We start from the raw sequence: 70,277 nt of genomic DNA on the forward strand, positions 1-70,277 counted from the left end.
TTGAAGAGATTGTTGATCCCTTTTGTTTCACCTTCTTTTCCCTCCTCTATTCCAATTATTCTTAGGTTAGCTCTCTTGAAATGGGTCCATATTTCTTCAATGTCAGATTCCTGCTGTCGGTTTTTTTTTTCTAAATTAGAAACTATGCGTTCATTTTTTGAATAATCATCTTCTAAGAGTGAGATTCTATTCTCCATGTGGTCTAATCTCTTGTTTATACTTTGAATTGAGGCCTTTATTTCAATGATTGCATCCTTTATCTCTTTTTTACTTTCTCTGAATTCTTTTTGAAAGTCCTCTATTATTTCTACAGTTCTTTTCCTGATTTGATCTTCTAGAGATCTTTGGATTTCTGTGTTATCAGATTCTGAAGTTGTGGGGTTGTGGGCATTCACTGCTCCATTATTATTTCTCTTTCCCATGATTTTAGAAGTTTGTGCCTTCTCTGGGTTCTTCCCTGAGTCACTACGAGTTCACTTAAGATGCTCTGAATCTCGAGTCTGTGGTATCTCAGTCACCACTACTCCTTTACTGGGTTGTATCACAAAGTCTCAGACCCAGGGAGTCAATCGAGGCTGCTTAGACCATGGAGGGTGCCAAGTTGGGTGTTCTCCAGAGGGGAGTTGTGACTATGGTATGATATCTCTGCCACCGCCACTCCCCCACTGGGCTGCACTGCTAAAATCTCTGACCCAGGGAGACTATCTGCGCAAGTCCCTGGGAGTGCAGTACTGGGATTTCTCCCCTATGGGCCGCAATTTGACTCACGGTTGTTGAGTGTGCTGATGGAGCTGTAGTGAACTCGGTGGATTCGCTGCTGCTGCCACTGGCAATATGGCACCACTGACACGCCTTCGGCCATGATGCGGCGTATTTCTTCTCTGGTTTTGAGCTCCACTCTGAGTCCCTGCCAGGTGTGCTGTGTCCGGCCCTTGGGAGTTTTAGATGTTCCCTTCGCCGACAAAACTTCTGACTCCCGACCGGCTGTTCAGCACCTGCTCACCTCGGTTCGCTGTCCACCCCTCCTCTCTGGAGCCTGGTGGCTGGTTGAGTGCGTTGGTCTTCAGCCATCCGGTGAACTCACCGCTGCTGATGGCAGTAAGGCGCTGCTGTTGCATCCTCAGCTGTGAGGTTGGTGTAGTTCTTCTCTGGTTTTGAGCTCTGCTGAGTCCCTGCGGGGTGTGCTGATCCCGGCCCTTGGGAGCTTTAGATGCTCCTAGCACTGAAGAAACTGCTGACTGGCACCCGGCTGTTCAGCAGCGGCTCACCTCGGCTTGCTGTCCACCCATCTTCTCTGGCGCCTGGTGGCTGGTTGAGTGCGTTGGTCTAGAGCCGTCCGGTGAACTCGCTGCTGCCGCCAGCAGTAAGGCGCTGCTTCTGCATCCTAGGCTGTGAGGCCGGCATACCTCCTCTCTGGATTTGAGCTCTGTTCTGAGTCTCCCTCCTCTCTGGAGCCTGGTGCTGCTAGGGAAGATGTAGGCTGCGCCGCTCCTCGCCGCGGCTCCGGCCGCTCCGGCCACTTCGCTCAACGGCTCCGGCTGTTCCACGCCGCGGCTCTGGCCGCTCCAGGTGCTCCAGCCACTCTGTGCCACGGCTCCGGCCGCGGGAACCTCAAAGGTCCCCAGCCACACCATCCTCTCTGCAGCAACACCTGGATGTCTTCACACTAGTGCTGTGAGACCGGGTTAACCTTCATGCAGACAGTAGACAAAAAACACTTGATTCTCTTTATTTTTCGCCATTTCATACAAGTCACCCAGGCAACAACGCAGCCCCACCCCGGCATTTTTCATGTGATCAGGTAGAATAAACACAGGGTATTCTGTCTCTAATATAAGCCCCGGCCCTTCTTACTTTATTTTATTTTTAAATTTATTTTAATTTTGTTCTACTGGGGATAGAACCGAGGGGCATTCTACCTTGGAGTTACACTCCAGCCTTATTTGTCCATCCTTTATTTTGATACAGGGTCTCACTGATTCGCAAAGGGCCTCACTAAGTAGCTGAGGCTGGCAGCAAACTGAAATCCTCCTGACTCAGCCTCCCAAAGTGCCACAATGCCTGGCTCTAATTTTTATTTTGTAACAAAATCTCTCTAAGTTGTAAAGGCTGGCCTTGAGCTTGCAATTCTCCTGTCTCCGCCTCCCAAATACTCAGATTACAAGTATGGCCACCAATCCTACACAAGCTCTATTTCTGACTCCTTAACACATAAGTCCACAAAGACCCCACCAGTCCCCTCCATCCCAGGCCCTGCATCACCTTCCGTATTCATCACAGGCCAGGACTGGGCCGCCATGTAGAGTCTGTGTTCTCTTGCTCATAGACCAGTATCCTAGTTTTTCTACCCTACTGTCCAAGGCACACTATTTTTGTGGTTTGGGGACTGAACTAAGGTGTACTCTGCCTCCAAGCTCCACACCCAGCTTGGTTTATTTCTTATTTTTCAACAGTGTCTCACTAAGTTTTACAAAGTCTCATAAAGTTGCTGAGGCTGATTTCCCACTTGTGATCCTCTTGTCTCAGCCTCCCAAGTCTGGAAGTTCAGGCCTTGTCAATAAAGTGGGCCAGAGGGAAGCTTTTGATACCAGTATCCAGCTAGGCAGGAGCTGAACAGACCCAGGCAGTAATCCCCAGGTTAACCAGCACCTGGTCGCCACAATGAAGTCAGAGGACACACGAAAAAGACCCCCTTTGGCTGCCGTATGTCCCTCAGAGTAGCCATCAGCTCAGTACAAAGCTGGTCAAACCTCCTCGGGCACAGAGCACCCCAGGCATCATAGCTCTCCAGCGGGGCAGGATACCGCTCTGCGTTCAGCTGGCTCAGCCTGGCAGTGTGGCGCAGAAGGTCCTTCATGACGGCTATGGAGAAATGGTTCCCATAGAAGTTGAAGGTCCTGATTTGGGTGCAGCGGCTCAGGGCCGGCAGGAGGGCCTGCAGCTGGGGGTCCTCGAGCTCACAGTCCTCCAAGTCCAGGGTCTCCAGGGTGGCTGCCACTCTCTCCAGCAGAAGTCGCAGCGGCTCGGGGCTGAGGTTGGTCAGTTTGGTGCATCTCAGGTCCAGGTGCTTCAGCTGACTGGTGCTGGTCCAGCAGGAGAGATGCTCTAGGTCTGAGGCTGAGAGCGGACAGTTGGTTAGTGCCAGCCTGTGCAGGCGGGACTGCAGGGACCTGTGGAGAGACAGAGTGGTCAGTGATGGGAAAGGTGTGAGGGAGAAAAAGAGGTAGGAAGGGACTTTGAGGCGGAAATGATGAACTTGTCAAAAACGATGGCGGTTTTGACCATCTAAGAATGGCCAGCGCTCAGGAGGCTGTGGATATAGGACTCTGCTCACTTTTCTCACACACCTCAGAACCATCTCTGTGGGTTCCTGTTCTCCTTGTCAGGTAGAAAACTACAGCTCTATCTACATAGGGCCAGAGAGAGGCAGGCTGAAGGACTAACGCAGGCCAGATCTAATGACTGATCACCTGGGGCTCCCTGTGTTTCCACCTGCGAATTCCCTCTGTATCCTCAGCAAAGCTGCCAGTCCTGTTCACATCCTCCCTCCTGCTCCTCACCCTCCACTCCAGCATCACAGTCCCCGTCTGTGCATCCCAGCTGGCATCAGGACACCTGGCCCAGGTGGGGATCAGAGATGGGCTGGTTCAGCTCATAGAGCTGAAAGTTCAGAGCCTCCCTGTGGAAATGTGCAGGTCTGGGGCTCTCCTTGGCTCACACCCTCTTCTCCCCCCTGGTTCCCATCTCCTTAACTACATGTGCATCTAAGGAGAATCCTCAAGCCACCCTAGCTCCATTGAACCATGGCAGACAGCATCCTAGCATGGTGTCCATGCCCGATAAAATAAAAACAAGAGGATGATTGACACCTTGTGTCTCCATCGCTGATTCATTGGCAGAGGCTGCCCCCTAGCAGATCTACTCTCTGGCTCACAGTGACTGGTTGGAAGGGAAAACTCAGTATCCTGACTCACCTCAGCATCTGGTCAAGGCAGCCACCCAGGAAGACAGGTTCATCCACGCTGAGCTCCTGGAGACGGTTCAAGTTGAGGAGCTGCGAGGTGAACTGGATGATCAGCGATTCCTCCTCTGGGGATGTGGAGGCTGACATGTAGATGTTGCAGAGAAGAAGCTTCCTGAGGTTCCGCATCTGGCCCAGGTAAGGGGCAAAAGCAGCCAGGGTGCAGAGCTTCCAGCCGCAGTGCACTTCCACTACCTGGATGCAGCTCAGGTCCAACGTTTCCAGAACCTTCCTCATAATGTGGATGGATTTTATAAAAATCTTCAGTTTGTGACAACACAGGCGCAGGGAATCCTTTCTTTGCAGGGCCCACAGGAGAACATAGGTTTGGCATTCATTCAGGGTGCTTGTTTCAAAAGACAGGTCTATGAACACCCTCAGGGACTGCTGCGCCTCCATCCTTTGATAGGGCATCTCTCTCCGGCTCTCCCTCCTGGCCTCTGACAAGCTGGGCCTCGCCGTGGCTGCGCACCACACACCGCAGTGGTGCTGCGGCCCTTCCCGCAAGTCCAGCACCTGCAGCTTCCACCTCCTGAGGGTGGAATGGAAGAAACCTCAGCACTGACACACCACCCAACTTCAGCCAGGGCTTTGACTCCCCAGGCTGAAAGAGCTGCCCCCTCTCCATGCCTGTCTACTGTTCTCCAGCCCCTTCCCAAGTGGAAAACACCCTGGTCCCACTTCTAACACCTGCAAAGGGCAGAAACAGGCTCCTTCTGTCTTCCCTGTGTCCATCTCAGCATCCAACACACCCAGAAACTCTCTTCCAGAGGAGCTCAGCCATGGCCACGGCCTCTCCATTCCTCCCTTCTGCAACTTCAGAAACCTCTGCCCACCCTTGGGCCCCATGGTCCCTGCCCCTTCCTGTCCTTCCATCTTCCCAGATCCCTTCCTCCAGGACACTGTGTCCACTCACCTGGGCCGAGCCTTTTGGTCCAGCAGCAAGTCCAGCGCATCCAGTGCTGTTGCTAAGATGTCCAGGTGCCCTGTCTTCATTAGCGACCCCAGAGAAAGGCAGGGGAGAGGCCAGACCTGCACCATGGCCTTCAGGATCTCTGAGTGTCCCTGGGCCAGGGCCTCCGTGAGCAGGGGTGGGAAGAGCTCCCTGGGCAGGTCCTCCAGAGCAGGAATGGCCAGGGCCTGGTCCCTCAGCAGGCTCTGCACTGCCAGCTCCAGGAGCGTGGGAGGGGTCCTTGAGCTCATCCTCTTGCCTGAGTGAGGAGACATGTGCTGGGAAAGAAGCAGGGAGAGACATCTTCTCAATCCAGCCCAGAAACCTCTGGTCCTCCACACCCAAGGACTCAGCTCAGGGCCAGTCACTGTCTGGCGACTGTGGAAGAGTCCTCACTGCCCCCACCTGCACTGTGCACTGGTGACAGAGTCCTGGCTCTGCCTCTGCTCTTCCAGGACATGCACCCCAAGTTCCAGGTGGGGCAGGAAACCTCTATCCCGTCCATGCACAAGCCTTGAGAGGGCGCTGAGAGCTGACAAGCTCACCCCACACTTCTTGGATAAAGTTTTTGTGTGTGTGTTTGTGATATTTGGGGTTGGATCTAAGGACTTCCAACTCTGAGCTAAACTCCAGTCTTTTTATATTTTGTTTGAAACAGGGTCTTTCTAGGTTACTGAGGGCATCACTAAGTTACTGAGGCTGATCTCAAACCTGCAATCCTGGGTCTCAGCCTCCCAAGGACTGGAATTACAGGTTGGTGCCATTACATCCAGCCTTGGGTAAGGTTTCTGACCATAGTTTAGGTCCCTAAGGCAAGGCACATGCAGTGCCTTGAGACTTAACCTAGCCTTCCTCAATAGGCGCTACATACCAACTCTGGAAGATGAAGGGGATACCCCTCACGTGGTAGACGTTAGTTTGGGGGTGGGTTGCCTTGTTTTCAGTACTAGGCATAGATCCCAGTATGGTCTACCACCGACCTACTTCCTCAACCAGTTTAATTTATATTTTAATTCATCTTACTTTATTAATTTCAATACTTGGGAGGCTGAGATAGGAAGGTCTGGGTTAGTGGCCAGCCTCAGCTACTTGGTTAGGCCCTATACAATTAGTGAGATCTTGTTTCAAAATAAAATAAATAGGGCTGGGGGTGTAGCTTAAAGGGACAATGTCCCTGGGCTCAGTCCCCAGTAACATACACAAATTTGCACGCGTATGCACACACACAAACATACACACACACTACATAAAACAATGTGGAAGTCATAATGGTTAGACTAGTCCAACACTGCTTTTTGTGGCAAATTCAGTCTTCAATTGGCTCATATGAAAAGAGAGAAAACATAACATCACCCATGCCTCTTAACATACATGTTGCGCTAGAGGGGTGGCTGGGGCTAGAAGTATTGGCAAGAAACTTACCAGGTCTGAGCAGGGTCTGCAGGGCGCTCTGCGTCTCAGAATGGCCAGGCAGTGACTCCAGGCTCCAGGATTCTGAGTCTTTCTCCCCAGGGCTCACACCCTTTTATTCACCTCTCTAGGGTGGCCCCTCCCTTTTCCAAGAACCAGCCTCCAATCAGAGAACAGGGTGTGATTACATCCCAGAATCTCCACCCAGTGGTCTTGATTGGCTTTGGCTTTCTCCGGATGAAATGATTGGCTGAGATTATGAATATAGGAGACAGGAATTAGGGCCAGGGTCAAAGACAAGGACCCCTTGGTTGAGTCAGTGCAGGTCACTGAATGAGTTTTATTCCCATGTGGCCTTCAGAGTTCTGAGTGTGAGACAGAAAAATGCTTATAATATGTTCTTAAAATTAGAAGAAACAGCCGGGTGTGTTGGCACACGCTTGTGATCCCCGCACTTGGGAGGCTGAGACAGGAGGATCATGCAGATTCGAAGCCAGCCTCAGCTAGTTAGCGAGGCTCTCAGCAACTTAGTGAGACCCTGTTTCTAATAAAAGATAAATAGGTCTGGGAGTGTAGCCTGGAGGTAGAAAGCCCCTGGGTTCCACCTTCAGTACCAAAAAAAAAAAAAAAAAAAATTGGAAGAAACAAAACTAGAAATTGTTATTTTACCATGTTAACATTATCAAAAATCCCAAGTAAAAACAACTTTAGAGCCAGGCATGGTGGCGCATGCTTGTAATTCCCATATTTGGGAGGCTGAGACAGGAGGATCACACAGGTTCAAAGCCGGCCTCAGCTACTTAGTGAGGCTCTCAGCAACTTAGTGAGACCCTGCTTCCAATTAAAATATAAAAAATAGGTCTGGGAGTATAGCCTGGAGAAAGTCCCTGGGCTCCACCCCCAGTACCAGAAATAAATAAATAATAAATAAATAAATAAATAAGCATTTTGAAGAAAATAGAAATGCAATGTTCCCTGTGTGGAATGGTCCTCTGGATGTTCTGTTCCTGACAGCTGGCAATGGCCCCTCAGGGAGGAAGAGAAGCCTCAGGGTGTGTGTGGTCTTCTGGGCTGAGACTAAGGCTTCTTTGAAGGAAGCAGGACAGCTAGGAGAAGCTCCTGTAGAGCTGGTGTTCTTAAGAGCATCTCGTGAATGACCAGGACATTTTAACCTGGGAGGGCTTTTCTGAGGGGTCAAGATGTAAGGATTGGTAGATTTGGGGTGGAGCCGGGTGTGGAGGAACACACTGGTTAATCCCAGCATTAGGGAGGCTGAGACAGGAGGATCAAGGTTTTTAGATATCCTCTGCTGCTTAGTGAGGCCCTCTGCAACTTAGACCCTGTTTCAAAATAAAGAATAAAATATAGGGTTGAGGGTGTGGCTGGAGATAGGATGTCACTGAGTTTTGACCCATGTCTGCAAAAGAAAAGAAAAGAAAAGAAAAGGAAAGAAAGAAAGAAAGAAAGAAAGAAAGAAAGAAAGAAAGAAAGAAAGAAAGGCTTTGGTTGGCATTTATAAATCAAATGGGCAGTAGCTACAAAGAGGCCTTGGAGATTCTAATAAACCAGCACTGCCTTGAGGTCAGACAGAGGGATGCAGCCTAGGATTCTCCCTGGAAGTGCAGGGTGTTTCAGATGGATCAGCTCCACACCCTGGCTTCAGAAAGTGGATCTAAGAATGTGAGCTGGCAGATTCCAAGTGGGTGCCACCATGCCCGGCTCCACCAGTTGTGTGTGTGTGTGTGTGTGTGTGTGTGTGTGTGTGTGTGTGGTATTGTGGGTAGAACCCAGGGACATTCTACCTTTGAGCTACACACCAGTCCCTATTATTTTTTTACTGTATATTCTGAAACAGCATCTCAATGATTTGCAAAGGGCCTCACTAAGTAGCTGAGGCTGGCAACAAACTGTAATCCTCCTGTCTCAGCCTCCTGAATGCTAGGATTACAAGGGTGTGCTACCATGCCAGACTCCTTCAGTTCTTTTATGACTGGTCGTAATTGGGTTTGGGGTTCCAATATATTTTGACCAATTTAAATCATATTTTGATTTGTTATCTTGTGGGCTGGTGTGTGCTGAGTTAGCACCCACAATTCTGTTTTATTTCTGTTCAGCTCTCCCACCTCCCAGAAGGCAAATGAGATGGCCCTGTGTAAACCCTATTTCTAGGCCCTGTGTCCTGCCTTACTTGTCACATAACCATATATTGTGTTTGTGTTTTTGTGGTACTTGGAATTGAACCCAATGCTAGTCGACTCCCGAGCTATATCCCCAGACCTATATTACTTTTATTTCGAAACAGGATTTTCCTGGGTTACTGGCAGTCTCATTGCATTGCTGAGGCTGTTCACAAACCTGAAGTCCTCCCCTTTCAGTCTCCAAATACTGGGATTACAGGCGTGTGCCACTGTGCCCTGCTTCTTTTTATTATTTATTTACTAGTGGTGCTGGGAATTGAACCCACAGGCATTCTACACCCAGCCCTATTTCTAATTGTTTTTCTTTCTCTCTTTCTCTCTTTCTCTCTTTCTTTCTTTCTTTCTTTCTTTCTTTCTTTCTTTCTTCCTTTCTTTCTTTCTTTCTTATTTTTGGTGGTACTGGTGGTACCCAGGGGCTTTCTACCTCCAGGCTACATTCTGAGACCTATTTTATATTTTATTTGGAAACAGGGTCTCACTAAGTTGCTGAGATCTCACTAAGTAGCTGAGGCTGGCTTTGACCCTGTGCGATCCTCCTGTCTCAGCCTCCCAAGTGCTGGGTTACAAGCATATGCCAACATGCCTGGCTTTTTAAATTTATTTTTGTATATGTTGAAATAACATAGTTGATTTTGTTGTCATAATTTTTCTTTTTATGTTTGGTGCTGAAGATTGGACCCAGAGGCATTCTATCTCCAAACTACACCCCCAATTCTTTTTCTTTTCTTTTTTTTTTTAATTTTGAAATAAGTTATCACTAAGTTGTGCTAGGTTTCTTAAAAAAATTTTTTTTTATTGGTGCATTGTATTCATACATCATAATAGGGTAATAAACTTGTGTCAACATACATGCACACATCACTCAGTTAGCCCCTACCTGGTCCCCACCCCATTCCTTCCCCATGCCTCCTTCCCATGCTTGGCTACGTAGTTGACTTCCATATATTTAAGTATATCATGTGGTTTAGAGAATTTCCTTCTTCCCCCCTCCCATCCCTTTATTTAGGTTGTCTTGTTTGCTCCTCTATAGGATTTCCTTTTTCCTCTAGAGTTCCTTCTAGGACTAAGTGAAAGCTTCTCCTTAGCTTTCACATATTAGGGAAAGCATCTGATTTTTTATTTTTTGTGACTGACTAATCTCGCTTAGCATAATGTCCTCCAGTTCCATCCATTTCCCTGAAAATGGTGTAAATGTGTTTTTTTAATGGCTAACTAAAATTCCATCATGTACATATCCCACAATTTTGTAATCCATTCATCTATTGATGGACATCTTGGCTGGTTCCATAGTTTGGCTATGGTGAATTGTGCAGCTATGAACATAGATACACATGCATTAGTTTGGTAGTTTTGTTTCTTTTCTTTTGGGTAGATACCCAACAGTGGTATTGCTGGATCAAATGGTAGATTTGTTCCCATTCTTCTGAGGATTCTTCATGCTGTTTTCCAAAGTGGTTGCACTAATTTGCAATCCCACCAACAATGTCTTAGAGTTCCCACTTCTCCACATCCTTGCCAACATTTGTTGTTGTTTGTGTTTTGAATGATGCCATTCTGGTTGGAGTTAGGTGAAATCTCAGGGACATTTTGATTTGCATCTCTCTGATTGCCAGTGATGTTGAGCATTTTTTCATGCATTTATTGGCCATTTGAATTTCATCATTCATGAAGTGTCCATTTAGTTCACTTGCCCATTTTTTTATTGGATTATTTGTTTATCTAGTGTTGAGTTTCTTGAGTTCTCCGTATATTCTAGATATTACTCCACTATTGGAGGAATAGGTGACAAAAATCTTCTCCCATGCCAGGTGTGGTGGTACACGCTTGTAATCCGAACATTTGGGAGGTAGAGACAGGAGGATCGTGGTTCGGGGACAGCCTCAGCTACTTAGTGAGGCCCTCTGCAACTCAGTAAGACCCAGTTTCAAAATAAAGAAAAAAAATAGGGCAGGGGGTGTAGCTCGGAGGTCAAATGCCCCTGAGGTCCATCCCCAGAACCCCCCCCCCCACACACACACACACACAAAATCTTCTCCCATTCTGTTGGCTCTCGATTGAGGTTCTTGACAGTTTCCTTTGCTGAACAGAAGCTCTTCAGTTTCGTGCAATTCCATGGGTTGATTCACCTTTTAGTTTGTTGTGCCTTTGGGGTCTTGTTGAGAAAGCTTTTATCTGTGCCTATGTGTTGCAGTGTTGGACCTATGCCCTCTTTAAGGAGCCTCAAGGTCTCCTGTCTAATTTCCAAGTCTTTGATCCATATTGAATTGACTCTTGTGCAGGGTGAGAAAGTGGTATTAGCCGGGCGTGGTGGCGCACGCCTTGTAATCCCCGTGCTTGGGAGGCTGAGACAGGAGGATCGCACAGGTTCGAAGCCAGCCTCAGCTACTTAGCGAGGCTCTCAGCAACTTAGTGAGACCCTGTTTCCAAATAAAATATAAAAAATGTCTGGGAGTATAGCCCGGAGGTAGAAAGCCTCTGGGTTCCACCCCCACTACCACCAAAAAAAAAAAAAAAGTATTAATTTCCAGTTTTCTGCATATAGTGAATCAGTTTTGCCAACACCATTTGTTGAACAGGCTATATTTTTTTCTCGTGTATGTTTTTGTCCCCTTTGTCAAAAATCAATTGGCTATTTAAGTGTGTGGATTTGTTTCTGAGTCTTCTATTCTGCTCCATTGGTCTATGTATCTGTTTTTGTGCCAGTATCATGCTGTTTTTATTACAATGGCTTTGTAGTATAGTTTAAAGTCAGGTATTGTGATTCCTCCTGCATGTTTTTTGTTGCTGAGAACGACTTTGGCTATTCTGGATTTTTTGTTGTTCCAAATGAATTTAAGTACTGATTTTTCTATGTCTGTGAAGAATTATCTTAGTAATTTAATGGGTATTGCATTGAATCAATCACTTTTGGAAGTATGGCCATTTTAATGATATTTATTCTGCCTATCCATGAACATGGAAGATCTTTCCATCTTCTAAGATCTTCTTTGATTTCTTTTTTCAATGTTTTATAATTTTCTTTGTAGAGATCTTTTACTTCCTTGTTAAGTTTATTCCTAAGTCTTTTATTTTTTTGTGGGAAATCCTGAGTGGAAGTGTTTTCCTTTTTTTTTTTTTTTTTGGTGGTACTGGGGGTGGAACCCAGAGGCTTTCTACCTCTGGGCTATACTCCCAGACCTATTTTATATTTTATTTGGAAACAGGGTCTCACTAAGTCGCTGAGAGCCTCACTAAGTAGCTGAGGCTGGCTTCAAACCTGTCTGATCCTCCTGTCTCAGCCTCCCAGGCACAGAGATTACAAGCGTGTGCCACCACGCCCAGCTTGGAAGTGTTTTCTGAATTTATTTTTCAGTGGATGTATGGTTGGTCTACAAAAAAGCTTCTGATTTTTTCAGATTGATTTCGTATCCAGACACTTTGCTGAATTTGTTGATCAGTTCTATAAGCCTTTTGGTTGAGATTGTTGGGTCTTCTAGGTAAAGTATCATGTCATCTGCAAATAGTGAAAGTTTGAGTTCTTCTTTTCCTCTTTGTACTCCTTTGATTTCCTTTTCTTGCCTTATTGCTCTGGCTAGAGTCTCTAGTACTATATTGAAGAGAAGTGATAATAATGGACATCCTTGTCTCGTTCCTGTTTTGGGGTAAATTCTTGAAGTTTTCCCCATTTACTATGATGTTGGCTGTGGGCTTATTGTAGATTGCCTTTATGACGTTGAGATATGTTTCTTCTATTTCAATTATCTGAAGTGCTTTTATCATAAATGGATGTTGGATTTTATCAAATGCTTTTTCAGCATTTATTGAAATGATCATGTGATTTTTGTCTTTGGTTCTGTTTATATGATGAATTACATGGATTGATTTTCATATGTTCAACCAGCCTTGTATCCCTGGAATGAACCCTACCTGGTCATGGTGTATGGTTTTCTTTATGTGGTTTTGAATGTGTGTTGCTAGTATTTTGTTTTGCATCCAAATTCAACAAAAATATAGGCCTGTATTTTTCCTTCCTTGAACTGTCTTTATTTGGTTTTGGTATTAATGTGATGTTGGCTTTATAGAATGTATTTGGGAGAGTTCTGTTTTTTTATTTCAAAAAATAGATTGAAGAGCATTGGGATTAGCTCTTCTATAAAGGTTTTATAGAATTCACTTGGGAAACCATCTGCTCTTGGGCTTTTTGTTGATGGTAAGCTCCTTATTGCTGTTTCAATCTCTGATTGGTATTGGTTGGTTTAAATGTTCTAGATCTTCTTGACTCAGTTTAGGAAGGTTGTATTTATCTAGAAAGTTGCCAGTTTCCTCCAGATTTTTCATTTTGTTGAAGTATAGTTTTTCAAAGTAGTCTCTGATAATCCTCTGGATTTCTACACTGTCAGTAGAAATATCTCCTTTTCAATCTCTTCATAATCTCTCTTTTTTTTCATTAGGTTGGCTAGTGGTTTATTGATCTTATTAATTTTTTTGAGAAACAAGCTTTTGGTTTTGTTGATTTTCTGTATTATTTTTATTCTCTACTTCATTAATTTCTGCTCTGATTTTAATAATTTCCTGTCTTCTACTGGCTTTGGGGTTAGAGTGTTCCTATTTTTCAAGGCTTTGAGGTGTGTCATTAGGTTATTTATTTGATTATTTTCTGTTTTTCTTATGTGAGCACTCAGTGCTATAAATTTTCCTCTTACTATTGCCTTCACAGTGTCCCAGAGGTTTTGATATGTTGTATCTTTATTTTCAATTTGTTTCTAGAAATTTCTTGATTTCACCTCTTATATCTTCTATGACACATTCTTCATTCAAAAGTGTGGTGTTCGGTCTCCACATGTTTCTGTGGTTTCTCTGGGTCTTCTTATAGTTGATTTGTAACTCATTCCATTATGGTCTGAAAAAACACAAGGAAGTATGTCACATTTTTTTAATTTGCTAGTGCTCACTTTCTGGCTCAGGATATGATCTATTTTGGAGAAGATTCCTTAAGCAGCTGAGAAAAATGTAAACTCTACTGTAATTGGGTGAAATATTCTATATGTGTCCAACCAGTCCATTTGATTAATGGTGTTCTTTAGGTATGAGACATGTTTATTGACCTTTTGTCTAGAAGATCGGTCTAATGGTGTGAGAGGGGTGTTGAAGTCTCCCAGTATTATTGTACTGGGACTTAATGTCACAAAGAGTTTGTTTTATGAAAGTAGTTGCACCTATTTTGGGGGCATAAATGTTGATTATTGTTATTTCCTCGTGCTGTATTGTTCCTTTTCCCAGTAAAATATGACCTTCTTTGTCTCTTCTAATAAGTTTGGGTTTGAAGTCTAACTTGTCTGATATCATAGTTGCTACCCCTGCTTGCCTTCGAGTTCTATTGGCATGGATAACCTTGCTCCAGCCCTTTACCTTAAGCTTGTTACTGTCTTTACTTGTAACATGTGTTTCTTGCAAGCAGCAGATAGATGAGTAGTCCTGTTTATTTTTATTTTTATTTTTAAGCAGAGTCTCGCTAGGTTTTTGAGAGTCTTACTACTCGCTGAGGCTGTCCTTGAACCTGCCATCCTCCTGCCTCCTGTCTCAGCTTCCCATGAAATAGAATTACAGTCCTGTGCCATCAAGATCAGTTTAATTTTTAATTTTCAAACAGGATTTCTATATTTTTTAGATCCTTGCTAAATTGCTGAAGCTGGCCACAAACCTGAAATCTTCCTGTATTAGGCTCCCAAATATTGCGATAAAATGCATATACCACTATGCCCGGTTTATGCTTTCATGATTTTTTTAATTTTAATTTTAATTTTTATTTGGAACTGGGGGTTGAACCCAGGGGCAATCTACTTCTGAGCTACACCCCCAGGACTATTTTTTATTTTGAAACGGAATCTAAGTTGCAGAGGGCCTCACTAAGTAGCTGAGGCTGAGCGCAAACCTGCGATCCTGTCTGAGCCCCCAACCACTGGGATTACAAGCGTGCACCACCACACCCAGCTCTCCACGTGCTACTTTTAGAGGTAGAATCTTGGTTCTGACCTACAGCTTCCCCATCTTCGTGCCCAGATGGTAAGTTCTCAGGCCTGCTCCGTGAGCACAGGGATCTGCCTCTCAAGTGTGTGCTTACTATCTCCAGCTGCAGCTGATCTAGAACACTGCTGCGTGGCCTTCACAAGTGCTTATTAAAATCTTTACTTGACCAGGGTGGGGCTGACATGACCAGCAACCAGGGAAGGAGAGAGGCACAGCTGGAAGGCAGAATGCGAATTCTTTTCTCGAAGATGTTGACATTTGCAATGAACCCACAATACTCTACAACTGTGTCACTGAATTTCTGCAAAAAATCATAATAAACAGAGACAATGATGGCGTCCACTTCAGGGTGATGTAAGGCTTTGAAAAAACTATAGGCCCATAACAAGTGCCCAGGCCAAGAGGGCGGGAAACTCCTGTCAGCTGCATCACGATTTCTGTGATTAAAGCAGAGCTTGTTCTCCTTATAACCTGCCCAGGGAGGGACCCGTATATGGATGAGGGCTTTAAGGAAGGGTAGGCCACCTGCCCACGCCGCAGCTCCCCAGGCCAGGTCAGGATTCAGCCCTGGCTTTAGGGGAGCAGGAGAGGGCGATGGAGAGGGAAGATTACTGACGATCTCTTCTCTCTCTCTCTCTCTCTCTCTCTCTCTCTCTCTCTCTCTCTCTCTCTCCATGCTGCTATTGGCAAGACGCTGATCTCTCTCTGGTCCCTATTCCTTCTCCTCAGTCCCTCCCTCCATCTGCCATGCTGAAGCCAAAGCCTGGGTCTATGTGGCCTGGCGCCCCCTGGTGGACACAGTGTGGGAGCCAGCAGGGTGAAGGCCTCCTAGGCTTTGGAGGGGGGTATCCCGACAGGGAAAGGTGGGCGTCCCAGTGTAGAGAACTGGTTCATATCTTCATCATGACCCAGGTTGACCAGTGTACCCTTCGCAGGTTTGTATGGGGTCTGGGGTCAGGTCTCCGTGGAGGAAAATGCTTGCAGAGGTAGCAGTGGAGGGATGGAGGGAGGGCAGAGGACCACAGGACCACCTAGGATCAGTAGACTCCTGGGAGCCCTGCGACCCTGCGTGGGCGACCCTGTGTCCTGCATTTCCACCGGGGGCGCAGTGGGCCTGGGACCTTCCAAGTGGGCATGAGCTCCTGACCTGGCCAAGCCCCCTCTTCCCAGACCCATCACCCACACTGGACGCCATGCCCTGACTCTACCGGAGCCTGGAGCTTGGGCTTAGAGAGTGTGACTTGGGCTTCACTGCACAAGAGGGGTGCACGCACTGCCGCAGGAGGTCCACGCTGTAATTACCCAGCACCTCTGGGCCGACCAGGTCAGTCATCCTGGCCCTTATCCTTCTTGGAGTAAACGAGTTGTGGCCAGTCATGACAGTCATATTGCCTTTGCGGAAAATACTAAAATTGACATATGGATATTTCATCTCATATTAAAATATGATTATGCCGGGTGTGGTGGCGCATGCTTGTAATCCCCGCGCTTGGAAGGCGAGACAGGAGGATCGTGCAGGTTTGAAGCCAGCCTCAGATGGCTTAAGAGACCCTGTTTCCAAATAAAAAATATAAAATAGGTCTGGTAGTGTAGCCCAGCGGTAGAGGGCCCTGGGTTCCATCCCCAGTACCACCAAAAAAAGAAAAAAAAATACACACACACACACACACACACACACACACACACACATATGATTACATCCTTTTGGGGGTTACACAGCACCGAAGATCTTCCCAGAATGCACCTTTCCTCATTCTACCAAGGAAGACTAACAGAGCATGTTTTAAATTGAGCCAATTGTCAGGAATATACCATGGCCCAGCATGGTGGCACACACCTGTAATTCCAGTAACTATGAGGCTGAGACAGGAGGAGAGCAGGTTTATTTTTATTTATTTTTTGGTGGTACTGGGGGTGGAAACCCAGAGGCTTTCTACCTCCAGGCTATACTCCCAGACCTATTTCATATTTTATTTGAAACAGGGTCCCACTAAGTTGCTGAGAGCCTCACTAAGTAGCTGAGGCTGGCTTCAAACCTGTGTGATCCTCCTGTCTTAGCCTCCCAAGCGCTGGGATTACAAGCGTGTGCCACCACAACTGGCGGATAGCAGGTTTAAAACCAGCCTCAGCACCGGGCGTGGTGGCGCACGCTTGTAATCCCCGCGTTTGGGAGGCTGAGACAGGAGGATTGCATGGATTCGAAGCCAGCCTCAGTCACTTAGTGAGAACCTGTTTCAAAAAAAAAAAAAAAAAAAGGTCTGGGAGTATAGCCAGAAGGTAGAAAGCCTCTGGGTTCCACCCCCAGTACCACCTAAAACCAGCCTCAGCAACTTACTGAGACTCTCAAGAACCTAGCAAGACTTTTTAAAAACAAAAAATTAAAATTAAAATAAAACATGGCCTGTAGCTCAGAAGTAAACTGTTCCTAGTAAAAACAAACAAAACGGAAAAAAAAAAAAAAAAGAATAAGAAAAAGATGAGTGGTTCTGCCTGTGCTGCCTGTTCTCAGCAAAGGGCAGTAGGGGGCGCTCCTCCGAGGCTCAGGGGCAGGTGCTGTGCAGGGACCTTAGACAAGAGGCTCTGTCCTGTCAGGTGAGGATACTGAGTGCGCACCTGCTGAGGGACCCTCTGAGGACTCATAAAGGGAGGCAGGCTGAAGGCTCGGCACAGGGCTGGGCGTGTAGCTCAGTGGCAGTGCGCTTTCCTTGCATGTACGAGGCCCTGGCTCCACCCCCAGGAGCTGTCTCACAAGCCCTAAAACAATGTCACCATCTAAAGCTCGGCACGGGGCCTGGCATACAGCAAGAGCTCCATAAATGCACCTCTTCCTTCCTTGTCCCTCACAGCAGAAATCCAGAGCATTCCCCATCCTTCAGTTTACTCTGTTCCAGGAGGAGGGAGGAGAGCGGGGCACAGGATCTGGATGAGACTCGGCTTTCACCTGCCATTCCCCTGACCTGAGAGCTTAGCGGCCAGCAGGGGCTGCACGGCAGTTCATCCCCAGTGATTTCTTTTTCCCAGCGATGGGGATCAAGCCCAAGGCCTCATGCAAGCTAGAGCCCACGCCAAGCCTTGGATCTGCGTAAAGATCAGGAGCTCAGCGCACAGAGCAGCATCCGGCTGAAGAGAAACTTACAGCTTGGGGGCTCTGCGGGGCAGAAGGGGCCACCAAGGGTGCCACGGTCTTCCCCGAGTCCCTGGGGAGCCTTCGGGACCACCAGAAGTCTTCAATCTGTGGTCACCCAGGCTGTTAAAGAACACGTGGCCCCTGTCTAAGGGGAAAGGTCTAAATGAGGTTTTATTTGCGCCTCTGGACTCCAGCAGCAGCATGGGGCGGAGATGATTCAGAAGCTCTGCCCGCCACAGGTGCACCTTGTATAGATGGTGAAAAGGAAAAGGGACGGGCCAGAAAGAGGGGGAGAGGCACAGTCACAGCCAGGAACAGGACACACTCCTGTAACCACAGCACTCGGGAGGCTGAGATGGGAGGATCCAGCTTGGAGGCCAGCCTCAGCAGCTCAGCCAGGACCTGTTTTAAAATAAAAATAGGTCTGGGGGTGTAGCTTGGGGATAGAACGCTCCAGGGTTCAGCTTTCAGGACAGAGAGAGAGAGAGAGAAAGAGAGAGAGAGAGAGAGAGAGAGAGAGAGAGAGAGAGAGAAAGAGGGAGAGGGAGGGAGGGAGAGAGAGAGAGAGAGAGGAGAGGAGGGAGGGAGGGAGGGAGGGAGGGAGGGAGGGAGGGGGAGAGAGAGAGGAGAGAGGAGAGAGGAGAGAGGAGAGAGGAGAGAGGAGAGAGAAATGGAAGGGCCATAAAGCAGAAGTGAGGTTGTATCTTCCTGCTGGGAGGCTGGGAATCACAGGTGGGAGCCAGCCTCAGCAATCAGCCAGGACCTGTTTTAAAATAAAAAGTAAAAGATAGCTAGCCGGGCATGGTGGTGCAAGCCTGTGATCCCAGGACCAAGTAAGCTGAGACAACAGGGGTGCAGGCTCAAGGGCAGCCTCAGCAAGGAGTCATATTCCTGCCTCCCAAGATCTTGTTTCAAAATAAAAACAAAATAGGACTGGGGGGGGGGTCTAACTCAGAGGCAAAATACCTCTTGGTTCAATACTTAATACTATTATGGGGAAACAGGATAATGCTGTAAGGTTCTTAGTAGACATGGCAGAAAGAATTTCAGTACATGTGGGTCAGAAGAAAAGACAGGTTTTATTTAGGAAAGAGAGGGATTGGGGGGGGGGAGGCAGGACATTTCTAGAGGGGGAAAGTGTTGGAGCAATAGAGGCTCTCAATTCTTATATAAAAACACCATGGGGGCTTATTTCCTCTGAACTACACCCCCAACCCCAATCCTATTTTATTTTTTGTGGTTCTGGAGATGGAACACAGGGCCCTTCGATCTCTGGGCTATATTCCCAGATCTATTTTGTATTCTATTTTGAAAAAGGGTCTCACTAAGTTGCTGAGAGCCTCACTAAGTAGCTGAGGCTGGTTTCGAACCTGTGAACCTGCGCGATCCTCTTGTCTCAGTCCCCCAAGTGCTGGGATTACAAGTGTGCGCTACCACACTCAGCTTTTATTTTGTATTTTGAAACAGGGTCTCACTCTATCTAGGAGAGTTTTTTTAATTTTTATTTTTTGCAGTGGTGGGGATCGAACCCGAGGCATTCTACCTCCAAGCTACACCTCAGCCCTTTTTTTTTTTTTTTTTTTTTTGGTGGTACTGGGGATCCTGGAAGCCCTTCTACTTCCAGGCTACACTCCCAGACCTATTTTTACATTTTTATTTGGAAACAGGGTCTCCTAAGCCAGCGCGCGCGGCTGGCTTCGAACCTGCGCGATCCTCCTGTCTCTGCCTCCCAAGCGCGGGGATTACAAGCGTGCGCCACCACGCCCGGCACACCTCAGCCCTTTTTAAAAAATTATTATTCTTTATTTTGAAACAGGGTCTCACTGAGTTGCAAGGGGCCTCACTACATAGTAGCTGAGGCTGGCTGCAAACCGTGATCCTCCACTCAGCCTCCAGAATGCTTTGATTACAAGCGTGCACGACCACGCCCTGCCTGGGGAAAGCTTCACCAAGTTGCTGAGGCTGGCCTTGGATGTGAGATCCCTCTATCTCTGTCTCTCAACTGCTGGGATTACAAGTGTGTGGCTGGTGGGTTCTGATCTCCCGGTGCCTGCCACTCCCTTATCTCCCTGCTCACTTTCCTCCGCCTCACAGAAGGCAATGCAGATGTTTTTTTGTTTTGTTTTTGTGGTACTGGGGATGGAACCCAGGGGCCTTCTACCTCTGGGCTACACTCCCAAACCTATTTCATATTTTATTTTGAAACAGGACCTCACTAAGTTGTTGAGAAGTGGCTTTGAACCTGTGCGTTCCTCCTGTCTCAGCCTCTCAAGTATTGGGATTACAAGCATTGCCCACCAGTCCCAGCAAGACGGCCTTTTTTAAAAGATCCCCTTTATAGGTCCTCTGCCCTGCCTCAGTAGTCATATAATGACACGGATTTTTTTGTGTATGTTTGTGTGTAGGTTACTGGGGATTGAAATCAAGGACACTGTACCTTCAAGCAACATCGTCAGACATAACCTTTTTATTTTGAAACAGGGTCTTGCTATGTCGCTGACAGTCTCATTATATTGGTCTCAAGTGGAGGAACCCCTGGAAGTCACAGCTTCAGTGAGTTGAAGGGCACACCCTGAGTCCCTCAGGCTGACCCCCCTGAGCACTCAGGCCTCCTTTCCCTCCCAGCCCCAGGGGAAGCCTCAGGATCCACCTGGGAAACCCGGCTGGCAGATCATGAGACAACAGGGAATATCCAGGTCCTGTTTCTCACCATTTCCTTAAAACCAGCTGTGTGGCCGCTGGCTTCAGAAAGCTTTGGAGGTGGAGCCGCCTTTAGGTGCCCAGATTCTGATTTGCGGGTCTACAGGACACAGATCCTCGGAGTCCACCTCACTGTCCCAGGGTACCACATCCTGCTCCGAGGCTGTCCCCTGCTATTACACCACTGGTGTGTGTATGTGTGTGTATGTGTGTTGCTTCGGACTGAACCCAGGGGCATGCTGAGATACACCCCCTGCCATTTTTTATTTTGAATCACAGTCTCCATAGGTTGCTGGGTTCTCAGTACTTGCTGACGCCTCCCTGAAACCAGCGATCCTCCTGTCTCAGCCTCCTAGCACTGGGCCACAGGCGTGGGCCACACTGGGGAACCCATTCCTGTCTTTCCCATGCACGCTGACACATGGGCTCTGCCCCTTGATGATCCAGTGTCCGAGGTCTCCTTTCCCAGTGCCCACTAGGCACAAGCCTTATTTAGGACAGTCACAGTGAGGAATGAGCATGTGACTCTGAGCTCGATGTTCTCCGGTGACTGTCCAGCTGCCGTCGGGCTCCAAGCTATGGAATTCACACCAGTAACATAGTACACAATAGTAAGTACAAAAGCGGACATTGTGGGGAGGCTTAATGTCCTTCAAGACCCCGATCAGCTTCGCGCCAACTGGGCCAATTTTTCTACGTAGATGTGCCGGCGGAGAGGTCTCAGCCCCGTCCTGGCTCTGCAGAGGGACAGGGTAGAGCCCCTGGCTCAAGCGGCTCAGCCTGGCAGTGTGGCCCAGCAGCTCCTTCAGGACGCCCATGGAGATGGGGTTCCCACAGCAGCTGAAGGTCCTGAGCTGGGAGCAGCGGCCCAGGGCTGGCAGCAGGGCCTGGAGCTGGGCGTCCGTGAGCTCACAGCGCTCTAACACCAGCGTCTCCAGGGTGCCCGCCACCCTCTCCAGCAGAACTTTCAGGGGCTCGGGGCTGAACCCCGTCATGGAGATGTCCCTCAGGTCCAGGTGCTTCAGCTGGCTGGTGCTGGGAGCCTGGGCCAGGTGCTGCACGTCCGATTCCACGAGTGGGCTTGACCTCAGGGAGAGTGTCTTCAGCGGGGTCAGGCTCCTGAAGACAGAGAGCAAGGAGTCACTGGCGGAGAAGGTGGCGGTGGCCTCAAGTGGGAGGGGCTGCTGGGGTGGTGGCCCAGCCTGGGAGGCCAGCTACAGGGGAGACCAGATAGGATGATCTTAGGGGAGGATAGTTTGGAAAACTTAGCCGCCAGACCACCTCTGAATAATTTTTAAAAGAGAGGGCCAGGGTGTGTACCTCAGTGGTAGAAAATCCTGGCTGGATTCAATCCTCAGTACCAGAGATAAAGGAAGAAAAAAGGAAAGAAAGGTAAGTAGAAAGGAGAGGCCTGATCCAGGTGGTTCTGACTGAATATGGCCGACACCTAGAGGCTGCAAGACTCTACCCACTCCCGTCCACTGGAGGCTGAGGCTTTGTTCCATTGCTTATGTGACACCTCAGTCCCCATCTCTAAAGCTCCCTCTCCTTCCTGCCAAACAGGAAACCATAGATTGGGCCAGATGTGGCCAGCAGGAGGCACGCTCCAAGGACCAACCCAGGCCAGATCTAGGGACCTCACCTGCTGCTGCCCACCACTGGGGCTCCCTACACCTGGGTCCTCAGCAGATCTGCCAGCCCTCCTCACATGCTCTTCCTGATCCTCACCCTCCACTCCAGCATCACAGACCACATCTGCACATCCCAAGCTGGCTCAGGACAGCCTGCCCAGATGGGGATCAGAGAGGCTGGTTAAGTTCAGAGCTGAGGGCTCAGAGCCTCCGTGTGGAAACGTGCAGGCATGCGGCTCTCCTGTGCTCATGTCCTCTTCTCTTCCATGGTTCCCGTCCCCTCAGCTAAACCTGCTTCTAAGGAAGAAACCTCCAGCTACCCGTGCTGGATCTGAAACCCCGCAGTCTGCTTCCCAGCATGGCGGCCCTACCCCACCATCAGGCCCAGCTGAGCCTCTGCCTACTCTTGGGCGGTCAAGGGAGAGCTCCCTTCAGGACTGAGTAAAATAAACGGTGTGTCCCTTCATATGGTCACACACCCAGGCCTGGCACACTTTCCTATTCTATGCACAGAGACTGGCTTGGCCTTGGGTGCAGAGATCACCGCCATCTGCCCTTACCTCAGGATCTTATGCAGTCTCCCAGACAGGAAGAACACGTCATCTATGTAAACCTCCTGAAGGCTCTTCATCTCCCCCAAATATCGAGCATAGAGGCGGGAATTCCAGCTATTTTGTGTGGGGGAAGTTAGCATTCGTGCACTCAAACGGTAGAAGCGAAAGATGTGGAGGTTTTTCATCTTGGGAAGGTAGCGAACAAATTTTCTCATGGTCCTCCGAAACCAGAGAGCATCCACTTCCAGCTCCCGGATGCAGCTCAGCCGGACGCCGTGCAGCACTTTCTGTATTTCAGAGAAGTAGAAGGAGTTGATCGTCAGCTTCTCACAGCATATGTGGAGCAGAGCTTTCCTCTTCTTGGCCCACCACAGGATGGAGGCGTCGAAGACATTGAGCTTTTTCTTGTCTTCCACAACAAAGTCCATTATCAGCGTGAAGGGCGTCTCCGGCAGGCTCCTTGGCGCATGCCTGGCTCTCTGCTCCTCCCACACGGCCTCTGGCGAGTGGGCCCCGGGCAAGGCTGTAGGCCCACTTTTCCAGAAGTCCCCGTGCGCGTCCCGCAAATCCAGCACTTGCAGTCTGCACCTGAGAGGGGCGGAAGGGGTCTCAGAACTGGGGCATGCTCCACCTCCCACCCGCCCTTTCCTTCCACACTGAGCTCTGCTGATCCACCCTCTCCTTTACAATTCTCCATCCTGCTTTCCCCTTGAATGGGGCCCAGGATGTAGAATACAAGCCCCAATACTATTACCTGTGAGAGGCAGGCGCTGGCCCCTTCTGTCTCCCCCTCGCCCATCACAGCACCCTCCAAACCCACAAGCCCTTTACCGGGAGCCCGGCCATGGCCACGGCCTCTCCAGTCCTCCTGGCTGGCTCCATCAGAAGCCTCTGTCCCAACCTTGGGCCCCTCTACCTGCGCAGCTGTCCCTCCCTCCTGGGTACCGGGTCCCGCACCTGGGCCGAGCCTTCTGGGCAAGCACCAGGCTCACCCCGTCCAGCAGAGCTCTCAGGACCTCCATGCGCAGCTTCTCCAGGCATTTCTTCTCTCTCAGGAGAGACAACACGGAGTCGTAGTCACTTTTACAGTGGAGGAAGAACGTCCAGGACTGCATTATCAGGGACCCCAGAGGGAGGCAGGTGAAAGGCCAGCCCTGCACCATGGCCCGCAGGGTCTCCTTGTGACCCCCCACAAAAGCCTCCTTGAACAGGTCTAGAAACAGATGCTGGGGCAGGTCCTCCAGAGGAGGGCTGGGGGAGGGCAGGTTGGTCAGCAGGCTCTGCTGGGCCAGCTTCTGGAGAGATGGCGGGGCCTCCATGCCCATCCTGCTGTGTCTGCAAGGAGAGGGGTTCTGGGGTAAGTTCAGGCAAAGGCATCCTTTCGGGGCACGCCCAGGAAGCCCCTTTTCACCCACTGGTGGACCCAATCCTGGGCCAAGGACACTGCTCCAGTGATCAGTGGTGTGATAGTCCTCACCCTATTGACATTTGTGTGTGTGTGTGTGTGTGCGGGCGTGTGTGTGTGTGTGTGTGTGTGTGTGTGTGTGTGTGTGTGTGTTTCCTGGGGATGGAGTACCAGCCCTCTGGGACCACCATCCCATCCATCTAGACCACCACTTATCCAAATTCTGGCCCCACTGTGACATTGTGGCTAAAGATCCCTGCAAGGAGGAAAAAGTGTCTGATCCTCAAGCCAATCCTTGGAGCAGAAGAAATCAAAACAGAGCGGTGCCTGCTTGGAACCCCAGCTACTCAGGAGGCTGGCCACAACCTGAGGCCAGCCAGTGCACCTGAGCAAGACCCTGTCCAGAATAAGACATGGAAACCAGCAGGGGCTGTGGCTCAGTGATCAAGTCCCCCGGGCTCAGGCCTCTTCCTGCAAAGTCAGTGCAGGAACATTGTATACAGCTTTGAGGATGGGGGTGTACCTCAGTGCTAAGGGTGGGGAGCAGGCATGAAGCCCTGGGGTGGCTCTCCATCAACCCAACAAGACAGAACAGAGAGATATTCTGGAGTCGGTCCTGGTGGAACACTCCTGTAACCCCGGTGCTTGGATGCTGAGACAAGAGGATATCAGGTTTGAGGCCAGTCTCAGAATTTTAAGGAGTTCCTGTTTCAGACTACCGAGGAGCTTGGCATGTAGCTAAATGCCTTAGTTCAATCCCTAGTACCACATATACATGAAAAAAAAAATTGTGCAAAATGCCTTTAAGCTTGTTTTTGTGTGTGGTGTTGGGGATGTAACCCAGGGGTATTCTACATCTGAGCTACACCCCACCCCTATTTTCTTTTTTTAAAACAGGATCTTAAGCTGGGCATGGTGGTACACGCTTGTAATCTCAGCATTTAGGAGCCCGAGACAGTGTACCATCACAGTTCACGGACAGCCTCAGCTACTACTTAGTGAGGCCCTTTGCAACTCATTAAAACCTGTTTCAAAATAAATAAAAAATAGGGCTGGGGGTGTATCTCGGAGGAAGAATGCCCCTGGGTTTCATCCCCAGTTCTGCAAAAAAAAAAATAAATATAAATAAATAAACAACAAATAAACAAAACAAGGTCTCATTAAATTGCTGAGGCTGTCCTCCATCCTGTGATCCTCTGGTCTCAGCTTTCCAAGTACTGGGATTACAAACTCGTGCCACCACACCCAGCTTCTTCAAGTTTTTTTAAATGGTTAATTCACTGTTCTTTCTCTGTGCTGGGGCTTGAACTCGGGGCCTTATGCTTGCTAGGCAACACTTACCACCAAGCTAAACTCTCAAAGCTATTAATCCTGAGTTAATGGAAGGGAGGTTCCCAGTTCAAGGACAGCCTCAGCTACTTAGCTAGGTCCTTTACAATTCAATGAGACCTTGTTTCAAAATAAAGAATAAAAAATAGGGCTGAGGGTGTAGCTAGGAGGTAGAATGCCCCTGGGTTCCATTCCTAGTAACACACACACACACACACACACACACACACACACACACACACAGAGAGAGAAGAGTTTGGGCTGGGCGTGGTAACCCTAACCTGTAATCTCAGTATTGAGGTGGAGATAAAAGGGTCATAGGTTCCAGGCCAGCCTCAACAAGTAGGAAGACACTGAACTGAGTAGAGGGGTAGGGGTGTGGACCCTTAAGCTCATGATTCCAATGCTTCAGAGGCTGAGACAAAAAGATCACAGGTTCGAGACCAGTTTCTTCAACTCAGTGAGGCCCTCCACACTGAGACCCTGTTTCTAAATAAATAAAATAGGGATGGGGGTGCATCTCAGATGTCCAGTGCCCCGGGGCTACATCCCTACTGCCACAAAAAATAAATACAGAAAATATACCTGGAGGATCCAGGCATGGTGGTTAACACCCTAATCTCAGGACTTGACAGGCTGAGTCAGGAGGATCACAGATTAGAAACCAGTCACAGTAAATCAGACTCTCAGCAACCTAATGAAACTGGTTTAAAAATAAAACTAAAAGCAGGGCAGGGTGGCGCAAGCTTGTAATCCCAGCATTCGGGAGGCTGAGACCGGAGGATCGCGGTTCCCAGACAGCTTCAGCTACTTAGTGAGGCCCTCTGCGACTCATTGAGACCCGGTTTCAAAATAAAGAATAAAAAATAGGGCAGGGGGTGTAGCTTGGAGGTCGAATGCCCCTGGGTTCCATCCCCAAACGCACAATAAATAAATAAATAAATAAATAAATAAATAAATAAATAAATAACTAAGCCGGGCGTGGTGGAGCACGCTTGTAATCCCCGCGCTTGGGAGGCTGAGACAAAAGGATCACACAGGTTCGAAGCCAGCCTTAGCTGCCTTAAGAGACCCTGTTTCCAAATAAAATATAAAATAGGTCTGGGAGTGTAGCCCGGAGGTAGAAGGCCCCTGAGTTCCATCCCCAGTACCACCAAAACATTAAAAAAGTAAAAATAAATAAATAAAAACTAAAACAATAAATTGGGCGGGATGGCGCATGCTTGTAATTTCAGTACTTGGGAGGCTGGGGAATGAAGGTTCTCAGTCAGCCCCAATTACTTAATGAGGCTCCTTCCAACTCAGTGAGACCCTGTTTCAAAATAAAGAATAAAAACTAAAGCTGAGAGTGGGTGGGCATGGTGGTGCATGCTTGTAATCCCAACATTCGGGAGGCTGAGACAGGAAGATCATGGACCACAGCCAGCCTCATCTACTTAGGCCCTTTGCAACTCAGTGAGACCCTGTTTCCAAATAAAGAATAAAAAATAGGGCTGGGAATGTTTAGCTCAGAGGTAGACTGCCCATAGGTTCAATCCCCAGTACTGAAAATAAAGAAATAAATACTAAAAAATAGGGCTGGGAGTGTAGCTAGGAGGAAGAATGTACCTGGGTTCAATTCAATCCCCTGTCTGTCTGTCTGTCTGTCTGTCTGTCTCTCTCTCTCTCTCTCTCTCTCTCTCTCTCTCTCTCTCTCTCACACACACACACACACACACACACACACACACACACACACACACACTTCCAGCTGGCAAACATTTATACTTCCACTACTTGGGAGGCTGAGACAGGAGGTTCATGGGTTTGAGACCAGACTCAGAAACTTAATGAGACCCTGTTTCAAAATAAAAAAAAATCAAGAGTGCTGGGGGTGCAGGTCAGAGGGAGAGCGCCCCTGGGTTCAATCTCTGGTGCCAAAAGACACATCTCTAGTGCAAAAAGCCTCATCTCGGGTCAATTCAGTGACTCAAATCATAAAGTTCCCTGTGGCCTCCTGGGATGCGGGGATCCTGGGGCGCCCATCACAGGATAGAGGAGATGGGAGCATCCTGGCGTCAGGGGACTCACCGGACCTGGACGGAGGGTGGCAGCGCTGGGTGTGGAGGACCAGATGGTGGCTCCAGGACTCCTCACCTTCCCTGGCTCCTCTGAAGCTCCTCCTCATCTTTCTGTTCCTCCTCCCTTTTCAACCCTCAGCCGCCAATCGCAAGCCAATAGCTCGTCAGATTTTTGAATCTCCACCCATTTACTCTTGACTGGATTTTCAGCCTGGGCCATGTTGTAGGGTTTTAGAAGAACTCCTTAGCCAGGCGTGGTGGCGCACGATTGTAATCCCAGCATTAAAGAGGCTGAGACAGGAGGGTCGCAGTTCCCGGACAGCCTCAGCTACTTAGTGAGGCCCTCTGTAAGTCAGTGAGACCCGGTTTCAGAATAAAGAATAAAAAATAGGGCAGGGGGTGTAGCTCGGAAGTCGAATGCCCCTGGGTTCCATCCCCAGACCTGCAAAAAAAAAAAAAAAAAAAAAAAAAAGAACTCCTTGTGTCCTTGTGGGAAAGAGAAAGAATTAAGGACAGGCTGAAGGTCAAAGATTCATTGAGTTTACCAGATAACATTGAGATAGGTTTATGTTTGACCCTAAGATTTGAGGAGGAGATCTAAAAGGTTTAATCCATTTGTGATATTGGACCAAAAACCCAAAGCCTGAAAATGTCGGTGTAAAGACATCTTCGGGCAAAACAAAAATTGTTGGCACGTTCCTGTAAACCTAGTACCTGGGAGGATTAGACAGGAGGAATGCACGTTTAAGGACAGCCTCAGTAAACAGTTAAGACTCATCAACTTAGTGAGACCCTTTTTCAAAATAAAAATAAAGTATGGCTAGCCGGGCGTGGTGGCGCACGCTTGTAATCCCTGCGCTCGGGAGGCTGAGACAGGAGGATCGCACGGGTTCAAAGCCAGCCTCAGCTACTTAGTGAGGCTCTCAGCAACTTAGTGAGACCCCGTTTCCAAATAAAATATAACAAAGGTCTGAGAGTATAGCCCGGAGGTAGAAAGCCTCTGGATTCCAACCCCAGTACCACCCAATAAATAAATAAATAAATAAATAAATAAATAAATAAATAACTTCTAGGCATGGTGGTTTATATTTGTAAACACAGTATTTGGGAGGCGGAGGCAGGAGGATCCCAGGTTCACGGCCAGCCTCAGACTCAGCAACTTCGTGAGGTCAGCTACAATTTAGTGAGACCCCGTTTTAAATCAGGTATAAAATAGAGCTGAGGGTATAACTCAGAGGTAGAATGACACTGGGTTCAATCCCCAGTACCAAAAAAATAAAAATAAAAAATAAATAAATAAATAAATAAATAAATAAATAATAGGGCTTGGGGTATAACTTGGAGGTAGAATACTCCTGGGTTCAATCTTCCATCTCCAATACCAAAAAAAAAAAAAAAAAAAAAAAAGTGCTTAGCTGGGCCGGCCTGGTGCTGCACGCCTATAGTCCTGGCTACTCTGGAGGCGGAGGCAGGAGCATGGCTTGAACCTGGGAGCTTGAGGACAACCTGGACAAATGGGGAGACCCGTCCTCAAACAAACAAACTAACAAACACAAAAACCGAGAGTGTTGAAACCTCAGCATTATGAAGAGGTGGTGTCTTCCTCAAAATGGAAGCGATTTCCATGAAGCAAGTAGTCCCTGACCTGCTGTGTTGAGGGTTAGTTTAGTTTTGGGCTTTGGTGGTACTGGGGATGAAGCCTAGGATATTCTACCTTTAAGGTCCCAGCCCTTTTATTTTCTTTCATTTGGAAACAGGTTCTTATTAGGTGGCTGAATTTCACTATATTCCTGAGGCTGTTCTCAAACCTGCAATCCTCTTGTCTCTGCCTCCCAATTACTGGGGTTATAGGTAAGGAAGGACATGCCTGGTTGAGATGCTGGGTGTGGAACCCAGAGGCTTTCTACCTCCGGGCTATACTCCCAGACCTTTTTTATATTTTATTTGGAAACAGGGTCTCACTAAGTTGCTGAGAGCCTCACTAAGTAGCTGAGGCTGGCTTCGAACCTGCGCGATCCTCCTGTCTCAGCCTCCCAAGCGTGGGGCTATTTTGATTTTGAAACTGGGTCACACTAGGGTGCTGAGAGTCTCATTACTACTTGTTGAGGCTTATTCAAACCTGTGATCCTCCTGTCTCAGCCTCCCAAGTACTGGGATTAAAAATGTACATCACCATGCCCTGCCAGCGTCAGTGATACTAAGGATTTTGGTAAATGAACAAAGATGATTGTGTGTGTGTGTGTGTGTGTGTGTGTTTTTGTGTGTGTGTGCGTGTGTTACTGGGGATCAAACCCAAGAATCCCTGGTGTTCAACCTTGGTGCCACAAAAAATAAAGTAAGATAAAAAACTGTGCTGAGTTTTAAGACTACATTTCATACAGTGTTGGGTTTTGGGCTTCATTTTTTTTTCAGAATGGGGGGAGGAGCCCAGAATCACAGGATGAATCATCTAAACTCCATCCCTAGCACCTTTTGTCTTTTTATTTTGAGACAATCTCCTTAAATTGCCCTCACTGGCCTAAACGTGGGCTCTTCCGGCCTCAGCCTCCCCAGTCCCCAAGATTAGAGTTCTGAGCCACCTCCACAGGCTGCCGCACTATCCTGGCGGGCAGGGAGGGGCAGGCAGGGAGGGACAGATGTCTTTGTGTCCCTGGGAGGCAGAGGGAGTTTCCCAATGGATCAGCTCAGCACCTGGTTTGAGAAGATGAAGTCAAAGACCTGGAGCTGGGGCCTGAGGCCAGAGAGCAGCTGAGACCCGCAGACCTGGGGAGTCACACCACCCAAGTTGCAGCCCCCAGGGTAGGGCGATGGGAGCCTCTAGGGAGGTGGGTGACAGGAAGTCAGGTCAGAGCTTGTACCTGTCACCATGGCGCTACCTCCTGGTCCCCGGTCCTTCAGAGGCGGGGTTCTCCCACAGGGCCATTCCCCGGGGGACACCTAGCCCAGGTTCCAGGGCCTTTGTCTGTCAAAGGACAATCTAAAATTGGATTCTTGGCCCAGGCCAGTAACCCTAGTTTTTGAGAGGCTAATATGAGGATTGCAGGTTCAAGGGCAGCCTCAACAATTTAGAAAGACTGTTTTATTTTATTTATTTTTTATACTTTATTTGGAAACAGGGTCTCACTAACTTGCTGAAAGCCTCACTAAGTAGCTGAGGCTGGCTTCAAACCCGTGCGATCCTCCTGTCTCAGCCTCCCAAGTGCACCAACCACGCCCGGCTAGAAAGACTGTTTTAAAATTTTTTAAATGGCCGGGCGTGGTGGCGCACGCTTGTAATCCCAGCATTCGGGAGGCTGAGACCGAAGGATCACACTTCACAGACAGCCTCAGCTACTTAGTGAGGCCCTCTGCAACTCAGTGAGACCCGGTTTCAAAAAAATAAAGAAAAAAAAATAGGGTAGGGGCTGTAGCTCAGAGATCGATGTCCCTGGGTTCCATCCCCAGACTCGCAAAAAAAAAAATTAATTAATTAATTAATCAATTAAAATAAAAATTTAAAAATTATAATCTGGGTGTGGTAGCACAAAACCTATAATCCCGGTTGTTGGGAGGCTGAGATAAGGAGGATCACAGGTTCCAGGCCAGCTTCATTTGCTTAGCAAGGCCCTTAGAAATATGAGGCTCTGTTTAAATATAAAAATAAAAAGGGTTGGGGATATTGCTCAGAGGTAGACTGTGCCTAGATTCAATCCACAGTAACACACACACACACACTTAGAAGTGTTTGGAGGCTTCTAAATCCAAATACTTGTGAGACTGAGAAAGGAGGATCACGGGTTTAAGGGAATCCTCAACATACTTGTGTGACCTTGTTTTAAAAATAAAAATAAGAGCCGGGCTTGGTGGCGCACTCTTGTAATCCCGGCATTTGGGAGGCTGAGACAGGAGGACCGTGGTTCGTGGACAGCCTCAGCTACATATTGAGGCCCTCTGCAACTCAGTGAGACCTGGTTTCAAAATAAAGAATAACAAATTGGGCAGGGGTTGTAGCTTAGAGGTCAAATGCCTCTGGGTTCCATCATCAGACCTGTAAAAATAAAATAAAATAAAATAAAAAATAAATAAAAATAAAAATAAGAAACGTGCTGTCGGTCTAGTTCTGAGGTAGCATGATGCCCTGGATTCAATACCCAGTACCACACACGCACATACATATTACGGTGAAATATGGTTGTGGGGAAACTGTCCCTGGGGACCTCTGTTAGGGTCCTGGACACAATTTCCCTCAAACCACAACAAAACCCAAAACGACCAAAAACAGAAAAATTCAGAAAAAAACTGCGGGCTCTAGTGCTGAGCTAAGGATAAGTATACATAGCTTGGACACTTGCTGAAGATTTAAAAAGGTTTATTAAAAGATAGAAATTCAGAAGAAAGTTACAGCCCCATGCCATTCGGAGGGTGGTCTGAGCCAATTCACCACCCCCAAGATACAGCACGTGGACCAGACTTTTTTTATACCCATGACCTCCATCTTGTTTACGTAATTCTGACGTAGCAAACGTCCCTGTAAGGTACCTCCCCCAGCCAGGTGTGGCAAGGTGTCTCCTTTCATGAAGGTCGACCCCTCCTACCATCTTAGCTAGCTTATCCAATCATGTAGACCTGTCTTTAGAGAAAGGCCTAGCTCCCCTCTCCTATGGACTTGTTAATTACTTTTAGCTAAGTTAATTTACATTGGAATAGTTGCCTGCTTTTAGGCAGAAACCAAGTCCTTGCACACACTTGCCCCTCACCCAATTTTTGGAATATATTAATAATCAGAGCTTTCTCAAATCTTCCTAGGCGCACACACACACACACACACACACACACACACACACACACGTAAGGCTTCCCAAAAATAAGTAGTCTCTACACAATAAATGAAAAAAAATTACTACAGATTTTGCCTCTAAAATAGTTTCAAGCCTTCCACGTAATGTTTCTTTTTCATGGTTTCACATGTGTGTGATCCCAGCATTTGGGAGGCTGAGACAGGAGGATCATGGTTCCCAGACAGCCTCAGCTACTTAGTGAGGCCCTTTGCAACTCAGTGAGACCTTTCTCTCTTTCTTCCTTCCTTTCTTTCTTTCTTTCTTTCTTTCTTTCTTTCTTTCTTTCTTTCTTTCTTTCTTCCTTCCTTCCTTCCTTCCTTCCTTCCTTCCTTCTTTCCTTCCTTCCTTCCTTCCTTCCTTGCGGTAAAATGTGTTCGGTGTGTGTGGGGAGAAGTAATTTCCCCACCACAACCACACAAACACAGAAAAAAAAACCACAGGTTCTTGTCCTAAGCTAAGAATAAATATGCATAGCTTGGACAGTTGCTGAAGATTTAAAGACGTTTATTAAAAGATAGAAATACAGCCAGGCGTGGTGGCGCATGCTTGTAATCCCCGCGCTGGGGAGGCTGAGACAGGAGGATCGCACAGGTTCGAAGCCAGCCTCAGCTACTTAGTGAGGCTCTCCGCAACTTAGTGAGACTCTGTTTCCAAATAAAGTATAAAATAGGTCTGGGAGTATAGCCCGGAAGTAGAAAGCCTCTGGTTTCCACCCCTAGTACCACAAAAAAAAAAAAAAAAAAAAAAGAAATACAGAGAATAGGAACAGCTCCATCCCAAACTGGCACGGAGGAGTGACTCGAATTGAGTACACCAAAGGAATTACACGTGGACTCAGCCTTTTTTATACCCATGACCTCCATCTTGTTCACGTAATTCTGACGTAGTAACCTATAGGGTACTTCCCCCAACCAGGTGTGGCAAGGCGTCTCCTTTCCTGAAGGGCAAGGTCAAACCCTGTCCCATCCTCCCTAGATCAGTAGATCTGTTTTTAGAAAGAGGAAGCCCTAGCTCTCCTCTATTGACTTGTTAATTATTTTGAGCTAGGTTAATTTACATTAGAATAGCTGCCTGTTTTATGCAGAGATCAAGTCCTTTCTTTACCCATGTCTGCCGCCATTTTGACACAACTATTTTTGAAATATACCAATTATTTTTGGCCGGGCGTGGTGGCGCACGCTTGTAATCCCCGCGCTTGGGAGGCGGAGACAGGAGGATCGCGCAGGTTCGAAGCCAGCCGTGCTGGCGTAAGAGACCCTGTTTCAAAAATATAAAATAGGTCTGGGAGTGTAGCCCGGAGGAAGAAGGGCTTCCAGGAACCCCAGTACCACCAAAAAAAAAAAAAAAAAAAGAAATATACCAATTATTTTCTTTTGAAATATATTAATAATCAGAGCTTCCCCAAATCTTCCTAGGCCATTCCCAATACTGGTACATTTCTTTCTTTCTTTCTTTCTTTCTTTCTTTCTTTCTTTCTTTCTTTCTTTCTTTATTTCTTTTTTTCTTTCTTTCTCTTTCTTTCTTTCTTCCTTTCTTTCCTTTCTTTTGTGTATTGTACTGAGGGTGGAACCCAGGGGCTTTTCTACCTCTGGGCTATACTTCCAGACCTATTTTATACTTTATTTGGAAACAGGGTCTCACTAAGTTGCTGAGAGCCTTACTCAGTAGCTAAGGTTGGCTTCAAACCTGGTGATCCTCCTGTCTCAGCTTCCTAAGCGCTGGGATTATAAGCGTGCACCACCATGCCCAAGTGAGAACTTGTTTCAAAATAAAGAATAAAAAGTAGGTCTGGGGGTATAACTTGGAGATAGAATACCCCTGGGTTCTATCCCCATAACTGGTAAAAAAAAAAAAAAAAAAAAAAAGGGTCACATAGAAATCAAAGTCAGTGTGCTGGCTTAAATTCTGGAAGGAACCCTTGACCTTCAGCCTGACCTTAACTCTGTCCCTTTTATGCCTGGACACGTGTTAAAGTCACCAGTACAGAGCAACTGGAAATCAAGTCAGGATTGATTGGGCGGAGATTCAAAACTCTGATCAGTATCAGCTTGTGATTGGCAGCTGAGGGGTTAAAAAGAGAAGGTGGACCCAGAAAGTTCCAGAAGAGCTTCAGAGAACAGAAGAGCCCAGGAGGTCAGCGGGTCCTGGAGTCTGGAGCCACTTCCTGGTTCTTGGAGACCCAGAGCCTGCCACAGTCCAGGTCCAGTGAGTCCCCCGAGCCCGGGCAGCTCCAACTCTTCAGCCCTCTGCCAGTCTCCCGAGGAACCAAGGATGAGCTGGACGTCCATAGATAGCAGGTGATGACTTGGGCTAGAATCTAAGCACAGATGTGCCGACATCAACACCTCAAGTTGTTCTGTTTGTGTTTTAATACTTGGAAGGGAGCCGGGCGTGGTCGGGACTTGGAAGGGGAACTAGGGGTAATTCTTAATCCAAGCTATGTCCCTATCTCTTTCTACTTTCATTTTGAAACAGTCTCCCTAGATTTTAAGGCTGACCCCCAAATCTGTGACCCTGCGGTCTCAGTGTCCCAGGTACATAGTGGGATTACAGGCGTGCGTCACCACACCCAGTCATCCTAGGGTGTGTGTGTGTGTTACTAGGGATTGAACTCAGTGTTCTTCCTCTGAGCTACACAAGAGCATCAGTTTTAGTTTGAAAGAGGGTCTCACAGAGTTGCTGAGTCTTGTTAAATTTCTGGGGCTGGTTTCCAATTCAGCCTCCTAAATACTGGGATTAAACCAGGCGTGGTGGTGCATGCCTGTAATTCCGGTACTTGGGAGGCTGAGATACAAGGATTCCTTCCAGGTTTGCAGCCAGCCCCCAGCTACTTAGTGAGTTCCTTGGCAATTTAATGAAACCCTTTTTCAAAATAAAGAATAAAACACAGACCTGGGGGGTGTAGGTCTCAGGTAGAATGTTTCTGGATTTAATCTCCAGTATAGCAAAACAAACCCAAACTGGGACTACAGGTGTGGAATACCCTACCCAGTTCACCCCAATTATTTTGATTTGTGCTTTTATATTATTAAAAAAAATAAAGCCAGGGATGGTGGCCCACATCTATTCTAGTAATTGAGAGGCTAAGGAAGAAGGCACAGATTCTAGGACAGCCTCAACCTAGCAACACCCTGCTTAAGAACAGAGTATTAAGCTGGGTGTGGTGCACAGATTTGTAATCTCAGTGCTTGGGACCTGAGACAGGAGGACTAAACTAATATTCAGCCAGGTATGGTGACATAAGCTTGTAATCCCAGTACTTGGAAGGCTGAGACTGGAAGATCACATCTTTGCAGACGGCTCAGCAAGTAGTGAGACTCTCATTGTCCTAATGAGACCCTGTCTCAAAGATAAAGAGAACTGGGGGTGTAGTTTGGAGGTAAAATGCCCCCGGGTTCAGTCTTCACTACCACAAAAAAGAATCTTGTTTTGCCGAGCGTGGTGGCACACGCTTGTAATCCCCACGCTTGGGAGGCTGAGACAGGAGGATCGCACAGGTTCGAAACCAGCCTCAGCTACCTATTGAGGCTTTCAGCAACTTAGTGAGACCCTGTTTCCAAATAAAATATTAAAAAAAGTTCTGGGAGTATAACCTGGAGTTAGGAAGCCTCTAGGTTCCACCCCCAGTACCCCCTGCCCTATTTTTTATTCTTTATTTATAAAACCAGGTCTCACTGAGTTGCAGAGGGCCTCAATAAGTAGCTGAGGCTGTCCACGAACCACGATCCTCCAGGTCTCAGCTTCCCGAATGCTGGGATTACAGGCTGGGATTACAGGTGTGTGCCACCACGCCTGGCCTTTTATTCATATTTTTTTTAAATAATAGTTTATAGCTGGGTGTGGTGGCGCACCTTGTAATCCCCGCGCTTGGGAGGCTGAGACAGGAGGATCGCGCAGGTTCGAAGCCAGCCTCAGCTACTTAGTGAGGCTCTCAGCAGCCTAGTGAGACCCTGTTCCTAATAAAATATAGAATAGGTCTGGGAGTATACCCCGGAGGTAGAAAGCCTCTGGGTTCCACCCCCAGTACCACCAAAAATAAAATATAAAATAAAAATAAAATAATAGTTTATATACTGTGTGGTTCTGCAGTCTTACAAGTTAAAATTCCCTTTAACTAAACCTTAACAGCATTGCAGCTATAGCTCAGTGGAAGAGTGTTGCCTAATATGTATAAGGCCCTGAATTCAACAAAGGAAAATTATATACACACACACACATACATACATATATACATACATATATATAATGTATATATTATATATATTTTTGGGTGGTATATATATATATAATTTTTTTTTGGTGGTACTGAGGTTCCTGGAAGTCCTTCTACCTCCGGGCTACACTCCCAGACCTATTTTTACATTTTTATTTGGAAACAGGGTCTCCTAAGCCAGCGTGTGCAGCTGGCTTCGAACCTGCGCGATCCTCCTGTCTCTGCCTCCCAAGAGCGGGGATTACAAGTGTGCGCCACCACGCCCGGCGAAAATAATAATTTTTGTTGTACTTGGGACTGAATTTAGCTCCCTCTAAGGTTATTCTACATCCTCAGTCATTTTTATTCACTTTATTTTTTTTGGGGGGGGAACTGAAGATTGAACCCAGGGGTGGTCTACCTCTGAGCTATGTCCCTAGAAAAATTATCTTTTTTATTTATAAAGAGGGTCTCCCTAAGTTGGTGTCAGCCCCGCCACATTGCTGAGGTTGGCTTTGAACCTGTGATCTTCCTGTCTCTACCTCCAGAGTACTGGTATTACAGGAGTATACTACCACACCTGGACTTCATTTATGTATTTTGAAACAGAGTCTTAATTGTCCACGTTAGCCTCATACCTGACATCATCCTGACTCCATATAGGAATGCCTCCCACGAGAATAGTAATCATTGTGAAGCTTAAAAATATTCTGTGCAGCCGGGCGTGGTGTCGCACGCTTGTAATCCCAGTACTTGGGAGGCTGAGACAGGATTTCAGGTTCGCAGTCAGCCTCGGCAACTTAGTGAGGCCCTCCACAACTTAGTGAGATCCTGTTTCAAAATAAAGAATAAAAAATAGGTCTGGGGGTGTAGCTCGGAGGTAGAATGCTCCTGGGTCCAGTCCTCAGTACTGAAAAAATATATAGATATATACTGTACAACACTTTACAACTGGATTTTTTGAGGGTAAGGGTTCTATTTGATTTTTCTTTTGATTTGCAAGGGTGAGGCAGTGAGTCCTTTTAAGACAGAAGCCTTAGGCAAGTGCATCCGGTAACTAAACCTGGATATATAAAGGGATGTTCACGGCTGTTGCCTGCTTCTGTAATCTGCTTCGCTGCTGCATGGTAGAAGAACACTTTCTTTGCCGCAGATCGCATCTGTGAACAATGTGTGTTGTCTGCCCCAAATGAACACCTGTTCATCAAACGATGTCATGACTTATAAGCATGAAAACCTGACTTCTCTGTACTCCAGCTCTGTAGCAAGGGGTATAAAAGGCGGGTGCAACTAATGCTGGGCGCGGTAGTCTAGTGGGTACTGCTTGCCCTGGCTAGGCTGTAGAAAAGGTGCAGCAGAGTGGATTCTGCTTTCTCCGGCTGGCTGGTAAAGCAAGTGGCCTCTTTGGCACTTTGGAGTCTGGCGTGTCTCTGTGGGTTGCCTGGCAACGGGGGTGATGGGGTTCCAAACATGGCCGCAGGTGAGCTGGGCAACCCTCTATCACCCAGGTGCAGCCCAACACCGGTGACATAATTATTTTTTTCTGGCAGTACTGTGGACTGAACCTAGGGCACCTCTACCCCTGAGCTAGATCCTTAGCCCTTTTTATTTTTATTTGGGGAAGGGTCTGGCCAAGTCGCCCAGGCTGCTCTACAGTGGAGATGCTGTAGTCTTCCCCTCCTGCGCAGCTGGGGTCAGAGATGTGCATCACCACGCTCTGCTCCATTTTCTTTGCTCAAAGGGCTTGCATGAGGAGCAGACACTTTTCCCCATATGGGCTGGGTGGGCTTTCAGGATCTTTGGTCACCATGTCCTGGGACCAGAGTTCAGGGAAGCAGAGGTAGGAATGGATAGGATGGTTAGAGTAGTGTCCTTGACTCTGGGTTGTGTCCACCAATGGGTGAAATGGGGCTCCTGTGCGTGCCCTAAAAGGATGCCTTTCCCTGAATGTTACTCTCTCTCCTTGCAGACACAGCAGGATGTGCGTGGAGGCCCCTCCCTCTCTCCTGGAGCTGGCCCAGCAGAGCCTGCTGACCAAACTGCCCTCCCTAAGCCTTCCTCTGGAGGACCTGCCCCAGCCTCTGTTTCTACAACTATTCAAAGTGGCTTTTGTGGGGAGTCACAGGGAGACCCTGAGGGCCATGGTGCAGGGCTGGCCCTTCACCTGCCTCCCTCTGGGACCCCTGATGAAGCAGGTTGGGTTCTTCAACGACCCTAAGGAGGAGCCTGAGATGAAGGAGCCATCCCTGTGCAGCATGGAAGCCGTGCTGGATGCGCTGGACATGCTGCTTGCCCGGAAGGTTCGCCCCAGGTGAGCGTGACCCAGGGAGCCAGGAAAGAGGGTCCGGGGAGGGACATCTGGGGCAGGGAGGGAGGGACAAGGGTGGGACCGGGATTCTTAAGTTCTGAGACTCCGTCTCCTTCTCCCACAGGTGCAAACTGCAAGTCCTGGATTTTCGGGATGAGCACGGGGAGTTCTGGAGCAGAGGGTGTAGAAACTTGCCTGTCACCCTCTCAGCAGAGGCCGTGTGGGAGGAGCAGAGACTCAGACACGCTCCTAGGATTGTGCCGACGCTGCCCTTGACCATACTCCTCGACATGGACCTAGAGAGAACTTGCCTGTTAGGTTTCTATAAACACTTCCTAAGCTGGGCGGAGAAAAGACGAGGCCTGGTCCACGTGTGCTGTGAGAAGCTGAAGGTCGCTAAGAACTTCAAGTTTGACTTGAGGAAGGTTCTGGATCTTGTGTCTGTAGCCTGCATCCGGGAGCTGGAAGTGGAAAGTTGCTGGACTCACGACTACATTGAGACATTGGCTTTTCATGTGGACAAGATGACGGGCCTCCACACATTTCGCCTCACCATGCTGGGCGTGAGGCCGTGCACTTCCCAAGAATCCAGCACAAAATATAGGTGGCCTCCTCAAACATATGCCACGGGATGCAGACAGTCAGCCTGCCATACCCATTACCTACTCCCCACCTTCTTCATTTCTCACGTACTGCATAAAATCTTTGGGTAAGGAGCGATCGTGAGCAATTTCTGTATTTAGAGCAAAGCTATTTAAAATGGTCGCGAAGGGAGGCCATGCTGGGAAGCTGGCTGCGGTGGTTCAGATGGAGCGCGGGTGGGCGTGAGGATTTTCCTCAAAAGCACGTGTAGCTAAGGAGATGGGGACTAGGAAAGAAGACGGTGTGAGTTCGGGAGGGCCGGGTGCCGCACGTTTGTACATGGAGTCTGTGAGCTCTCAGCTCTCAGCTGAACCAGCCTGTCTCCGATCCCCGCCTGGGCAGGCTGTCCTGAGCCCAGGTGGGATGCGCAGGTGGGGACTGTGTGATGCTGGAGTGGAGGGTGAGGAGCAGGAGGGAGCGAGCATGTGAGCAGGGCTGACGGCTCGCTGAAGACGCAGGGGGTAGGGAGCCCCAGTGGCGGGCAGCCCCAGGTGAGGTCCCTAGATCTGGCCTGGGTTGGTCCTTGGAGCGTGCCTCCCGCCGGCCACATCTGCCCGAGCTGTGGTTTCCTGCTTGACAGGGAGGAGAGGGAGCTTTAGAGATGGGGACTGGGGTGTCACACAAGTAATGGAGCAAGGCCTCAGCCTCCAGTGGACGGGAGTGGGCAGCCTCAACACGACAGCCTCTGGGTGTCGTCCACTCTCAGATGATCAGGACCACCTGGAGCAGTCCTGTTTGTCTTTCTTTCTTTCTTTCTTTCTTTCTTTCTTTCTTTCTTTCTTTCTTTCTTTCTTTCTTTCTTTCCTCTTTGGTGGTACTGAGGTTTGATAATGGGGCCTCTATTCTACTGAGTTACTCCCCAGACCCTTCTTTTAAATATTATTAAGAGTCAGAGACTCTTATTAAGAGTCAGAGACTGGCTAAGTTACCCAAGCTGACATCACTTGGGAGGCTCCCGCCTCAACCTCCACAGTAGCTGGCTCCCAGGCTGGGCCACCACCTCCAGGAACTCCTCCTACTTTGAGGCCATCTCCCCAGCCACCAACGCCTTCTCCACCAGTGACCCTTTGCTCTCTCTCTCTCTCTTCAGGAGCCTGACCCCACTGAAGACGCTCTCCTTGAGGTGTGTCCAGCTCGCAGGTTTAGACCTGCAGAGCCTGGCCCAGGCTCCCAGCACCAGCCAGCTGAACCACCTGGACCTGAGGAACATCTCCATGACGGAGCTCAGTCCTGAGCTCCTGAAAGTTCTGCTGGAGAGGATGGCGGGCACCGTGGAGACGCTGGTGTTAGAGCACTGTGAGCTCACGGATGCCCAGCTCCAGGCCCTGCTGCCAGCCCTGGGCCGCTGCTCCCAGCTCAGGACCTTCAACTGCTGTGGGAACCCCATCTCCATGGGCGTCCTGAAGGAGCTGCTGGGCCACACTGCCAGGCTGAGCCGCTTGAGCCAGGGGCTCTACCCTCTCCCTCTACAGAGCTCTGAGCACGCCGACCATCCTCTGTCTTCTACCAACCTGGACAAATGTTCCGGGGTTCTGCAGGAATTGAAGCAGGTCCTGAGGGACATAAGGCCTCCCCACGACGTCCAGTTTTTTATCTCCCTTTGCAATTTGTGTCATTATTACAGATTCTATTACTATGATACCAGTGGTAGTTGGAAATCCACAGTATTGAATACTTTCTGATGTGTTTATCAATGCATCAGTCATAGAGACATAGAGGAGACTTGCAAAAGAGACTTTGGACATAGGTGCATGATTAAGGGTAGACACAGCCCAGGTTCTCAGTGTGGGTGAAAAAAAAAATAGAAGTGTTGAGGTAGAGGACAGCCTCAACGGAGACTGCAGGGACTTTTGAGACCTGTATCCTATGAACCCACAAAGAGTAAATAAAGGATCTTCAGTGTAGTTGATGTCTTCCATGTTCTGCCGCCCTGGCTTTCCAGTTGAGTCCTTGTTGGACCTGATGGCCCCCAGGAAGCGCCTGCCCCCCCCCCAGGAATCACTCACAGGCAGAAGTTGATGCAATCTGCAAGAGGTTTATTTTGGCCAGCACTGGGGTCGCCTCGCAAACAAGGGGGAAGCGACCCCTAGTAACAGAAGCTTGCAGCTTTTATACTCTTAAAACACAAAAGTACAGTTAACATTAAGCATTAGGTGTCTCATTGTCATTGGTTCTTACTTCTGACCTTTACTAGGATTGGGTAGTTTATCAGGTATTATTCTTTTTGGCACTTAGCAACAGTTGCAGCTAGCAACAGTTTCTTCCCTGGGCCAGTTCCTGAAACACAGGGAAGTAAAGTCCCAGCAAGGGAAAGTCCCAGTACCTGTAAGCAGGGGCACTGGGGCGGAAAGTCCCGAATGCCGGGGCGGTTGGGGTGCTGGGGTCCTACATCCTGAACAGCCTACAGTGACTGGGAGGGAACGGAGGTATTGAGTCCATGTGCCAATGAGGATCCGCCGGAGGGATTCAGGATATGGACCTGATGTATGTCCTTAGCACTCCCTCCTTTTTGCAGTGCTGGGGTGGACTCAGGGCTTTGCATGTGCTGGGTGAGGGCTCTTTCATGGACCCACAGTCCTGGACCATCTGTTATGTTTGGGATTGAAACATCACCCCAAAGGCTTCTGTGTTAAAAGTGTGTCTCAAAGACTGCCATGTTCAGTCAGGTGGGACATGGCTGGAGGGGGTGTTTCCCAGGGACTTGTGTAGGGACCATGTCTTCCCCAGGAGGGCAGCTTCCTCTCCAGCATGGCCTCTTTTTCTGCTTTCTTCCAATTGAGATGATCATAATTTCATTTTCTGCCAGGTGTGGTGGCCCATGCTTGTAATGCCATTACTTGGGAGGCTGAGACATGATGATCACAGGTGCATGGGTATTCTCAGCTACTTAGTGAGGCCTTCAAAATAAAGACTATAAGTGTGGCTGGGGGTGTAACTCAGAGGTAGAGTGCCCCTGGGTTCAATCCCCAGCACCACAAACATTTTTTCTCTTGTTAATTTTTGTTGTTATTACACTGATATGATTAATCATGGAATTGTTTTTCAAATAGTAACCCAAATTTGCAATCCAGTTTAATTTTCAGACACTAAACCCATCTTCTACCGGAGATTGGTTTTTTTGTTTAGTTTTTTCGTGGTGCTAGAGGTTGAACTCAGGGACATTCTGCCTCTGAGCTACACTCGCAGCCTCACTTTTTATTTATTTTGAAACGGGGTCTCACTAAGTTGCAAAGCCTCACTGAATAGGTGAGGCTGGCCATGAACCCGCGGTCCTCCTGTCTCATCCTCCCAAGTACTGGGACTATAAGCATGGATTACCATACCAGGTTTCAGAGATGGAAATTGGTTTTGATAAATTAAGCCAATCTCCACTGCTGGAAGAATTTATTTATTTTTATTCTTTATTTTGAAACAGGGTCTCACTAAGTTGCAGAGGGTCTCACTAAATAGCTGAGGCTGTCCGCAAACCACGATCCTCCAGTCTCAGCCTCCCAAGTGCTGGGATTACAAGCGTGCACCACCACGCCTGGCTCTATGTGCTAGTTCTAGAGGTAGAATTTTGGTTCTGATCTACCGTTTCCCCATCTTGGTGTCCAGATGGTAAGTTCTCAGGCCTGCTCCATGGGCACCGGGAGCTACCTCTCAAGTGAGTACTTTCTATCTCCAGCCGCAGGCTGATCTAGAACACTTCTGTGTGGCCTTCACAAGTGCTTATTAAAACCCTTATTTGACCAGGGGTGAGGCTGACATGACCAGCAACCTGGGAGGGAGGGAGGTAGAGCTGGAAGGCAGAATAGGAATTCTTTTCCTGAAGACATTGACATTTGCACTGAACCCACAATCCTCTATAGCTGTGTCACTGAATTTCTCTAGAAAAATCATAATAAAGCAGAGACAATAATGGAGTCCACTTCAGGCTAATTTAAGGCATTGAGTCACTACAGGCACATAAGCATCCAGGACAAGAGGCCCGGGATCTTCTACCAGCTGTATCAGGATACCTCTATATGTGGGTAAAGCAGAGCTTGTTCTCATAGCCTTCCTAGGAAGAGACCAGTATATCTTCTGAACTATAGATGAGGGAATTAAGGGTAGGTAGGTCACCTGCCCAGGCCACAGCTCCCAGGCCAGCTCGGGATTCAGCCCTGGCTTCTGGGGAGGAGGAGTGTGTGATGGAGGGGCAAGATTACTGAGGATCCATCTCCCTCTCCCTCTCCCCCTCTCTCCCCCTCCCTCTCCCTCTCCCCCTCCCTCCCTCCCTCTCCCTCTCCCACTCTCTCCCTCCCTCCCTCTCCCTCTCTCCCTCCCTCTCTCCCTCCCTCTCTCCCTCCCTCTCTCCCTCTCCCTCTCCCCCTTCCTCTCCCTCTCTCCCTCCCTCTCCCACTCTCCCCCTCCCTCTCTCCCTCTCCCCCTCCCCCTCTCCCCCTCTCCCTCCCTCCCTCCCTCCCTCTCTCCCTCTCCCTCTCCCTCTGCTCTGATCTGTCTCTGGTCCCTATTCCTCCTCCCACAGTCCATCTGTTCACCCACCATGCTGAAGCCAAAGCCTGGGTCTGTGGAGCCCGTGCCACCTTGTGGATACGGTATGTGTGTATTCAGAGGGATCTAGCCAGGTGAAGGCCTCCTAGGGTTTGGAGGGGTCCCAACAGAAAATGGTGGGTGTCATACTGGAAAGGACTCATTCATATCTTCATCATGACTAAGATTGACCAGTGTATCCTTCACAGGTTTGTATGAGGTCAGGTCTCCGTGGAGTAAAATACTCGCAGAGGTAGCAGTGGAGGGACGGAGGGAGGGCAGAGGAGTGCCCTAGGATCAGTAGACTCCTGGGAGCCCTGTGACCCTGGGCGGGTGACCCTGTGTCCTGCATTTCCACTAAAGGCACATGCGGGCCTGGGACCTTCCAAGTGGGCATGAGCTCCTGACTGGCCAAGCCCCCTCTTCCCAGGCCCTTGCCCTCACCAGATGTCATGCCATGGTTCTACTCACTTGATGGCCGCTGGAGCTTGGGTTTGGGGAATGTGACTCGGGCTTCACTGCACAAGAGGGGTGCACCCAGTGCACCTCCACGCTGTCATTACCCAGCGCCTCTGGGCCTCACCAACCAGGTCAGCCATCCCGGCCCTTATGCTTCTTGGAGTAATCTAGTTGTGGCCAGTCATGACAGTCATGTTGCCTTTGAGGGGAATACTAAAATTCACATATAACTTAGTGGGTATTTCTATCTCATTTTAAAACATGATTACGTTCTTTGGGAGGGTTTCATAGCACTGAAGATCTTACCAGAATGTACCTTTCGTCACCCTACCAAGGAAGACTAACAGTGCCTGTTTTGAATTCAGTCAATTGTCAGGAATATGCCATGGCCCAGCGTGGGGGCGCACACCTGTAATCCCAGTAACTGTGAGGCTGAGACAGGAGGATGGCAGGTTTAAGACCAGCCTCAGCAGCTTATTCAGACTCTAGGAACCTAGCAAGACTATTTCAAAACAAAAATAAAAATAAAAAAGCATGACCTGTAGCTCAGAAGTGTCCCCAGTAACCAAACAAACAAACAAAAAATAAGAAAAAGATGAGTGGTTCTGCCTGTGCTGCCTGGTCCTCAGCAAAGGGCAGTAGGGGGCGGCTCCTCTGAGGCTCAAGGGCGGGTGCACTGCAGGGACCTTGGGCAAGAGGCTTCTGTCCCTGACAGAGGAACATACTGATGCAGACCTGCTGTTGGACTCTGAGGAATCAAGGAGGGGAGGCAGGCTGAAGGCTCGGCACAGGGCTGGGCGTGTAGCTCAGTGGCAGTGCACTTTCCTTGCATGTACGAGGCCCTGGCTCCACCCCCAGGAGCTGTCTCACAAGCCCTAAAACAATGTTACCATACCTGGCATACAGCAAGAGCTCCATAAATGCACCTCTTCCTTCCTTGTCCCTCACAGCAGAAATCCAGAGCATTCCCCATCCTTCAGTTTACTCTGTTCCAGGAGGAGGGAGGAGAGCGGGGCACAGGCCCTGGATAGGACTAGGCTTTCACCTGCCATTCCCCTGACCCAGAGCTTAGCGGCCAGCAGGGCTGCAGGTGGGGAGCGCACACAGTTCATCCCCAGTGATTTCTTTTTTCCAGTGATGGGGATCAAGGCCAGAAAGGGGAGGAGAGGCACAGTCATAACCAGGAGCAGGACACACCTCCTGTAATCACAGCACTTGGGAGGCTGAGACGGGAGGATATCAGGTTAAAGGCCACCTTACCAACTCAGCCAGAACATGTATTAAAATAAAAATAGGTCTGGGGGGTGGGTGTAGTTTGGAGATAGAATGCTCCTTGTCAGTCATGGGGGCGCACGCTTGTAATCCCAGCATTCGGGAGGCTGAGACTGGAGGCTCGCGGTTCACAGACAGCCTCAGCTACTTAGGCCCTCCGCAACTCAGTGAGACCCTGTTTCAAAATAAAGAATAAAAACTAGGGCAGGGGTGTAGCTCAGAGGCAGAATGCCCCTGGGTTCATACCCTCAAAAAAAAAAAAAAAAAAAACCCCAAAACAGTGAGATAGAATGCTCCTGGGTTCAGCTTATAGGACACACACACACACACACACACACACACACACACACACACACACAAAGACAGAAAACAAGAGAAATGGAAGGGCCATTAAACAGAAGTGAGGTTGTATCCCACTTGTTGGGAGGCTGAGAATTACAGGTGTGAGCCAGCCTCAACACCTCAACCAGAACCTGTTTTCTGTTTTTTGTTTTGCAGTGCTGGGGATGGAGCCCAGAGGCATTCTACCTCCAAGCTACACCTCCGGCCCTGTTTTTTTATTCTTTATTTGGAAACAGAGTCTCACTGAGTTGCAAAGAGCCTCAAAGTACCTGAGGCTGTCTGTGAACCCGGATCCTCCTGTCTCAGCCTCCCAAATGCTGGGATTACAAGCGGGCGCCACCACGCTCGGCTGATAACCTGTTTTTTTTTTTTGTTTGTTTGTTTTTGTGGTACCAGGAATGTAACCCAGGGGCTATCTCCAGGCTACACTCCCAGACCTATTCTTTTTGATATTTTATTTGGAAACAGGGTCTCACTAAGTTGCTGAGAGCCTCACTAAATAGCTGAGGCTGGCTTCGAAGCTGCACGATCCTCCTGTCTCAGCCTCCCAAGTACTGGGATTACAAGTGTGTAAAAAATAAATAAATAAAAGATAGCTAGCCGGGCATGGTGGTGCAAGCCTGCAATCCCAGTACCGAGGAAGCCAAGACAAAAGGAGCTCAGGTTTGAGGACAGCTTCAGCAAGGAGTCATATTCCTGCCTCGCAAGATCCGGTTTCAAAATAAAACTAAAATGGGGCTGGGTGTCTAATTCTCTTGGCTTACATGGCAGAAAGAATTTCAGTATGCGCAGGTCAGAAGAAAAGACAGAGGTTTTATTTAGGAAAGTGAGAGCTTCACGGGGGAGACAGGACATTTCTAGAGGGGGGTAGTGTTGGAGCAACAGTCTTTGCAGCCTTTCAATTCTTAGATAAAAGCCCCATGAGGGCTTATTTCCTCTGAGCTGCAGCCCCAGTCCTATTTTATTTTATTGTATTTTGTATTTTGATACAGGGTCTCACTCTATTGGGGAAGTTTCACTAAGCTACTGATGCTGGGCTTGGAGGTAAGAGCCCCTATCTCTATCTCTATCTCCCAAGTGCTGGGATTACAAGTGAGTGGCTGGTGGGTTTTTTTTTTTTTTTTTTTTTTTCGGGTCTGGGGGTGGAACCCAGGGGCATTCGACCTCCGAGCTATACCTCCTGCCCTATTTTTTATTCTTTATTTTGAAATAGGGTCTCAGTGAGTTGCAGAGGGCCTCACTAAGTAGCTGAGGCTGTCCGCGAACCGCAATCCTCCGGGTCTCAGCCTCCCGAATGCTGGGATTACAAGCGTGTGCCACCAAGCCTGGCTAGCTGGTGGGTTCCGATCGCCTGGTTTCTGCTACTTTTTTTTTCGGGTCTGGGGATGGAACCCAGGGGCATTCTACCTCTGAGCTACACCCCCTGCCCTATCTTTTATTATTTTGGAAGTGGGTCTCACTGAGATGCAGAGGGCCTCCAAAGTAGCTGAGGCTGTCCGCGAACCACGATCCTCCGGTCTCAGCCTCCCAAATGCGGGGATTACAAGCATGCGCCACCACGCCTGGTGACACGAAATTTTTTGTGTATGTTTGTGTGTGGAATAATGGGGATTGAAATCAAGGACACTGTACCTTCAAGCAACATCGCCAGACATAATTTTTATTTTTATTTTTTATTTTTATTTTTTGGGTGGTACTGGGGGTGGAACCCAGAGGCTTTCTACCTCCGGGCTATACTCCCAGACCTTTTTTATATTTTTATTTGGAAACAGGGTCTCACTAAGTAGTTGAGGCTGGCTTTGAACCTGAACCCATGCGATCCTCCTATCTCAGCCTCCCAAGCACTGGGATTACAAGCGTGCGCCACCACGCCCGGCCATAGGCTTTTTATTTTGAAACAGGGTCTTGCTATGTCACTGGCGGTCTCATTATATTGGTCTCAAGTGGAGGAACTCCTGGAAGACACAGCTTCAGTGAGTGTCCGGGGTCTGGCAAGGACTGAAGTCGGTCCTGCAGCTCCCTGTGGAGTAACGCAGGCACGGCCTGCTCTCCACATCTGGCGGGTGGATGTCAAAGAAAACATCAGGGAATAAATAGCCCAAAGCATGGTCCAGCCATGGAGCTGCCCAGTATTGACAATCAAAGTGCAAAACATGAGATGCCTCACACACACACACACACACACACACACACACACACACATACATACACACACATGGTTCCCTAAAGTGCAAATACGAACTGAGTGTGGCCAACACACTGGGCCGTTCTGGAGAGGATGAGAGGGAGACAGAGCTTTCTCACCAGCCTCACTGTCCCAGGAGACCATATCCAGCACCAAGGCTGCCCCTACTACCACAACACTGTGTGTGTGTGTTTGTGTATGGTACTGGGGATTGAACCCAGGGGCATTGTACTTGAGATACACCCCCGCCCTTTTTATTTTTATTTTAAATTACAGTGTACATTTTTCGCTGGGGTTCTCAGTACTTGCTGACGCCTTCCTGAAACCTGCGATCCTGTCTCAGCCTCCTAGCACTGGACCACAAGCATGGGCCACACTGGGGAGCCCATTCCTGTCTTTCCCATGCACGCTTAGACATGGGCTGTGCCCCTTGATGATCCAGTGTCCGAGGTCTCCTTTCCCAGTGCCCACTAGGCACAAGCCTTATTGATGAATGTCTCTTATACAACGGAGTGTGGGTCTTTGACTTCGATATTCTTTTGTGACTGTCCAGCTGCCATCAGGCTCCAAGCTATGGATTTCACACCAAGAGCATAGTTTACAATAGTAAGTAGAAAAACTGACATGGTGGGAAGGCTTTGTGTCCTTCAGGAACTCGATCAGCTCCACGCCAACTGGGCCAATTTCTCTTCGATGTGCCGGCGGAGAGGTCTCAGCCCTGTCCTGGCTCTGCAGAGGGACAGGGTAGATCCCCTGGCTCAAGCGGCTCAGCCTGGCCGTGTGGCCCAGCAGCTCCTTCAGGACGCCCATGGAGATGGGGTTCACAAAGCAGCTGAAGGTCCTGAGCTGGGAGCAGCGGCCCAGGGCTGGCAGCAGGGCCTGGAGCTGGGCGTCCGTGAGCTCACAGTTCTCTACCATCAGTGTCTCCAGGGTGCCCGCCACCCTCTCCAGCAGAACTTTCAGGGGCTCGGGGCTGAACCCCGTCATGAAGATGCTCCTCAGGTCCAGGTGCTTCAGCTGGCTGGTGCTGGGAGCCTGGGCCAGGTGCTGCAGGTCCGATTCCACGAGTGGGCTTGACCTCAGGGAGAGCGTCTTCAGCGGGGTCAGGCTCCTGAAGACACAGAGCAAGGAGTCACTGGCGGAGAAGGTGGCGGTGGCCTCACCTAGGAGGGGCTGCTGGGGTGGTGGCCCAGCCTGGGAGGTCAGATACAGGGGATACTGAGGCAGGAGGATCTCACATGAGGCCAGCATGGGTAACTTAGCCAGACCTGCCTCTACAAAACTTATTTATTGGTGGTACTGGGGTTCCTGGAAACGCTTCTACCTCCGGGCTACACTCCCAGACCTATTTTTTATATTTTTATTTGGAAATAGGGTCTCTTAAGCCAGCGAGGCTGGCTCAGAACCTGCTCAATCCTCCTGTCTCCACCTCCCAAGCACGGGGATTACAAGTGTGGGCCACCACGCCCAGCATCTACATAACTTTAAAAGAGAGGGCCAGAGTGTACCTCAAAGGTAGAAAATCCCTGGATGATTCAACAACAGAGAGAGAGAGAGAGAGAGAGAGAGAGAGAGAGAGAGAGAGAGAGAGAGAGAGAGAGAGCACGCAGAGAGTAAGCAAGCAAGTAAGCAAGTAATTAAGTAGGTAGTTATGTAGGTAGGTAGAAAGGACAGGCCTGCTCCAGGTGGTCCTGACTGAGTATGGCCGACACCCAGAGGTTACATGTTGAGACTCTGCCCACTCCCGTCCACTGGAGGCTGAGGCCTTGCTCCATTGCTTGTGTGGCACCTCAGTCCCCCCCCCATCTCTAAAGCTCCCTCCCCTTCCTGCCAAACAGGAAACCATAGATTGGACCAGATGTGGCCAGCAGGAGGCACGCTCCCAGGACCAACCCAGAGACCTCACCTGCCGCCTCCAACCACTGGGGCTCCCTACACCTGGGTCCTCAGCAGAGCCACCAGCCCTGCTCACATGCTCCTCCTGCTCCTCACCCTCCACTCCAGCATCACAGACCACATCTGCACACCCCACCCGGGCTCAGGACAGCCTGCCCAGGTAGGGGTCAGAGACGGGCTGCTTCAGTTCAGAGCTGAAGGGCTCAGAGCCTCCGTGTGGAAACGTGCAGGCATGCGGCTCTCCTGTGCTCATGTCCTCTTCTCTTCCATGGTTCCCGTCTCCTCAGCTAAACCTGCTTCTAAGGAAGAAACCTCCAGCCACCCTTGCTGGATCTGAAACCCCGCTGTCTGCTTCCCAGCATGGTGACCCTACCCCACCATCAGGCCCAGCTGAGCCTCTGCCTATTCTTGGGTGGTCAAGGGAGCGCTCCCTTCAGGACTGTGTCCCTTTCTATGGAACCGCCCAAGTCTGGCACACTTTCCTATTCTTTTTTTGGGGGGCGGGGGGGAGTTGGGGATGGAACCCAGAGGCATTTGACTTCTGAGCTACACCCCCTAGCCTATTTTTTATTTATTTTGAAAACAGAGCTGGGCGTGGTGGCGCACGCTTGTAATCCCAGCATTCGGGAGGCTGAGACCGGAGGATCGTGGTTCGCGGACAGCCTCAGCTACTTAGTGAGGCCCTCTGCAACTCAGTGAGACCCGGTTTCAAAATAAAGAATAAAAAATAGGGCAGGGGATGTAGCTCGGAGGTCAAATGCCCCTGGGTTCCATCCTCAGACCCGCAAAAAAAAAAAAAAAAGAAAAAGAAAACAGATCTGAGTTGCAGAGGGCCTCACTGAGGCTGTCCGCGAACCGCGATCCTCAAGTGTCAGCCTCCCGAATGTTGGGATTACAAGCGTGCACCACCACGCCCGGCTCACACTTTCCTATTCTATGCACAGAGATTGGCTTGGCCTTCGGTGCAGAGATCACCGCCATCTGCCCTTACCTCAGGATCATATGCAGTTTCCCATGCAGGAAGAACACGTCATGTATGTAAACCTCCTGAAGGCTCTTCATCTTCCCCAAATGGTAAGCATAGAGGCGGGAGTACCATCTATTTAGATAGTGCAAACTTAGTCTATCCACACTCATTTGGTAGAAGCGAAAGATGTGGAGGTTTTTCATCTTGGGAAGGTTACGAACAAATTTTTTCATCAACCACCGAGACCAGGGAGCATCCACTTCCAGCTCCTGGATGCACTTCAGTCGGACGCAATTTAGCACATCCCGTAATTCAGGGAATATGCGGCTCCTGATCATAATCTTCTTACTGCACACATGCAGCACAGCTTTCCCCTCCTTGGCCCACTTTAAGATGCAGGTGTCAAATAAGTTGTGCTCAACAAGCGCTTCCAGGAAAATGTCCATTATCAGCGTGAAGGGCTTCTCCGGCGGGCTCCTTGGCGCATGCCTGGCTCTCTGCTCCTCCCACACGGCCTCTGGCGAGTGGGCCCCGGGCAAGGCTCTAGACCCACTTTTCCAGAAGTCCCCGTGCACATCCCGCAAATCCAGCACTTGGAGTTTGCACCTGAGAGAGGCAGAAGGGGTCTCAGAACTGGGGCATGCTCCACCTCCCACCGCCCTTTCCTTCCACACTGAGCTCTGCTGATCCACCCTCTCCTTTACCTTTCTCCATCCTGCTTTCCCCTTGAATGGGGCCCAGGATGTAGAATAAAAGCCCCAATACTATTACCTGTGAGAGGCAGGCGCTGGCCCCTTCAGTCTCCCCCTCGCCCATCACAGCACTCTCCAAACCCACAAGCCCTTTCCCCAGGGAGCCCGGCCATGGCCACGGCCTCTCCAGTCCTCCTGGCTGGCTCCATCAGAAGCCTCTGTCCCAACCTTGGGCCCCTCTACCTGCGCAGCTGTCCCTCCCTCCTGGGAACCGGGTCCCCGCACCTGGGCCGAGCCTTCTGGGCAAGCACCAGGCTCACCCCGTCCAGCAGAGCTCTCAGGACCTCCATCTGTTCCTTCCTTCTCCAGTAAGGCACCATCATGCTGTATTCAATTTTACAGTTGAAGGAGAAATTCCAGGACTGCTTCATCAGGGACCCCAGAGGGAGGCAGGTGAAGGGCCAGCCCTGCACCATGGCCCGCAGGGTCTCCATGTGATCCCCCACAAAAGCCTCCTTGAACAGGTCTAGAAACAGATGCTGGGGCAGGTCCTCCAGAGGAGGGCTGGGGGAGGGCAGGTTGGTCAGCAGGCTCTGCTGGGCCAGCTTCTGGAGAGATGGCGGGGCCTCCATGCCCATATTGCTGTTTCTGCAAGGAGAGGGGTTCTGGGGTAAGTTCAGGCAAAGGCATCCTTTCAGGGCATGCCCAGGAAGCCCCTTTTCACCCACTGGTGAACCCAATCCTGGGTCAAGGACACTGCTCCAGTGATCAGTGGTGTGAGAGGCCTCATCCTGTTGACACTGTGTGTGGTGCTGGGGATGGAGTACCGGCCCTGTGGGACCACTATTCCATGCATCCCGGACACCGCTTCTCCAAATTTTGGCCCCACTGGGATGTGGTGGCCGAAGATCCTGAGAGCCCGGCCCTGCATGGAGGGAACAGCGATTCTTAAGCCAGTCCTTGGAGAAGAACAAAACGTGTGTGCACCTGCTTGGGACCCCAGCTACCGAGGCCATCATGACCGGAGGCCCGCCGTGCACCTGAGCGAGATTCTGTTAGGGGAAAAAAAAAAAAAGGACACTGCTAGGCGCTGTGGCTCAGTGGTCAAGTCCCCTGGGCTCAGGCCTCTTCCTGCAAAGTCAGTGCAGGAACATTGTATACAGCTTTGAGGATGGGGGTGTACCTCAGTGCTAAGGGTGGGGAGCAGGCAGGAAGCCCTGGGGTGGCTCTCCATCAACCCAACAAGACGGAACAGAAAGATATTTCCCAGAGTCGGTCCTGGTGGAACACGCCTGTAATCCCAGTGCTTGGAGGCTGAGACAAGAGGATTTCAGGTTTGAAGCCAGCCTCAGTATTTAGGAGTTCCTGTTTCAGACTACATCTGAGCTACACCCTAGCCCTATTTTCTTTTAAAACAGGGTCTCACTAAGTTGCTGAGTCTGTTCTCCAACCTGTGATCCTCTGGTCTCAGTTTCCCAAGAACCGGGATTACAAACTTGGGCCACCACACCCAGCCACTTTAAGCTTTTTAACTGGTTATTGGTTCTGCTGTTATTTGCTGTGCTGGGGCTTGAACTCACAGCCTTAGGTTGCTAGGCAACACCTTACCACCAAGTTACACCCTCAAAGCTGTTAATCCTTAGTTAAAGATTTGTTTAGGCTGGGCGTGGCGACCCTACCTTGTAATCTCGGTATTTGAAGCAGAGATGGATGGACCCAAGTTCCAGACCAGCCTCAGCAAGTAGGAAGACAGTCAGCAACTGAATAATGACCAGGGTTTTTTTGTTTTGTTTTTTTGGTGGTACTGGGGTTCCTGGAAGCCCTTCTAACTCCGGGCTACAAACCCAGACCTATTTTATACTTTTTATTTGGAAACAGGGTCTCTTAATCTAGTGCGGCTGGCTTCGAACCTGCGTGATCCTCTTGTCTCCGCCTCCCAAGTGTGGGGATTACAAGTGTGTGCCACCACGCCCGGCAACGACCAGTTTATTATTATTATTATTATTATTATTATTATTATTATTATTATTTTGGTTGTACTGGGGGTGGAACCTAGGGGCTTTTCTACCTCCGGGCTACACTCCCAGACCTATTTTATACTTTATTTGGAAACAGGGTCTCACTAAGTTGCTGAGAGCCTCACTAAGTGGCTGAGGCTGGCTTCAAACCTTGCGCGATCCTCCTGTCTCAGCCTCCCAAGCGTGGGGATTACAAGCGTGTGCCACCACGCCCGGCTCAACGACCAGTTTAAAAAAAAATCCGGGCATAGGAGCTCACCCTTGTAATCCCAGCATTCGGGAGACTGAGACCAGAGGATCGCGGTTCGCGGACAGCCTCAGCTACTTAGTGAGGCCCTTCGCAACTTCGTGAGACCCTGTCTCAAAAAAATAACGAATAAAAAAACAGGGCAGGGGATATAGCTCCAAGGTAGAATGTCCCTGGGTTCCATCCCCAGAACCACACAAAAAAATAAAAATATAAATAAAATAAAATTTAATAGTGGGGTCAGGGTGTGGAGGCTCAAACTCATAATCCCAGTTCTTTGGAGGCTGAGACGGGAGGATCACTGTTTTGAGACCCGTCTCATCAACTCAGTGAGGCCCTCCACACTGAGACTCTGTTAACAAGAAAAAAAATATGGCTGTATCTCAGATGTCCAGAGTCCTGTGACACACACACATCTCTACTGTCATGAAAAATAAATATAGAAAATATACCTGTGTGTGATAGGCCACACTTGTTCTACTTAGTGAGGTCCTTGGCAATTCAGTAAGATCTTTCTAAATAAGAAAACTAGGCTGGGGTGTAGCTTGGAGGGAAAATGCCCCTGGGTTCCATCTCCAGTACTGAAAAAAAATTATATATATATACCTTGAGGCCTGGGTGTGGTGGCCCACACCTTTTTTTTTTTTTTTTTGGTGGTACTGGGGTTCCTGGAAACCGTGCTACCTCCAGGATACACTTCCAAATCCATTTTTATATATTTATTTGGAAACAGTGTCTCTTAAACCAGAGAGGCTGGCTTCGAACCTGTGTGTTCCTGTCTCTGCTTCCCAAGCGCGGGGATTACAAGCGTGCGCCACCACGCCTGGCTGGCCCACACTTTTTTTTTTTTTGCGGGTCTGGGGATGGAACCCAGAGGCATTTGACCTCCGGGCTACACCCCCTGCCCTATTTTTTATTCTTTATTTTGAAACCGGGTCTCACTGAGTTGCAGAGGGCCTCACTAAGTAGCTGAGGCTGTCCGCGAACCACGATCCTCCAGGTCTCAGCCTCCCGAAGGCTGGGATTACAAGCGTGCGCCACCACGCCCGGCTCTGGCCCACACTTTTAATCCCAGTGTTTGGGAGGCTTAGAGAGGATCACAGACAAGAGATCAGAGTAAATAGACTCTCAGCAACCTAGTGAAATCCTGAGGTAAAAAGCAAACAACAGAGGCCAGAGGTCACTGGATTGGGTCTCTGCTAGCATTAAAAAAATAAACAAGCCGGGCGGGATGGCGCACGCTTGTAATCCCAGCCTTCTGGAGGCTGAGACCTGGAGGATCGCGGTTCGCGGACAGCCTCAGCTACTTAGTGAGGCCCTCTGCAGCTCAGTGACACCCGGTTTCAAAATAAAGAATAAAAATAGGGCAGGAGGTGTGGCTCGGAGGTCAAATGCCCCTGGATTCCATCCCCAGACCCGCAAAAAAAAAAAAAAAAAAATTAAATAAATAAAACAAATTGGATTTTTAAACTGTTAAACTTTAAACAGGCAAAGTATATGACCTGCCACTGAAGGGAATAGAAAATATTCAGATTGACAAGGAAGAAAACTCTAAACAAATACATGTTTCTCATTCATTAAAAAAGTTTTTGAAAGCCGGGCGTGGTGGCGCACACTTGTAACCCCAGCCCTTGGGAGGCTGAGACGGGAGGATCGCATAGGTTCGAAGCCAGCCTCATCTACTTAGTGAGGCTCTCAGCAATTTAGTGAGTCCCTGTTTCCAAATAAAGTATAAAATGGGCCTGGGAGTATAGCCCGGAGGTAGAAAAACCCTTCGTTTCCACCTCTAGTACTACAAAAAAAAAAAAAAAAAAAAAAAGCTCTTGAGGCTGGGCATGATAGCAAATGCTTGTAATTCCTGCGCTTGGGAGGCTGAGACAGGAGGATCGCACGGGTTCGAAGCCAGCCTCAGCTACTTGGTGAGGCTCTCAGCCACTCAGTGACACCCTGTTTCCAAATAAAATATAAAATAGGTCTGCGAGTATAGCCCAGAGGTAAAAAGCCCCTGGGTTCCACTAAGTACAAGAACAACCAAAAAGCTTTTGAGTTGGCCGTGACACAGGCTTGTAATCCCAGTACTTGGGAGGCTGAGGCAGGAGGATCACACAGGTTCGAAGCCAGGCTCCGCTACTTAGTGAGGCTCTCAGCAACTTAGTGAGACCCTGTTTCCAAATAAAATATAAAGTAGGTCTTGGAGTATAGCCCGGAGGTAGAAGGCCCCTGGGTTTCATTCCAAGTATTACATTAAAAAAAAATAAAAGTTTTGAGCTGGGCAAGGTGGCCCATGCTTGCCATGCCAGCACTTGGGAGGCTGAGAAAGGAGGATTAGAGGATCGCTACCAGCCTCAGCTATTTAGTGAGGCCCTTTGCAACTTAGTGAAACCCTGTTTCAAAATTAAGAATAAAAACTAGGCGTAGGGGAGCAGAGATAGAATGACCCTTGGTTCTTTCCCCGTATTACACACACACACACACACACACACACACACACACACACACACACAGTCAGAGGACTGGGTGTGTAGCTCAGTGGTAGAGCGTCACTGAGTGTAAGAACGAGTATCATATATATATATTTTTTTAAAAAGCTTTTAGCTGGCAAACACTTACTGGGAGGCTGAGACAGGAGGTTCATGGGTTTGAGGCCAGACCCCAAAACTTCCTGGGATGTGGGGATCCTGGGGCGCCCGTCACAGGGTAGAGGAGATGGAACCAGCCCGCGCGCAGGGGACTCACCGGACCTGGACGGAGGGTGGCAGCGCTGGGTGTGGAGGACCAGACGGCGGCTCCAGGACTCCTCACCTTCCCTGGCTCCTCTGAAGCTCCTCCTCATCTTTCTGTTCCTCCTCCCTTTTCAACCCTCAGCCGCCAATCACAAGCCAATAGCTCGTCAGATTTTTGAATCTCCACCCATTTACTCTTAGCTGGATTTTCAGCCTGGGCCATGTTGTAGGCTTTTAGAACTCCTTGTGGGAAAGAGAAAGAATTAGGGACAGGCTGAAGGTCAAGGATTCACTGATGGAGTCACTAGATAACACCGAGACTGATTTCCGTGTGAGGCTAAGACCTGAGGAGGAGCCCGCCACGCTTTCATCCACTCATGGTATTGGGCCAAAAATCCAAAAGCTTGAACATGTCTGTATAAAGACATTTTCAGGCAAAACAAAAACTGTTGGTTCATTCCTGTAATCCTGATACTTCAGAGGCTGGGACAAGAGGATCGGGGTTTGTGAATGGCCTCAGCCACAGAGCGAGGCCTTTTTCAACTCAGTGAGACCCTGTTTCAAAATAAAGAATACAACATAGGGCTGGGGTTTAGCCTGGAGGTAGAGTGTTCTTGGGTTCCATCCCCAATATGAAAAAAGTGTGGCTAAAGGTCTGTCTCAGGCTCAGTGTCCCAAGGCTCCATCCCCAGTGCTACGAGAGGAAAAGAGCCGCGTGGGTCTGTTTTACGTTTCAAAGCGCTTACGTTGGGCACGGTGGCTCAGGTTTTTATTCCAGTCCTTGGGAGGGTGAGACAGGAGGATCACAGGTTGGAGAACGGCCTTAGCAGTGAGGCTCTCATCAATCTAGAGAGAGCCTCTTGCAAAATAAAAATAATTTCCGGGCATGGCGGTGTATGCTTGTAATCCCAGTACTTGGCAGGCGGAGGCAGGAGGATCCCAGCCTCATGGGCAGCCTCAGACTCAGCAATTTAGTGAGGTCAGTTGCAACTTAGAGAGACCCTGTTTCAAAATCGGGAAGTAAAATAGGGCTGAGAGTGCAGCTCAGAAGTAGAATGCCACTGGGCTCAATCCCCAGCACCACAAAATAAATAAATGAGTAAATAAGTAAATAAATAAGAAATAGGGCTGGGGTATAGCTTGGAGGTAGAATGCCCCTGGGTTTGATCTTCAATCTCCAGTATAAAAAAATAAAAAGTGCAGCCAGGCGTGGTGGCGCACGCTTGTAATCCCCACACTTGGGAGGCGGAGACAGAAGGATCGCGCAGGTTCGAAGATAGCCCTGCTGGTTTAAGAGACCCTGATTCAAAAAAATATATAAATAGGTCTGGGAGTGTAGCCCGGAGGTAGAAGGGCTTCCAGGAACCCCAGTACCACCAAAAAAAAAAAAAAAAAAAAAAAGTGCTTAGCTGGGCCGGCCTGGTGCTGCACGCCTATAGTCCTGGCTACTCTGGAGGCGGAGGCAGGAGCATGGCTTGAACCCAGGAGCTTGAGGACAACCTGGACAAATGGGGAGACCCGTCCTCAAACAAACAAACTAACAAACTAACAAAAAAACAAAAAGCAAGAGCATTGAAAGCTCAGCATCATGAAGGGGTGGTGTCTTCCTCCAAATGGAAGAGAGATTTCCCTGACCTGCTGTGTTGAGTGTTCATTTTTGGCTTTGGAGGTACTGGGGATGGAGCCGAGGACATTCTACCTTCAAGGTATATACTCCCCAGCCATTTTTGTTAACTTTTATTTGGAAACAGATTCTCACTAGGTGGCTGAATTTCACTTTATTCCCGAGGCTGTCCTCAAACCTGCAATCCTCTTGTCTCAGCCTCCCAATCACTGGGGTTACAGACGAGGGCTGGCACACCTGGCTGGGATGCTGTGTTAACTAAGGGCAGACCACACCCACTCAGGGAGGAAGAGGAGACCGTGGGGTGTGACTAGTCTTCAGGACCAAGGCTCAGGGGAGGCCATCAGGACAGAATTACCAGCAGAAGCCAGGCGTGGCGGCACACATCTGTAATTCCAGTGTTTGGGAAGCTGTGGCAGAATTGCAGGTTTGAGGCCAGCCTCAGCAGTTTAGCGACAGCCTCAGGAACTTAGCAAATTTATAATAAGAAATAAAAACTGGCTGGGAGTCTAGCTTGGAGGTGAAATACCTCTGGGTTCAATCCTCAGTTCCAAGAAGAAAAAGGAGGAGAAACCACAGCATGTGGAGATGTCGCTGGGTGATTCTTTTTGTGGCGCTGGGCAAGGAATCCTGGGCATTCTGACTCAGCGCTATACCCTAAGCCCTACTTTAATTTTTAAACAGGGTCGTACTAGGTTGCTGAGAGTCTCATACCACTTGCTGAGGCTGTCCTCAAACCTGTGATCCTCCTGTCTCAGCCTTCAAGTACTGGGGTTAAAGATGTGCACCACCAAGCCCTGCCAGCCTCGGTGATACTAATGGGATTGGTGAATGACAAAGATGAGTGTGTGTGTGTGTGTGTGTGTGTGTGTGTGTGTGTTACTGGGGGTCAAACCCAGGAATCTCAGGAATTCAACCTTGGTGCCGCAAAGAAATAAAAAAATAACAAGACAAAAAAAAAAAAAAAAAGCTGAGCTTTAAGACTACACTTCAGTGTTGAGTTTTTGGGCTCTCTCTTTTTTTTTTTTTTTCAAAATGGGTGGAGGCTGAGACAGGAGGATCATGGTTTCCAGACAGCCTCGGTTATTTAGTGAGGCCCTCTGCAATTTAGTGAGACCCTGTTTCAAAATAAAGAATAAAAAGTAGGTCTGTAGGTGTAGCTGGAAGGTAGAATGCCCCTGGGTTCCATCCCTAGTACTGCCAAAACAAAAACAAAAACAAAAACCTAAGGGTCACATAGAAATCAAAGTCAGTGTACTGGGGTGAATTCTGGAAGGAACCCTTGACCTTCAGCCTGACCTTAACTCTGTCCCTTTCATGCCTGAACGCCTGTTAAAGTCACCAGTACAGAGCAACTGGAAACCAAATCAGGATTGATTGGATAGCGATTCAAAACTCTGATCAGTATCAGCTTGTGATTGGCTGAAGGGTTGAAAAGAGAAGGTGGACCCAGAAAGTCTGGAAGAGCTTCAGAAGAGCCCAGTGGATCCTGGATTCTGGAGCCATTTCTTGGTCTTTGGAGACCTGGAGCCTACCCCAGTCCAGGTCCGGTGAGTCCCCCGAACCTGGGCGGCTCCATCTCTTCGGCCCTTCGCCAGTCTCCCGAGGAGCCAAGGATGAGCTGGGCGTCCATAGATAGCAGGTGATGACTTGGCGCACGCTTGTAATCCCTGCGCTTGGGAGGCTGAGACAGGAGGATCGCACGGGTTCGAAGCCAGCCTCAGCTACTCAGTGAGGCTCTCAGCAACTTAGTGAGACCCTGTTTCCAAATAAAATATAAAATAGGTCTGGGAGTATAGCTCGGAGGTAGAAAGCCTCTGGGTTCCACCCCCAGTACAAAAAGAAAAAAAAAAAATCTAAACGCAGATGTGTCGACATTAATACCAGGAGGATCCTGCAGGTTCGAAGCCAGCCCCGCTGGCATAAGAGACCCTTTTTCCAAAAATAAAATAGGTCTGGGAGTGTAGCCCAGAGGTAGAAGGGCTTCCAGGAACCCCAGTACCACCAAAAAAAAAAAAAAAGAAAAAGAAAAAGAAAAAGAAAAAAGAAAGAAAGAAAGAAAGAACCCACAAAAAAACCCCACAAAAAATAAAAAACACCCCAAGTTGTTTTATTTTTTAATACTTGAAATAGGCACTAGCGGTATTCTTCATCCAGGCGATGTCCCCATTTCTTTCTGCTTTTTGTTTTGAAATAGAGTCTCACTAAATTCTTCTTTTTTTTTTTTTTTTTTTTTTTTTTGCGGGTCTGAGGATGGGGCCCAGGGGCATTTGACCTCCGATCTACACCCCCTGCCCTATTTTTTATTCTTTATTTTGAAACCGGGTCTCACTGAGTTGCAGAGGGCCTCACTAAGTAGCTGAGGCTGTCTGCGAACCGCCATCCTACGGTCTCAGCCTCCCGAAGGCTGGGATGACGAGCGTGCCACCGCGCCCGGCTCCTCACTAAATTTCTAAGGCTAACCTCAAAACTGTCCCCGCGGTTTCAGTGTCCCAGGTACATAGTGGACTTACAGACGTGGGTCACCACACCCAGCCATCCCAGGTTGTGTGTGTTTCCTTCTAGGGATTGAACCCAGGGAGCCACTCTCCCTCTGAGCAACACAAAAGCAACAGTTTTAGTTTGAAAGAGGCTCTACAGCGTTGCCGAGAGTCTTGTTAAATTGTTAAATTGCTGGGGCTGTTTTTCAACTCAGCCTCCAAAGTACTGGGATTAAACTGGACATGGTGGTGCCTGCTTGTAATTCCAGTACTTGGGAGGCTGAGACAGAAGAATCTATTTTTCTTTGTTTGTGGTACTGAAGATTGAACCCAGGGGCATTCTATCTTTGAGCTATACTCCCAGTCCTATTTTTTATTTTTATATTTGAAATAGGTTCTCCCCAGGGTGATGAGAGTCTCATTACTTATTGAGGCTATGATCAAACCTGCAATTCTCCTGTCTCAGCCTCCCAAGTACTGGGATTATAGGTTTGTGCCACTCTGCCCATCTAAGGTTTCTGACTACTTGCATAAATAGCCATCTCTGTGAAAGTTCAATGGCTTTTTTTTTTTTTGTTCTACTATTTAAATTTCTGTATTGTTTTTTGTTTTGTTTTGATTTGGTTTTCATTACTGAGGATTGAACCCAGGAGCATTCTACCTCTGATTTACACCTCCTGACCTATTTTTTTTTCCCTGCAGTACGGGGGATGGAACCCAGAGGTATTCTAACTCCAAGATATACCCCCAGAAATTATATATATATATATATATATATATATATATATATATATATATATTTTTTTTTTTTTTTTTTTTTTTTTTTTTTTTTTGGTGGTGGTACTGGGGGTGGAACTCAGAGGCTTTCTACCTCCGGGCTATACTCCCAGACCTATTTATATTTTATTTAGAAACAGGGTCTCACTAAGTTGCTGAGAGCCTCACTAAGTAGCTGAGGCTGGCTTCGAACCTGTGCGATCCTCCTGTCTCAGCCTCCCAAGAGTGGGGATTACAAGCGTGCGCCACCACGCCCGGCCCAGCCCTATATTTTAATTTTTAGTTTGAAACAGGGTCTCACTGAGTTGCAAAGGGCCTCACTAAGTTGCTGAGGCTGTCATGAACAGCCACCCTCCTGTCTCAGCCTCCCAAATGCTGGGATTACAAACCTGTGCCACCACGCCCATTTTCCAAGCCTTATTTTTATTCTTTATTTTGAAACAGTCTCAATAAGTTGCAGAGGGCCTCACTAAGTAGCTGATGCAGGCTGCGATCCTGTGATCCTCCTGTCTCAGCCTCCCAAGTACTGGGATTACAAGTCTGGGAGACTATGCTTGGCTTCTGTTAGCTTTTAAAATCTTTTATCACTCTTGTTAAATGAATGACTTTTGTAATTATCTGGAAGCCTGTTTTCATTAAGTGATATAAGCCTCTTGACTTTTTCAACAAACTTCTCTAAGATCAAGTTCTACATTAAGTCTTCAGGAACTTGAACTGATGTAGGGATGTGCCACACGGTGATAGAATTTTGCAAGGTACCTATTAAAGAAAGCTATAGAGCTGGGCTTGATGGGGGCACGCTTGTAATCCAGTACTGAGGAGGCAAAGACAGGAGGATCGCAGGCTCCCATCCAGCCTCAGCTACTTATTGAGGCCCTCTGCAACTTAAGAGACCCTGTTTCAGAATAAAAAATAAAATATGGTTCAGGTGTAGCTTGGAGGTAGAATGCCTTGGGATTCAAAGTCCAGTACTGCAAAAATGAAGAAGGAAGGAAGGAAGGAAGGAAGGAAGGAAGGAAGGAAGGAAGGAAGTAAGTTATTTGAAAGGATAGATAGCAACATAAAATAAGAAATGATGCTTAACAAGTTTTATTTCTATGAAAATATTAACATTTGCCGGGCGTGGTGGCGCACGCTTGTAATCCCCGCGCTTGGGAGGCTGAGACAGGAGGATCGCACGGGTTCAAAGCCAGCCTCTGCTACTTAGTGAGGCTCTCAGCAACTTAGCAAGACCCTGTTTCCAAATAAAATATAAAAAAGGTCTGGGAGTATAGCCCGGAGGTAGAAAGCCTCTGGGTTCCACCCCCAGTACCACCAAAAAAAAAAAAAAAAAAAAAAGGAAAAAGAAAATATTAACATTTGCTTTACATGGCATTAAATTCATAGATATCTAAGATTTTTATTCTTTTTTTTTTTGTGCTACTGGGAATGGAACCCAGGGGCTTTTCAACCTTCGGGCTATACACCCAGACCTATTTTATATTTTATTTGGAAACAGGGCTTCACTAAGTAGCTGAGGCTGGCTTCGAACCTGTGCGATCCTCCTGTCTCAGCCTCCCAAGTGCTGGGATTACAAGCGTGCGCCACCACGCCCAGCTCTAAGATGCTTTAAGACTTCACTCTGGTTACTGTATTAAAACAATCAAATCCTCCTGAGTTGCTGGTCACAGTGAACACTCATCATTCGCTGAGGTGATTCTAAGGCATTCTCACGCGGCATTTCCATTCTGATTCTTCTCTCATATAAATGCAGTCAGATGCCGGGCGTGGTGGCGCACGCTTGTCATCCCCGCGCTGGGGAGGCTGAGACAGGAGGATCGCACGGGTTCGAAGCCAGCCTCAGCTACTGAGTGAGGCTCTCAGCAACTTAGTGAGACCCTGTTTCCAAATAAAATATAAAAAAGGTCTGGGAGTATAGCCCGGAGGTAGAAAGCCTCTGGGTTCCACCCCCAGTACCACCAAAAATAAATAAATTAAAAATAATAATAAATGCTTCAGATTCATCAAAAAGACTCCAGCAAATGTGCTGAATTACAGGTTTAGGATTGATTTTTTTTTTTTTTTCTTTCTGGCAATGCTGGAGATAAAAACTCAAGGCAAGCTGGGCGTGGTGGCGCACGCTTGTTATCCCAGCATTCGGGAGGCTGAGACCGGAGGATCGCGGTTCGTGGACAGCCTCAGCTACTTAGTGAGGCCCTCTGCAACTTAGTGAGACCCTCTTTCAAAATAAAGAATGAAAAATAGGGCAGGGGGTGTAGATTGGAGGTCAAATGCCTCTGGGTTCCATCCCCAAACCCACAAAAAAAAAAACAAAAAAAAACCTCAAGGCACTTGCCTGCTAGGCCGGCCCTGTACCATGGAGCTACAGATCTAGCCCTTTATGTTTCATATAGAGAAAGGGTCCTGCTAAGTTTCCTAGATGGGCCTGATGCCTGTAATCCTGCATCATCATCCCTAGTAGCTGAGATTACGGATCTTTACCACTACACCTGGCTCTGAGATCACTTTAATATCAAGGCACGCTGGGCGTGGTGGCTCACGCTTGTAATCCCAGCATTCTGGAGGCTGAGACTAGAGGATCGCGGTTTGCAGACAGCCTCAGCTACTTAGTGAGGCCCTCTGCAACTCAGTGAGACCCTGTTTCAAAATAAAGAATAAAAAATAGGACAGGGGGTGTAGCTTGGTGGTCGATTGTCCCTGGATTCCATCCCCAGACCCCCCCCCAAAAAAAAAAGCAATGCACTACTGTGCTCCTGGCAAACAAAGACCTAAAACACCAAAACCAGGAGACTGTGTGTCCTAGAAAATACATTGACTGGTCACAGTAGAGCAGCCTGTGACCCCAATACTTGAGAGGCTGAGACAGGAGGATGGCAGCTCCAGGGCAGGGGCTCAGCAGCTCACAGGGGGTCTTGTTGACCTGCTCTGCAGGGGATCTGCACTCATGTTGATGAACTAAACTGCAGAATTTTAGGATTTGGAGCAGACGACATCTGAGTGGATTGGCTTCCCCTGAATGATGGGAATTCTTACCTCTTCTTATGATTCCTTTTTGAAGGTGAGCAAATGTTATTTCCCCAGGAGTTCTGATCACCGTCTTTAGGAAACTTCCCATCCTTGGTCAACCTTTCTAAACAACTGGCTCCGATGTGGGCTTCCTCCTTGACTCTCTTTCTGCTAATTAAGGTATTTGTGTGGTCTAGGTTGCCTCCCAGGTCACTTTACGTGAGACCATTCCTTTTTTCCCTCCCCCTTTCTTTCTTTCTTTCTTCCTTTCTTTTCTCTCTTCTTTCATCTTTCTCGTGGTACTGAGGATGAAACCCAGGGACATTATTTTTCCGAGCTACACCCCCAGCCCTGTTTTTTTATTCTTTATGTTGAAACAGGGTCTTACCGCGTTGCAAAGGGCCTCACTAAGTAGCTGAGGCTATCCTTGAACCATGATCCTCCTGTCTCAGCTTCCCAAATGCTGGGACTATAAGTGTGTGCCACCACCTCTGGCTTCAGACCACTTCTTATTTCAGTGATTTGACTGGAAGTCCAGAGGCACCAATGGCCCTTGTCTGTAAGTGTACATATCTTGGCCATCCTTTCCTGGAGCTTTCTGAGTTTTCTGGGGCTATTTAACAGATTTAAATGCCTTCCTCTACTTCTGCCAGCCCATGAGGCTCTTTTGTTCTCCTGCCTCATTTTCCCTTGTTTCTGAGATCGGGTCTCACTGAATTGCCTGGGCCAGCTTCGAACTCTCCATCCTTCTGCCTCAGCCTCCCAAGTAGCTGGGATCAAGTGCCTGCCCCTGCTCTGAGGCCGTGGGGTGTGGCATGGCTCCTTTCACCTGCGGGATCCTGGCTCAGAGGGCTGAGAAGCAGTCTCACGCTGCGCCTCTCTCCCTCCGTCCTGGCATCTGACCATCTGCAGGCTCCATCCTCGTTTCCATGAATTTTCGGTCTGAATCCCCTCCTTGTCTTTCCAACAAACTGGCTTCTGTAAGGGCCCCTTGTCTTAAGACTTTTTAGGACTAAAACAGACAGAAACACAAACACAATAGGTGAAAAAGAAAACTCATTGTCACCAAGACTCCAAGGGCCAACTAAAGACAAGGGAGGACTCTACTGAGGTCTAAATGACAACTGCTCTTGAGTCCCCAGGCGTCCTAGGCACAGCGCAGGCTCTCCCTGGTCCAGGGGGCAGTTGTGACCACAGGGGTCAGTCGCCTCAGAACAGAGCAGCTCCTACTGAAAGCAAAATGTCCAATAGGGAGTGAATTCCAAGACCGCAAAGTAGATACCTCTATAAACAGAAAGTCCAGTCTATCCATCATCTTTCTTCTTCAGACCTGACTTACTATGCCTAAATCACTAGAGCAAAGGTCCAGGTTCTCTCTCAAAGGACAACGTAACAAAATAAGACCTCTACTGGTTGATCAAGGTGTTATGTCTGCTATTGCTAAAACTTCATGCTGTGCTAGGGTACGTGATTCTGGAGGAGTTGAGACCCAAGTAGACAATATAAGAAAACAACCCCCATGGTTAAAACAGGCCTCCCAGCTCCCTATGGACATCTCATTCATCCCATCCGTCACCTTAGAGCTTAGGGCTATGGTGCCACACTGCTCTGGAGTTTAGGGTTGTCATAATACTATATTGATTTTTCTCCGCATCTTTCTGTTTAAAATTAGCATCCACGCCTGTCATATTGCCGAAGAAGTTCTCCTAACAGTCTAACACTGGCCTAGGGCTTTGAGATGATGTGGACGGGAAGAACTGAACTGAACCATGAATAGCAGATACATGGACCCAGAGCCACATCCTCGAGCCTGCCTTGCTGTCCAGCGTGGCTCCACAGGTCATCATCCTGCTTCCTAGTCATCAGCTACTTCCCTCCAGGGTGAGAAAGGACCCACCAGGACAAGTTCCTCCTGGCACCGAGATACAATCCAAACCCAACCACAACATGGTTGATCGTGAGAATTCCAGAGAAAGATCGTGATCAAACGGGGAGATAACAAAAGGCGCAGGAACCAATATGGAGTCACTTGTGTCAAATCCGACAAAACGGACCCAAGGGAACTGAGAAGGAAGGTTCTGGAGCAGAAGTATCACAAACACTTTTGCCAAAAGTGAGATGTTGTTTAAAAATAAGAAATGAATCAGGCTGGGCATGTAGCTTGGAGGCAGAGAACCCCTTAGTTCATTCCACAATACCATGAAAATAGCTTTCCTCTGGACAGTAGGGTAGAAAAACTAGGATACTGGTCTATGAGCAAGAGAACACAGACCCTACGTTGCAGCCTCGTCCTGGCCTGTGATGAATACGGAGGGTGATGCAGGGCCTGGGATGGAGGGGACTGATGGGATCTTTGTGGACATATGTGTTAAGGAGTCAGAAATAGAGCCTGTGCAGGGTTGGTGGCCCACACTTGTAATCTGAGTATTTGAGAGGCTGAGAGAGAATTGCAGGTTCAAGGCCAGCCTCAGCAACCTAGAGAGATTCTGTTACAAAATAAAAAATAAGAACCGGGCATGGCGGTTCACACTTGTAATCCCAGAATTTGGGAGGCAAAAAAATAAAAAAAAAATAAGGTCCAATGCCAGTGAGCTGTTCCAGTGTGGCACCGGGGCCGCCAGCCAGCCTTTAAGTGAGCCGTTTTTCTAGCCTTCTGTCTCTGCTATGATTTAAACTCCAAATATTGTCCTGATTCTAAAGCAGTTTTTTGCCAAAGTTTTCCAGTCTACTGGTATTAAAAGATTGTCATTAGCTAATGCTGACACAATCCCTTGCGCATTGGAGATTGTACTCCAGAGCGAGACGTACTGCTCCTTTTAAAAGTTTTAAGAATGGAAAAGAAATATTGTCATGCTGAACCTGAACATATCTTTGAGGAAACTGAGCATTAGGAGCTCCTTTCTGATGAACAATAGGGAAGAGAAAAAAAAGTTTCCTGAAATTCAGATAATGGTTTTTCCTCCTCAAGCAAAGTTTTGTTCAAATTTGCATCTATGGGAAACTGAAACTAATTTCCTCAGCCCGTTACAGCCTGTGAAAGGAGGCAGGGCAGACAGAAGACCCTGAATAGGGAAAATAACTTTAGGAGCTGTAGCACCCTGAACAGAAGAGATATCATGCAACAGGGCATAAATTAACTGATTATTTAACTCAGACTGTTCCTCCTTTTTCTTATTCTGTTCTTTAAGTTCTGGAAGGATAGGATATCAACACTCTTTCTTCTAAAACCTCCTCTGAATGTGGTGAATCAACGTCTTCATACCCATTCAATTTTTTAAGAAAATCATAAGCACGGCGTGGTGGCGCACGCTTGTCATCCCAGCATTTGGGAGGCTGAGACCGGAGGATCGTGGTTCACGGACAGCCTCAGCTACTTAGTGAGGCCCTCTACAACTCAGTGAGGCCCTGTTTCAAAATAAAGAATAAAAAATTGGGCAGGGGGTGTAGCTTGGAGTTCAAATGCCCCTGGGTTCCATCCCCAGACCCGCAAAACAAGAGAGAGAGAGAGAGAGAGAGAGAGAGAGAGAGAGAGAGAGAGGAAAGAAAGAAAGAAAGAAAGAAAGAAAGAAAGAAAAGGAAAATCATGTCTCCTCTCTCTCTCTCCCTCCCTCCCTTCCTCCCCCCCTCTCTCTTTGTGTGTGGGTCTGAGGATGGAACTCAGGGGCATTTGGCCTCTGAGTTACATCCCCTGCCCTGTTTTTTATTCTCTATTTTGAAGCAGGGTCTCACTGAGTTGCAGAGGGCCTCACTAAGTAGCTGAGGCTGTCTGAGAACCCTGATTCTCCAGTCTCAGCCTCCAGAATGCTGGGATTACAAGTGTGCGCCACCACGCCCGGTAGAAAACCATATATCTCTTCAGGAGCCTCCAGTAGCGGCCGAGGAGGAGGGCCATCATCAGCTGTTAGATACCCAGGTTCTTTTGTATTTTTTATCAATCTCTTTCATAATCAGAGTCAGATTGAAAGGGCCGGGCAGCTAATGTTATTAAATTAAAGGCAGCCCATAATTCAGCACCTATGAGCTCCCCGTGTTGATAAGCTCTTCTCAAGGCTTTACCTAACTGCTGAGATAGCAGTTCTGGTTGCTTTTAGACCACCTTCTCTCCCCCAGACACAACAGAGTGCTGGGCCAAGGCTGCACAGGGCATGTGGCACAGGAGGCTCAGCAGAAGCAGCAGCCTTTTCTCTATTCTGATTATTTACAAACAGCAACATGGCTGCAGGGCTCTGTCAGCTGACTGCAGTTGCTAATGCCAGTGCTTATAGGGTGTGGCTGGAGGCTAGCAGGTTTGCTCGCCTGGCTTATCTTTCCTGACACCTACCCCCAGCCACAGCTGCTGTGGGAGAACTTGCTGTTGATTAGCAATAGATGATGGCTGGCATCCCTTTTATTTTTGGGTTCTCTGTACGTGGACTATGAATATTTCCCAGATTTAACTTTTTACAGGATTTTTAAAAAGACTGTTCAATCTTTGATGGGGGCAGAATTGGTGGGAACTCATTTGGAGCAGCAATAGACAATAATGGGTTTCCCCAGAAACCCAGTACAGATTATGACATCAATCTGGCTCCACTTAAGTGAACTTAGGCGACAGGAAACTTAAGTGACATGAACCCCAAAGGGCATTGTTATGGCACCAAAACTGTGAATGGTGGTACGACTTCACAAAGGCAGCAAGAAGAGACATATTAATAAAGCCCTATACCCGAGGTAGTATAGCGGAGTAACTTGAAAATGAATTACTTAAGTTTTTGGATACAGAACAGCTTTATACCAATAATTTGACCCAACTAGATCCACTCCTTCTGAGGCAGGTCTTTTGATGTGAGGATTCCTTCCTGTAGACTTGCCCTGTCTCCAGTCCAGACCCCAAGCCTTTTGTTACACCCCAAAATGTATAAAGTGATTGTCAGAGATCTCTTAAAGGCTTGTGGCATTCCCCCCACATACTTGGGGAATTTTTGCTTGTCTTTATAATGTAAAAGACCCGGGCTTTCCTCTATTTTTTTGCTAACAACCCTTGGTGCCAGGAACTCTGCAGGGTCCCTTCCCTACCTGAGTGCCTGCCTGGACCCAAGCTCTGGCTAAGTTATTTTAAAATACATTTGAAGCAATTTCCCAATACTAGCACATTAATACCAAAGCTATTTTAAAAGGGGATTTTTTTTTTTTTTGTCTTTTTGGACTGGGGATCGAACCCAGGGCGGTGCACTTGCCAGGCAAGCGCTTTGCCACTGAGCTACGTCCCAGCCCTACCAAAGCTATTTTCAAATATATTTTGAAGCCATTTCCCAATACTGGCACAGGTGTGAGATTCCCAAATCACTGATCGGTCACCATTTAGTTTATATAGTAAGCTCTAGGGGGGTTGGAGTTCCAGTTTGCTTTATTTATTTATTTATTATTTATTATTTATTTATTTATTTATTTATTTATGGTAATAGGGATGTAACCCAGGGGCATTCTACCTCCTGGCTACACTCCAAGACCCATTTTTTATTTTATTTGGAAACAGATCTCACTAAGTAGCTGAGGCTGGCTTCATACTTGCGTGATCCTCCCTTTTCAGTCTTAAAAGCATGCACCACTACACCCATGCTCTATACTATTTAAGGGGCTTTCAAAAGGGGGATTTGATTATAAACTATTTCTGTGATGGGGGGGTCCCACAAACCTGAATAGCCTCCAGGTGCCAGATGAACAATGGTCATTCTTAGGGAAC

The 70,277-nt window shown here is 48.3% G+C and overlaps 5 protein-coding genes across 5 annotated transcripts in view; 2 read left to right on the forward strand and 3 right to left on the reverse strand.

Moving 5' to 3' along the window:
• The window catches only part of LOC308259958 (PRAME family member 12-like), a gene marked incomplete at both ends in the record, with an annotated part of 11,652 nt that extends 9,982 nt beyond the window's left edge, over positions 1-1,670 (forward strand). The window contains one exon of the mRNA XM_080691298.1: positions 1,469-1,670. Coding sequence (XP_080547424.1) covers positions 1,469-1,670 — 202 coding nt within the window. The remainder of the gene's footprint in view (positions 1-1,468) is intronic.
• Positions 1,671-2,638: 968 nt separating this feature from the next.
• On the reverse strand, positions 2,639-15,974 carry LOC308259959 (PRAME family member 12-like; the record flags this gene model as incomplete). Its single annotated transcript, XM_080691299.1, has 5 exons — positions 2,639-3,170; positions 3,975-4,553; positions 4,938-5,011; positions 5,054-5,251; positions 15,840-15,974. 5 exons carry the CDS (start codon positions 15,972-15,974, stop codon positions 2,639-2,641), a joined length of 1,518 nt encoding a protein of 505 aa, XP_080547425.1.
• Positions 15,975-17,552: 1,578 nt separating this feature from the next.
• On the reverse strand, positions 17,553-27,613 carry LOC308259960 (PRAME family member 12-like; the record flags this gene model as incomplete). The annotated part of the gene is made up of 6 exons (XM_080691300.1): positions 17,553-17,665; positions 21,034-21,533; positions 22,606-23,187; positions 23,557-23,934; positions 27,404-27,408; positions 27,527-27,613. 6 exons carry the CDS (start codon positions 27,611-27,613, stop codon positions 17,553-17,555), a joined length of 1,665 nt encoding a protein of 554 aa, XP_080547426.1.
• Positions 27,614-38,210: 10,597 nt separating this feature from the next.
• Positions 38,211-44,274, forward strand: LOC308259961 (PRAME family member 12-like; the record flags this gene model as incomplete). Its single annotated transcript, XM_080691301.1, has 7 exons — positions 38,211-38,242; positions 38,372-38,713; positions 38,835-39,281; positions 40,443-40,902; positions 42,950-42,952; positions 43,863-43,932; positions 44,231-44,274. The coding sequence occupies 7 exons, from the start codon at positions 38,211-38,213 to the stop codon at positions 44,272-44,274; spliced, it is 1,398 nt and encodes a 465-aa protein (XP_080547427.1).
• A 713-nt stretch (positions 44,275-44,987) lies between these two features.
• On the reverse strand, positions 44,988-59,925 carry LOC308259963 (PRAME family member 12-like; the record flags this gene model as incomplete). Its single annotated transcript, XM_080691303.1, has 5 exons — positions 44,988-45,074; positions 48,750-49,236; positions 51,013-51,594; positions 51,966-52,328; positions 59,828-59,925. The coding sequence occupies 5 exons, from the start codon at positions 59,923-59,925 to the stop codon at positions 44,988-44,990; spliced, it is 1,617 nt and encodes a 538-aa protein (XP_080547429.1).
• Positions 59,926-70,277: the final 10,352 nt, after the last annotated feature.

This window comes from Muscardinus avellanarius (assembly GCF_963383645.1).
Source record: "Muscardinus avellanarius genome assembly, chromosome: 3".
Lineage (NCBI taxonomy): Eukaryota > Metazoa > Chordata > Mammalia > Rodentia > Gliridae > Muscardinus > Muscardinus avellanarius.